The sequence below is a fragment of the Pseudorca crassidens genome, chromosome 18 (genome assembly GCF_039906515.1).
Source record: "Pseudorca crassidens isolate mPseCra1 chromosome 18, mPseCra1.hap1, whole genome shotgun sequence".
In the NCBI taxonomy this organism is placed as follows: domain Eukaryota; kingdom Metazoa; phylum Chordata; class Mammalia; order Artiodactyla; family Delphinidae; genus Pseudorca; species Pseudorca crassidens.
This window is the reverse complement of record NC_090313.1, coordinates 49065392-49137480: the sequence shown is the minus strand read 5'-3', so window position 1 is coordinate 49137480 and position 72089 is coordinate 49065392.

Here is a 72089-nt window from a genome sequence, read left to right as displayed (position 1 = left end):
AGGGTCAGGGAACTAAGATCTCACATGTTGTGAGGCAACTAAGCCCGCGTGCCACAACTATTGAGCTTGTGTGCCTCAACGAGAGAGACTGCATGCCACAACTACAGAGTCCACATGCCCTGGAGCCCCCCACGTCACAACTAGAGAAGATAAAACCCACACGCCACAACTAGAGAGAAGCCCACGTGCCGCAACTAGAGAGAAACCTGAGCAGACCACGTGCCTTAACGAAAATATCCCGTGTGCCTCAACAAAGATCCCGTGTGTTCAACTAAGACCCAACGCAGCCAAAAAAAATAATAATAATAACGGGGAAAATAAGTACATATTTTTTAAATGTATCATTATTAAAAAAAATAAGTATCTCCTATCACCCAGTCATCCTTAATAAGCTGACAAATGGATCAAAGGAGTAAAACATCAGCCTACCTACAGCTCCTGGTATAGAGATATAAACACTTTTTTACACACAAAAAAAATGAACTTAGTAAACACTTATTGAATGTATGAATGAATTTTGGGGTAAGTCTGAAAAATAGTTCTCTTTAAAATTTTTAACTTCCTTCAGAATCAGAAATAAACTGCAGTACATTATGGAGACTAGTATTAACACTCTAGCATCACCATTATACTTCACTCTCCAAATAACTCTCTCAATTCTATAAAGTTCTGACACCTCATGGGGAAATATATACAAGAAGAAATTTAGCTGCGACGGAGTGGGAAATCTAGCTCAACCATGACATTTTTTTTTTTTTGGCCGTACGCAGGTCTCTCACTGTTGTGGCCTCTCCCGTTGCAGAACACAGGCTCCGGACGTGCAGGCTCAGCGGCCATGGCTCACGGGCCCAGCCGCTCAACGGCATGTGGGAACTTCCCGGACCGCGGCACGAACCCGTATCCTCTGCATCGGCAGGTGGACTCTCAACCACTGCGCCACCAGGGAAGCCCAGCCATGACATTTTGAAAGTGAGTGCTCCACCTGATTTCTTGCTTCAAAAATTAGGCTGGGCAATCTCCGCATGTTCACATGTAGGTATGAGTCAGTAAATCACTTTGAAGACTGCTTCTAATAAATTTGGTGCATTGCAAACGTAGAGGTTTGCTCAAGTTAAACCTAGGTTTTTTTAAAATTCTCTGACTCTAATTTTTCAAGTATCCTCATGCCTATCTTTCAAATTAGAAAAAAAAAAAGAACTTATCTGCACTACCTCTGAGTAGAGCTGGAGCATCCTCTTCAGAAATCTATCCATATTTCCCTCATCAATTATCTCAAGATGGTCTCTCCCTAACTCAACTATCCCCCTTTTAATTGGCAACATGGGCTAGTTTTGCTCCAGATATTTATCAGGGAATATAATAAATATGACTATCTACTGAGGTAAAGCATGTTTTGGATAACTGTCTTATAGACATTCATCTAGGTGTTTTGAAATATAATCCTAGATGAAACCTGGATTAGAAAGTTCTGTGTGCACTGGCTTGCTTTACAGAAATCAGCAGAAAACACTGGTTTTACTGATTTACTTTTTGACAGAATAAACCAGAACATTTGTGGGCACAAGAGTGATACTAGACATATATATATATATATATATATATATATATATATATATATATATATATATATATATATATATATACACATATATATATGTATATATATACAGTTAATTTACCAATTTTTAAGAATATTGGTGGATCTGTAAAATTGTTTTATTTTACTTTCAAAGCAAAAGTTATTTCTAAATTTTTAAATTAAATACATTTATGCTTATTAAGCAAAAACTATCAGTGGTTTGATTTTCTAAAATAAAAAATAATATATAAGCAGAATGGTTTTCATACATATTTAGGTTTTGTACAAATCTAGGTTACACTGGCTTGGCTGTCTGCATCTATTACAATATTAAGTGCATTTCGTGGAGAATTTGTTTTTAATATGAGTTTTTAAAAACTTTTTTCATAAGTTATTTTCAAAGCCGCATTTTATGATTACTAAATTTGAAGTTAATTACTCCCACTTGCAAATGATTCTTCTCGCTAGGCCATAATATTTTTAATGGAAAAGCATTCTGCAAGTGTTGAGACACCTGGTAAGATCAAATCAAATTCTGCAAAAAGGAGGATGTTCTCAATTCTTTTTATTTTTAATATTTAAATGTGTAAATATTTCAGTCCAATGGTTTTTCAAGAGACTAACACTTTGCCTCCATTTAAAATATCTTTGATAGGTATTTTTACAAGAAAATATGTATAGAATAAGTTGCCTCTACTTATAATAACATTTTGTTTCCCTAAATTTAAATTATACAAAAACCATAGACTTCATCAATTTTGTTCCATTTTAGCAAAGAATTTAAATTTATCCAATTAAAAATAAACTCTATCAAAAATTTATTCTACAAGTCAAGATATTGCAAATAGCATTATAGATTTTCAGAATTAACTTTTATACTCCAATTGCAGTAGCAGAATTTAGTACCTTTTTTCCTCCTTTCATTTTTAAGGAGAATTTCAGTGTCTTCTAGTTTGCAAAACTATTTCGACAAGTGAAATTCACTAAAGTTACAAAAGTAAAGATTTTAGTGTTCCATTTGTTGACTATTTTGATTAAATTTTATTTTTAACAAAATACAACTAAAATAGAAAATATTATAGATTTTGACAACTACAATTTTTATTTGATTGGTAGACTAGCACAGTTTTTTATATACTTGTACCAAAGGCAATTCTAAGTACATTTATGCTTCATAACTTTCTTAAGTTACTAGGACAGTTTTATAGCCCTCTGCTATATTCTACCAAATTTGGTATTTGTAGTTTCATCTCACAAAAAAATACATTTATTTTTACTGATAAACTTTTAAAATGAATTTTAAAAAGCAGTAATAGTAACGTCAGATGTTTCACCTTTAAAACAGAAGGAACATCAAAGTGTTTTACAATGATCCATTGAATTAAAAGGGAGAAAAAAATTACTCATTACTAGAATTAATTTAGTTTGCTCTTTGAAGCTTCTGATGACACATATAAAACTGTCCATCACCTAGTTGTCCTTGAAGGTTTTCATGTGCTAATGTATCTAACACATAAACAGCCATCACTTACTTTACTTCTTCTATGTACAGAAGAAAATTTGGGATTAAAAAAAATGAGTGAAGTTGTAAGTTCAGCCTCTGGGTAGATTTTGAAGTTTGTAAAAAATACCCTCCTTTAAAAATAAGTTGAAATAATATAGAAGAATCATCATTTGATCCAAATGAAAAGTTACCTTTCAGAATATGCCAATGCATCATTTACAGCTTCATGTATTAAACCATCAACAGTGAGCACAGTCTTTAAAATAATTAAAAACTATTGAAGCAGATGTTGACCCTGCTACAATAGATTTGTGATTCCTGCTTTTCATGTGGTAGGGTCTCCATAGTGGACAACAATTGTTGACAAATATTTTCTGAAAGTTACACATTCATCTTCAAATTTCTTTTGAGAAAGAGATAGACCAGTAGGGTAGGAATTATTTTTTTTAATATACATACTTTATTTCTGTGATCTCATTTCTGCCAAAAGGGTATATTGCAAAATTTAAACAAACAAATAAATGAATAAATGAGTTAGATGCACGTTTTTCATTTTAAAATTCACTCTAGCAAAAGCATTCACACTATTCTCCATATTCTCTATGGCAGGACTACTCAACCTCTATTCTCCACACATGTTTCCCACATATTTTTAATATTAATACCTATCCTGTTAAATGAGGACCTGGAGGTTTCATGTACCTGGCAGGCCAGTGCATGGGCCAAGGAACAGCAAGCTGTTGCACCAAGTGGCCATTACAGGGAGCACATTGGAAGACTTGAAGGAGTAAGCTGTTCCTACCCTCCTGTGTGGAGGGACACTTTATTTTATTAAACAGCACCCTGCAAGCTTCTTTTGATTTGGAAGTGTTAATCATATTCTATCTGAAAAGAGCTGGAAAATAAAATGTCGATTATAACCGATTGTGTTTCAGATTTTCACACAGAATGCTGTGAGAAGCATGTCCCTCAGTATTAATAGAAAGCGTGTCCCACAGTATTAATAGAAAGCATGGCAGAAAGAGTAAATAACAATCGGGGATCAAACAAACCATCATATGCTTAGTTTAATGCAATTATTAATAAAATTGTGTGACCAAAAAACAAAATAAAACTCTGGGAAAATTCAAAACAAGACAGGACACGATGCCAGAACAATAGGTCTAAGCTGGACCCATCTTGGGCAAACTGGAACATGGTCACCCTGGTTAAACCCAAAGCCTGAAATCTTTGCTAACTCTACTTAGAGCTTATGATATTTCTTGGTAAGATCTTTTCCTTAAAGAAGACTCAGTAGAACCAAATTTCTCCCAGTTTATTCTACGTATTATATCCAAATCTGCATGGCTTTTCTTATGTGTTTTGTCTTGAAAAATTGACAGCACTTATGTTAAATAAAAGTCGATAAATCTCCATACATTTCATGTTTCAATTGATCCTGGCTATTTACATAACAAAAAAAATTCCTGAGGATGTTCCTCAGATTTTACATCAATTTTTGACAAATTTGTATGCATTTATGTTGAAGTCTTGGCTGATTACTCAGACATTTTTCCATAAATTTCCACTCTTATTAGTAATACACTGTACATGCTGCATCTCTAGGGATTATAGAACAGATTTAATGTTTTAATAGAATTTATCAAAGAGGTTAAATTTTAATTTGAGTCAAATACAGCACTATTCTAGATGCTTGAGGATCCTTCTAGAATGCAATTCCCTTCTGGGATTAGGGACAATAAGAATAAATATATGGTAACCCATGAACACAGATCTGTGTTGTTCCTAGCAGCTAGTTGCTATTATGTTATGCTTCACGCCATGCTGCTGCAGACTAGTGGGAATACTTTATTCAGTTTCTCAAATTTCATCAATACGGTGAATACTTATTTATATCCCCAGCATCTATATCCCTGTTCTTCTGAAAACAGCTCTGATTCCACTCTGAGTAAATGTGGTCTAGGGCAAGGATAAAGCAACAGAAGCTATACTGTCCAGTTTTCTCATGATAGGTTAGATAGATGATAGACACATTATAGATAGATAAGATAGATTTTCTTCAACCAGTTTGCAATGGATTTTTTGGTTACTTGGAAAATTCTAATAGTAAAAATTCTAATACTAAGACAACTATTTATTATGGAATCATGAATATTTTACCAGAGGCTCTTTATTTTAATAGAATGTGACTCTGCCTTTGGGAGAAGCGATTAATTACAATGTAAAAAATAATATACTTTGCTTTAATTTAAACTCATGATGCTTTAACTCAAACTTAAGCACACTTTATTTGCATTTTGTCTTCATGTACTTTAATTCATTCCCTCATTAAGTAAATAGAAAGAGAAGAAGTATTTTCATAATATACATCCAAACCAGACAAAGAATGTTTATGACCAATTCAATGTTTCTTTATAAATTAAGAGCTGACTACCAAAAAGGTGATTTAATCTACATTATGAATGAATATTAGGATGTTAATGTGCAAGAATAACCTGCTGTTTATTTGTTGCTTTGTTTTTAATTGTACACGTCAGTGACACTTAGTATTCCCCCACACGCACACCTTCTGTCTTGGTAAATGCTTGAGAATTTAGTAGTCATATTTTTCCGAACGAGCAGACAACATTATAAAATTGCAGATGGATCAGTGTGCATGCAAAAAACATCCAAGCAGCTGCAGGTGAAGTAGATTTTGGACTGTAATCTATTTCACAAAGTGAGCTACAGCAGACCCAGTATTACTGTTATAAAATTCCCTTGATTTCTCAGACCCCCCAAGGACTATTAAATAAGATTTTCCTACCTTGACATAAGTAGAATAAACCATCTGGTTCAGATGATGGGCTGTGCCTGAAGGGGCAGCTATAGCCTTTGCTTCTACCATAGAACTAGCAGAACTAAGGGGTTATAAATGTATGAATATTCCATAAACATAATTCAGTTTGTAAGATGCATTCATTGAACTGATTAAAAAATCTAGAAGACATCTAGTGCAAAGCCCAGGTTATGGAGAGATTCGGCAATATTGACTAGGAAAGGGAAACATCAGAAACGTAAAAGGAAGGAAAGTTGTGGTTTTCAGAGAGAATAAGTCCAAAGAAAGAAAGGATTGACTGAACTTTAAAGGCATTGTGGTGTTTAACATCTTCCTCCTGTAGTCGGTGTGCCTTATATGTGTCTATTGACATGGCCATTGTCTGTCTCACAATGCAAGATCTAAAAGCTTGGCAAGGAGCCACATAGACATGGACACTTAATACAGGCCCTTTGATAAAAAGAAGAGAACGGGAAGAAAATGAGAATAAAGAGGACTATATAAATAAGAAAAAGAAGAAAGGGTAAAAATCATTTATTAGTGTGAAATATAGTATTTTTTTCTATTTTATGAACTAATGTTCAAATGATCCTGAAGTGTTACATTCTTTATTTTATATAAACAACTGACATAGGTAATGACTATATTGTTAAAAAGTAATTTATAGTCTTCTTAAGAACTATGTGTATCCAAAATTAATAACTAAGGAGAATCTTGACACTGCCAGAGAGTGTGCCCTCCATTGACCCTGAGAGTATTGGGATGGCTTTATATATTGGAATATGTCTTTGATTGCTTCCTCAGTTTTGATAATACAATATCAATTTGGGCTCCATTTAATAAGCTTACTATTTAATATTTAGCTGCGAAAATAGTTTACCTGCACTCTGGAATTTTGTCAGGGCAAATAATATTAAACTCACTACTGCCCCAAATCCAAAGTTCATTTTAGAGAAAATAATATTTAGGCAGGATTGCCTGAAGATTATATGATCTATCTATTTCTCAGATACCATGATACCTATGCCTTTATACAGGACATCAGACAGCTGGGTAACCTAAATTCTATTGTATTGCTGTCCCTTAAGACTAGTTTGATTAAATTGTGATTTGGTACAATTTCATTAGCCATATATTGAGTGACATCATAAGAAATAGTCCCATGCAATTCAAAGCTGTGTTTAACAGAAGGTGTGACTGAGAATTTTGTTCCATTAGATTACAGCATCCTCTTTGGAAGGAATTGGGAAAAATTAGTTTACTTTTATCTTACGGATATTATGAATTGTCCACTTATCCTATTTTCTCTTCTAATTTTCTACTATAGAGGTTAGAGTCAAACTGTGACCAAATTTTTTGTGTTCTAGCCTCATTTCTAGGCCTATTTATAACTCTCTCCAGGTGACCTCTTTGCAACTCGTTTCTACTTTATTATTTTGCTAGATTTTTTTGTATTTTATGAAACTTCTTAATTTTCTCTGGAATAATAAAGGAGAAATATAAATAATATTAATATAAATTGATTTAACAACAAATTTAGTTATATTTTAAATTTTAAAAAGAACATTAAAAACTACACTTCAAAAAATATATTTAAGGTATGATTGTGTGTGTGTGTGTGTTTTGGAAGAGACTGTAGCATAGTTGAAAAAACTAAATTGAGATTATAATACCCAGATTACTGAAGGTTATGAGATGAATCATTAACAAAATTATACTTACCATATATTGCTTGAGTGCTTACTTTGTGCCTGATGCTAGGCTGGCTATACTTCAATCATTTTGTAGTTGAGATAAGTTAAGCTAAAAAAATAAAATGACTAAGGTTATACAAAGAGTATGTGTTAGAACTGAAGTACTGAAGTTTTCACCCAGGTCTTTCTGACTCCAAATATAGTATCTATTTAAAAATCTCATGGGAAGCCTTTCAACATAGTTTTAAGTTATGTGTTCTTTAGTTAAAGCAGAACGTGAAGAACAGCAGCTCATACCTTAGAGACACAGGTCACAGCTTATCCTTCTCCCTATGGAAATCCCACCAGCATGAAATTGCTGCCAAATGGCTAATTAAATCTTGAATGCATCAATAGGAATATATTTACAGAAAGAGATGATTCTATTATACTCTGAAGTGGTGGTACCACATCTTATACACATTTGGAGAAACACATTTTAAGAAGGAATCTGATACACAAAAGTGCCCATAGGAAATGGTAAATAAGTATTTCATATGAAATGCATTGCAAAAATAGTCTATATGTAACCTACCAAAGAAAATACTGCATCATTTATTATCACAATTAATTGTGTAATAAGCACTAACAGTACTTAGTGGTATACTGCAATGGACATTACTTTGGTTCTCAATCTATGCATAGGCTGCTTGGTTCTCTTGTCCTGAACTGGCCTTGTTAAGATGAACCCATGTATCTGTGTTCAGCTGTGGTTTGACTAGGCAACTGTGCTCATCTTGGCTGGCATTTATCACTTATCTTGTGCCTCAACTAGATCAACTGGGGTGACTAGCCCATTCCATACTTTTAATCTTCCAAGAGACCAAAGAAAGATATTGTGGTAAAGGCACACAGACAAGAGACAAAAAGAAAGGAGGCAAGGCTACTTGAGACCTAAGCTTAGACCTGGCACAATGTCATTTTTGCTACATTCTACTGGCTAATGCACATCACAAGACTAGCTCAAATACAAAGAACAGAGTCAGGGTTAGGGTTAGAGTTCTCAACTTCTTGATGAGAGGTACTGTACAGTAAAGTCACATAGTAATGGACATACATAAAGGGAGTGGTGGAGAATGGGGCCTTTTTGCAAACATTCTACCACAAATACTAAGTGAAAAGACAAAATAGTTCTTCCAATATTTGTTATTTCTATGTATTTCTCACAACAGTTAAAACTCCAATTTGACTAAAATAAACCCTCTAATTTGGTCTTTTTCAGTTTTCCAATTATTTATACTTCCTTTCCTTAAATTTCTAGGCATTTAGCATTCATGTGCTGCTCTAGCATGTTCAGTCATTCAGCACAGCCAACTATGATGCCTCAAGAAAATCATTTTGTTTGAAACTCAACTGTTCACCTCATAACAATATTAAATCCTAGGCAACTTTCAACATTTGGTCTCCTACTCCCACTCAAAAAATAGAGTTTCTAGAGCAAAATCTTGTACATGACTAAATAGATCCAATGTCATTGATAATACATCAAGTGGACCTCACTGCTGTATTCCTTTATTCATCTCATAACACTGTTGTATATTCTCAAAGCAGCTCTTCCAAGAATTTCTATATTCTTTAAATTCACCAAATGTTTTAATTTGCCAAGAAGAATAGTATCATGAAAAATGAACCCCATGATTTCAGCTTATAGCTGTTACCAAATTCTCTGATCTCTTTAAAATGTTTCCCCTCTCCCAATATTTCTTTATTAAAGGAAAAGTTGTCTTCCTCATTCCTAATGAAGTTTAACCTCTGTATTTCTTTTTCTGCTGTTGCACATTCTAGGACTTACATCATCATTCTTTTTCTTTCTCTTCTCAGAAAATTCTTCTGAGACCTCTCCCATCTGCATTAGAATATGTTCAGGTCTCTCTTATATTAAAAAATGGAAGCAAAAACTTTCCCTATCAAGCTTCTATGATATATTTTCCCCTTGCTTTTGTTGCTAATTTTCAAACAATCATTTACATTCTAAGGATGTAAATTTATGACTGCCACATTTCTTAATCCCCTACTGTGTGGCTTCTTCTTCCTCTCCAAACTGAGAACTACACCTCCCATGGAAATGTACTGTAACTTTCTGAAGCACAATTACTTGTTCTCTGTGTTCTTTATCCTTGACATTTTCTGCAACCATCAATTTTCTCCTACTTTGTGAAATCAACACCTACTTTCATTTTGTAATTTTATTATCTTGATTTTCTTTTAACTCTGCCTCTTTTTTTTTCTGCTCATTCTTCTCTGCAGTTTCTTCTTCTTTATTCCTCACTAAATAAATAACAATAAATTTAGTAATATTTGTAGAGCACCTACTTTAAGCCAGACAATGAACTACATGTTTAATATGCATCTCTTCTAACTTTATACAAACCCTATAAGAAAGTTGTGATTAATATTACCAAATTGCAGATAAAAAATAGAGGTTGGATTTACACTATCTACATTCAAAGACATTGATCTTAATTACTACTATATTTGACCAATAAATAGTGCTCTATATTTATCTCTCAATATTTCCCCCTTTATTTTGTTGTAAATGTCACTCGTTCTTTGGTTTTTCTACTATCCTTTGTGTTCAAATGCCCATATCAGTCACTCTCATTCTGACCCCTCACCTTTATTTACTGGTAGCTTACCTGTTCTGTAGTCCTATAACCACCTGTCCTCTTGTCATATATTCCTTATCAAACTAAGAATAAAAAAAGTGAGCTAAAACTTATTGAATGCCACACACCTTGCCATCATTCTCATAAATAATAAGTTACCACTTATTTATTGTTCTTTGTCAATAGGACACTGTGAGAAGCATTCTCCACACAATATCTTATTTAATGTTCTAAAACTTTTGAAAATAGAAAGCTCTTATAGCACTGGACTTATATTAACACATGTCAACAGTAAATAAAAAGTAAAAATAAAAAATATTTTATTACTATCTACAATATTCATCTTATGCCTGATTTGCTTCACTAGTATAGATTTCTTTTTCTTTTCTTTTCTTTTTTTTTTTTTTGCAGTACATGGGCCTCTCACTGTTGTGGCCTCTCCCATTGGGGAGCACAGGCTCCTGACGCACAGGCTCAGCGGCCATGGCTCATGGGCCCAGCCGCTCCGCAGCATGTGGGATCTTCCCAGACCGGGGCATGAACCCATGTCCTCTGCATCTGCAGGCGGACTCTCAACCACTGCGCCACCAGGGAAGTCCACTAGTATAGATTTCTTGATTTGGCCCTGAAGCATTTGAATTTGCAACTGTGAATTAGCAAATAAGAACTCTCATTTGATCCCGTTTTCCACTGCATTTCTTCAGCCTGAATTCATCTCTCTCAAGCATCCTTGTCTTTTTACATTTTAGTGCAACTTGAATAAAAACTAACAGAAACAAAATTTATTGACTTGTTTCTGAAAATTCAATAATAAGGTAGGGTCACACATTACTTTCATCCTTTGGCTCTGGTTGTTTATGATTTTCAAGGCTCTGCCTTTCTTGTGTTTCAGTTTCAGTACTATACTGACTTCACAAATAGCCACAAGCATCAATCAACCACAAGTGCATTCTTCATCATTCATATCCAGGGAGAAGGAGGATGCTCCCTCCCCTTACAATCAAACTGTATCCTGAATTATACTTGCGTTGAACCACCCTGATGCCCTTGGGGATATCATTTACTGATTGACTTGGGTCTGGGTTCCTGAAGCAATTACCACGGCAAGAGAGTTAAATTTACTCTGACTCCTAGACAAATCAGGCCCACCCATGAATATCAGAGCAGAGACAATGTAAAACCTCTTAATCTTTGCACAATGTATGAGGGTGAAATATATGATGCAATATATGATGCTATTTTCTTTACCTTCCTGAATAAGAGACACTCCAGCTTTTATAAACATGCAACCTGAGATTACCTAGCACACAGTCTCAAATATAAGACTCAGATCTAAGTGTTCAACATATATTTGTGAGCAAATATATGGAAGAGCTTGACAGCCTGTGAAGAAAAAAAATAATAAAGTTTCTGGGTTTAATGAACACTACCAAAACAAGCACAATTTAAGATATAGATTCTTGGGGTTGAGGAAGATGGCGGAAGATTAAGACGCGGAGATCACCTTCTTCCCCACAGACACATCAGACATACATCTACACGTGGAAATGCTCCTATAGAACACCCACTGAATACTGGCAGAAGACCTCAGACCTCCCAAAAGGCAAGAAACTCCCCACGAACCTGGGTAGGGCAAAAGAAAAAAGAAAAAACAGAGACAAAAGAATAGGGACGGGAACTGCACCAGTGGGAGAGAGCTATGAATGAGGAAAGGTTTCCACACACTAGAAGCCCCTTCGCAGGCGGAGACTCCTGGTGGCAGAGGGGGAAAGCTTCAGAGCTGCGGAGAAGAGTGCGGCAACAGGGGTGCAGCGGGCAATGTGGAGAGATTCCCACACAGAGGATCGGTGCTGACTGGCACTCACCAGCCTGAGAGGCTTGTCTGCTCACCCGCTGTGCGGGCGGGGGCTGGGAGCTGAGGCTCGGGCTTCCATCGGATCACAGGGAGAAGACTGGTGTTGTCTGCATGAAAACAGCTGGGAGGGGCTAGTGCACCACAGCTAGGCAGGAGAGAGTCCGGGAAAATGTCTGGAGCTGCCGAAGAGGCAAGAGACCTTTTCTTCCCTCTTTGCTTCCTAGTGCGTGAGGAGAGGGGATTAAGAGCGCCATTTAAAAGAGCTCCAGAGACGGGCTCGAGCTACGGCTACCAGCGTGAACCCCAGAGACAGGCATGAGACGCTAAGGCTGCTGCTGTTGCCACCAAGAAGCCTGTGTGCGAGCACAGGTCACTCTCCACACCTCCCCTCCTAGGAGCCTATGCAGCCCGCCACTGCCAGGGTCGCATGATCCAGCGACAACTTCCCTGGGAGAACGCACAGCCTACCTCAAGCTGGTGCAACGTCACAGCGGCCTCTGTCGCCACAGGCTCACCCCGCACTCCGTGCCCCTAGCTCCCGCTGGCCTGAGGGAGCCAGAGCCCCCAAATCAGCTGCTCCCCATCCTGAGTGAAGAACAGATGCCCTCAGGCGACCTACATGCAGAAGTGGGTCCAAATCAAAGCTGAACCCCGGGACTGTGCGAACAAAGAAGAGAAAGGGAAATCTCTCCCAACAGCCTCAGGAGCAGTGAATTAAAGCTCCACAATCAACTTGATGTACCCTGCATCTGTGGAAAACCTGAATAGACAACGAATCATCCCAAATTGAGGTGGTGGACTTTGGGAGCAACGATATATATATATTTTCTTTATTTTTTCTTGTTTTGTGAGTGTGTATGTGTATGCTTCTGTGTGAGATTTTGTCTGTAAAGCTTTGCTTTCACCATTTGTCCTAGGGTTCTGTCCGTCCATTTTTTTTTTGTTTTTACTTTAATTTTTTTATCTAATAATTACTTTTTATTTTAATAACTTTTTATTTTATCTTACTTTATTTTATTTTATCCTCTTTCTTTCTTTCTTCCTTCCTTTCTTTCTACTTTTTCTCCCTTTTATTCTGAGCCGTGTGGATGACAGGCTCTTGGTGCTCCAGCCAGGAGTCAGTGCTGTGCCTCTGAGGTGGGAGAGCCAAGTTCAGGACACTGATCCACAAGAGACCTCCCAGCTCCATGTAATATCAAATGGCAAAAATCTCTCAGAGATCTCCATCTCAACACTGACACCCAGCTTAACTCAATGACCAGCAAGCTACAGTGCTGGATACCTTATGCCAAACAACTAGCAAGACAGGAACACCACCCCACCCATTACCAGGGAGGCTGCCTAAAATCATAATAATGCCACAGACACCCCAAAAAAGACCACCAGGCATGGACCTGCCCACCAGAAAGGCAAGATCCAGCCTGATCCACCAAAACACAGGCACTAGTCCCCTCCACCAGGAAGCCTACAAAACCCACTGAACCAATTGTAGCCATGGGAGACAGACACCAAAAACAACGGGAACTATGAACCTGCAGCCTGCAAAAAGGAGACTCCAAACCCAGAAAGATAAGCAAAATGAGAAGACAGAAAAACACACAGCAGATGAAGGAGCAAGGTAAGAACCCAACAGACCTAACAAATGAAGAGGAAATAGGCAGCCTACCTGAAAAAGAATTCAGAATAATTCTAGTACAGATGATCCAAAATCTTGGAAATACAATAGAGAAAATGCAAGAAACATTTAACAAGGAGAACTAAAGAGCAAACAAACAATGATGAACAACACAATAAATGAAATTAAAAATACTCTAGAAGGGACCAATAGCAGAATAACTGAGACAAAAGAACGGATAAGTGACCTGGAAGATAAAATATTGGAAATAACTACTGCAGAGCAGAATACAGAAAAAAGAATGAAAAGAACTGAGGACAGTTTCAGATACCTCTGGGACAACGTTAAACACACCAACATTCGAATTATAGGGGTCCCAGAAGAAGAAGAGAAAAAGAAAGGGACTGAGAAAATATTTGAAGAGATTATAGTTGAAAACTTCCCTAATATGGGAAAGGAAATAGTGAATCAAGTCCAGGAAGCACAGAAAGTCCCATACAGGATAAATCCAAGGAGAAACGTGCCAAGACACATATTAATCAAACTATCAAAAATTCAATACAAAGAAAACATATTAAAAGCAGCAAGGGAAAAACAACAAATAACACACAAGGGAATCCTCATAAGGTTAACAGCTGATCTTTCAGCAGAAACTCTGCAAGCAAGAAGGGAGTGGCAGGACATATTTAAAGTGATGAAGGACAAAAACCTACAACCAAGATTACTCAACACAGCAAGGATCTCATTCAGATTTGATGAAGAAATTAAAACCTTTAAAGACAAGCAAAAGCTGAGATAGTTCAGCACTACCAAACCAGCTTTACAACAAATGCTAAATGAATTTCTCTAGGCAAGAAACACAAGAGAAGGAAAAGTTCTACAATAACAAACCTAAAACAATTAAGAAAATCGAATAGGAACATACATATCGATAATTACCTTAAATGTAAATGGATTAAATGATCCCACCAAAAGACACAGATTGGCTGAATGGATACAAAACCAAGACCCATATATATGCTGTCTAAATGACCCATTTCACTCCTGGGGACACATACAGACTGAAAGTGAGGTGATGAAAAAAGATATTTCATGCAAATGGAAATCAAAGAAAAGCTGGAGTAGCAATTCTCATATCTGAAAAAATAGACTTTAAAATAAAGACTATTACAAGAGACAAAGAAGGACACTATATAATGATCAAGGGATTGATCCAAGAAGAAGATATAACAATTGTAAGTATTTATGCACACAATACAGGAGCACCTCAATACATACGGCAAATACTAACAGCCATAAAAGAGGAAATCTACAGTAACACAATCATATCAGGGGACTATAACACCCCACTTTCACCAATGGACAAATCATCCAAAATGAAAAAAATAAGGAAACATAAGCTTTAAATGATACATTAAACAAGATGGACTTAATGAATATTTATAGGACACTCCATCCAAAAACAACAGAATACACATTTTTCTCAAGTGCTCTTGGAGCATTCTCCAGGATACATCACATCTTCAGTCACAAATCAAGCCTTGGTAAATTTAAGAAAACTGAAATCATATCAAGCATCTTTTCCAACCACAATGCTATGAGACTAGATATCAATTACAGGGAAAGATCAGTAAAAAAAAAAAAAACAAAGTTAGCAGAAGGAAACAAATCATAAAGAAGAGAACAGAAATAAATGAAAAAGAAATGAAGGAAATGATAGCAAAGATCAACAGACGTAAAAGCTTGTTCTTCGAGAAGATAAACAAAATTGATAAACCATTAGCCAGACTCATCAAGAAAAAAAGGGAGAAGACTCAAATCAATACAATTAGAAATGAAAAAGAAGATGTTACAACTGACACTGCAGAAATACAAAGGATCATGAGAGATTACTACAAGCAACTCTACACCAATAAAATGGACAACCTGGAAGAAAAGGACAAATTCTTGGAAATTCCCAACCTTCTGAGACTGAACCAGGAAGAAATAGAAAACATGAGCAGACCAATCACAGGCACTGAAATTGATACTGTGATTAAAAATCTTCCAAGAAACAAAAGCCCAGGACCAGATAGCTTCACAGGGGAATTCTATTAAACATATAGAGAAGAGCTAACACCTATCCTTCTCAAACTCTTCCAAAATATAGCACAGGGAGGAACACTCCCAAACTCATTCTACGAAACCACCATCACCCTGATACCAAAACCAGAAAAATATTTCACAAAGAAAGAAAACTACAGGCCAATATCACTGATGAACATAGATGCAAAAATCCTCAACAAAATACTAGCAAACAGAATCCAACAGCACATTTAAAGGATCATACACCATGATCAAGTGGGGTTTATTCCAGGAATGCAATGATTCTTCAATATATGCAAATAAATCAATGTGATACACCATATTAACAAATTGAAGGAGAAAAACCATATGGTTATCTCAATAGATACAGAGAAAGCTTTCGACAAAATTCAACACTAATTTATGAGATTAAAACCGTGCAGAAAGGGAACTTTCCTCAACATAATAAAGGGATATATGACAAACCCACAGCCAAATCGTCCTCAATGGTGAAAAACTGAAAACTTTTCCACTAAGATCAAGAACAAGACAAGGTTGCCCACTCTCACCATTCTTATTCAACATAGTTTTGGAATTTTTAGCCACAGCAATCAGAGAAGAAAAAGAAATAAAAGGAATCCAAATCAGAAAAGAAGAAATAAAGCTATCACTGTTGGCAGATGACATGATACTATACATAGAGAATCCTAAAGATGCTACCAGAAAATTACTACAGCTAATCAATGAATTTGATAAAGTCACAGGATACAAAATTAATGCACAGAAATCTCTGGCATTCTTATACACTAATGATGAAAAATCTGAAAGTGAAATTAAGAAAACACTCCCATTTACCACTGCAGTGAAAAGAATAAAATATCTAGGAATAAACGTACCTAAGGAAACAAAAGACCTGTATGCAGAAAATTATAAGACACTGTTGAAAGAAATTAAAGATGATACAAATAGATGGAGAGATATACCATGTTCTTAGATTGGAAGAATCTACATTGTGAAAATGACTCTATTACCCAAAGCAATCTACAGATTCAATGCAAGCCCTATCAAACTTCCACTGGCATTTTTCACAGAACTAGAACAAAATTTTCACAATTTGTATGGAAACAGAAATGATCTCGAATAGAAAAAACAATCTTGGGAACGAAAAATGGAGCTGGAGGAATCAGGCTCCCTGACTTCAGACTATACTACAAAGCTACAGTAATCAAGACATGATGGTACTGGCACAAAAAGAGAAAGATAGATCAATGGAACAGGATAGAAAACCCAGAGAGAAACCCATGCACATATGGTCAGCTTATCTTTGGTAAAGGAAGCAAGAATATACAGTGGAGAAAAGACAGTCTCTTCCATAAGTGGTGCTGGGAAAACTAGACAGGTTCATGTAAAAGTATGAAATTAGAACACTCCCTAACACTATATACAAAAATAAACTCAAAATGAATTAAAGACCTAAATATACGGCCAGACACTATCAAACTCTTAGAGGAAAACATAGGGAGAATGCATGATGACATAAATCACAGCAAGATCCTTTTTGACCCACCTCCTAGAGAAATGGAAATAAAACCAAAAATAAACAAATGGGACCTAATGAAATTTCAAAGCTTTTGCACAGCAAAGGAAACCATAAACAAGATCAAAATACAACCCTCAGAATGGGAGAAAATATTTGCAAGTGAAGCAACTGACCAAGGATTAATCTCCAAAATTTACAAGCAGCTCATGCAGCTCAATAACAAGAAAACAAACAACCCAATCCAAAAATGGGTAGAAGACCTAAATAGACATTTCTCCAAAGAAGTTATACAGATTGCCAACAAACATATGAAAGAATGCTCAACATCATTAACAATTAGAGAAATGCAAATCAAAACTACAATGAGATATCATCTCACACCTGTCAGAATGGCCATCATCAAAAATTCTAGAAACAATAAATGCTGGAGAGGGTGTGGAGAAAAGGAAACACTTTTACACTGCTGGTGGGAATGTGAATTGGTACAGCCACTATGGAGAACAGTATGGAGGTTCCTTAAAAAACTATAAATAGAACTACCATATGACCCAGCAATCCCACTACTGGGCATATACCCTGAGAAAACCATAATTCAAAAAGAGTCATATCCCAAAATATTCATTGCAGCTCTATTTACAATAACCAGGACATGGAAACAACCTAAGTGTCCATCTACAGATGAATGCATAAAGAAGATGTGGCACATATATACAATGGAGTATTACTCAACCATAAAAAGAAACAAAATTGAGTTATTTGTAGTGAGGTGGATGAACCTAGAGTCTGTCCTACAGTGTAAGTAACTCAGAAAGAGAAAAACAAATACCGTATGCTAACATACATATATATGGAATCTAAGAAAAGAAAAAAGTCATGAAGAACCTAGAGTTTATCAGGGAATAAAGATATAAACCTACTAGAGCACAGACTTGAGGATATGGGGAGGAGGAAGGATAAGCTGTGACAAAGTGAGAGTGGCATGTACATATATACACTACTGAATGTAAAATAGATAGCCAGTGAGAAGCAGCCGCATAGCAGGGAGATCAGCTAGGTGGTTTGTGACCACATAGAGGGGTGGGATAGGGAGGGTAGGAGGGAGGGAGACGCAGGAGGGAAGAGATATGGGAACTTATGTATATGTATAACTGATTCACTGTTATAATGCAGAAACTAACACACCATTGTAAAGCAATTATACTCCAATAAAGATATTAAAAAGAGATATAGATTATCTCTCTCCATATATATATAGCTTATAAGTTAATTTTAAGTTTATTATTTTTTAGAAACACACATACCCCTATAACATATAGAGGCATATATTTGAATTGCTAAAGGAGATTACATTTTCTCTATACATTCAAAATTTTGTAAATAAAAGCCTTATTTTTTTCTAAATTTTTTTTTCCTGATGGTCCATTAGTAATTCCATTAATAAAATATTAAGTATTCTTATAGTGTTGAAAATAATTTATATTATTTTAAATCACAGAATTAAAATTTTTCAAATGTGTTTTTTTTTTCAGATGTATGAGGCATAGTGGAAAATATACATTTCAACTATAATATTTATTCTTCTGACAGTAGACTCTAAGCAATAGTTACTGAATTGAGTTGTATAATTCCTCTAAGCAGTGGATTCTTTCTATAATTTGACATTCAAACTAAACCTTTAAAAGTTATCTCCATTACCCATATCAGAAATGTATGAAGAAATTCATAGGAGTATAAAAATAGTGTTGGCTGGAGACAATGCATTCGTGTATATACATCACAGTACAATAAAGTCCTTTTAGAAATATTTTCTAAATGATTAGTGTTCAAGCACTAAATATGAGAAAATAATTTCTTGGGATATACATGGATGTTTCATTCTAAAGGATTATGCTGCTTTATAATTCCTTAACTAAAACGGATGTTTAAGCCTCACCATCCAATTGCACCATTGACAAAGCATGCAGTGATATGAAACTCCCTTCTTTAAAGTAGAAGTTTGTGTAATTTAATGTAAGGCTCAAATATCATGTAACTCTTCCTTGAATTTCTGAAGTGGTGTGTGTCACAAGCACCTCACAACCTACTTGTAAGCATGCTAAACAGGCTGTAATAATGGTATTTCTTTGGTAATCGCAGATCTCAAAAGAGCTACAGTTGAGTTCTCTTTGGGTTCTGAGTTTTAAAAACAGTACCTGATCATTTGTTTAAGAAAATTCTAGGGAGGACCTTCAAGATGGCAGAGGAGTAAGATCTGGAGATCTTACTCCAGAAGGAGTAAGGAGATCACCTTCCTCCCCACAAATACATCAAAAATACATCTAATGTGGAACAATTCCTACAGAACACCTACTGAGCGCAGTCAGAAGACCTCAGACTTCCCCAAAGGAAAGAAACTGCCCCCGAACATGGGGAGGGCAAAAGAAGAAAGGAAAAACAGAGACAAAAGAATAGGGATGGGACCTGCTGTGAAGGAGGAAAAGTTTCCACACACTAGGAAGCCCCTTCACTTGTGGAAAGGGGGTATGTTGGAGAGGGGGAAGCTTCAGAACCACAGAGGAGAACACAGCAACAGGGGTGCAGCGGGCAAAGTGGAGAGATTCCCGTATAGAGGATTGGTGCAGACCAGCACTCACTAACCTGAGAGGTTTCTCTGCTCACATGCTGGAGAGTTTGGGGGCTGAGAGCTGAGGCTCAGGCTTTGGAGGCCAGATCTCAAGGAGAGGACTGAGGTTGGCTGTGTGAAAACAGCCTGAAGGGGGTTAGTGTGCCACAGCTAACCGGGAGAGAGTCCAGGAAAATTCTGGAACTGCCTAAGAGTCAAGAGACCATTGATTTGGGGTGCACGAGGAGAGAGGATTCAGAGCACCGCCTAAATGAGCTTCAGAGATGGGTGTGAGCCATGACTATCAATGCAGATACCAGAAACGGGCATGAAGCAGTAAGGCTCTGCTGCAGCCACCAAGAAGCCTGTGTGCAAGCACAGGTCACTATCCACACCTCCCCTCCCAGGAGTCTGTGCAGCCTGCCACTGCTAGAGTCCCGGGATCCAGGGACAACTTCCCTGGGAGAACACAGTGTGCCTCAGGCTGTTGCAACGTCACGCTGGCCTCTGTACCCACAGGATAGCACCGCATTCCGTACCCCACCCTTCCCTCCAGCCTGAGTGAACCAGAGCTCCCTAATCAGCCGCTCCTTTAACCCCCTCATATCTGGGCAAAGAACATATGCCCGAGGGTGACCTACATGCAGATGTGGGGCCAAATCCAAAACTGAACCCCAGGAGCTGTGGGAACAAATAAGAGAAAAGGAAATTTCTCCCAGCAGCCTCAGGAGCAGAGAATTAAATCTCCAAAATCAACTTGATGTACCCTGCATATGTGGAATACCTGAATAGACAACAAATCTTCCCAAAATTAAGGCTGTGGACTTTTGGAATAACTGTAGACTTGGGGTTTGCTGTATGCAGCAGACTAGTTTCTAATTTTTATGTTTATCTTATTATAGTTTTTAGTGCTTGTTATCACTGGAGGATTTGTTTATTGGTTTGGTTGCTCTTTTATTTATTTTTTGGGCTTCTTATTACTTTTTTATACTTTAAAAATATATTTTTTTATTTTAATAACTTTATTTTATTTTTAGATCTTCTTTCTTTTTTTCTCCGTTTTCTTCTGAGCTGTATGCCTAACAGGGTCTTGGTGCTCTGACCGGATGTCAGCCCTGAGTCTCTGAGGTGGGAGAGCCAAGTTAAGGACATTGGACCACCACACACCTCCTAGCCACACATAATATCAATTGGCAAGAGCTCTCACAGTGATCTCTGTCTCAACACTAAGACCCAGATCCACTCAACGAACAGCAAGCAACAGTGCTGGAACCCAATGCCAAACAACTAACAAGACAGGAACACAACCACAACCATTGACAGAGAGGGTGCCTAAAAGCATAATAAGTTCACAGACACCCCAAAACACACCACAAGGCATGGTCCTGCTCTCTAGAAAGAGAAGATCCAGCCTCATCCACCAAAACACAGGCAGCAGTCTCCTCCATCAGGAAGCCTAAACAACCCACTGAACAAACCTCAACCACTGGGGGAAGAGAGGTTGTTCCTGAAAACAGTGGGAACTATGAAACTTCAGCCTGCAAAAGTGAGACCTCAAACACAGTAAGTTAAGCAAACGAGAAGACAGAGAAATAGGCAGCAGATGAAGAAGCAAAGTAAAAACCCATCAGACCAGAGAAATGAAGGGGAAATAGGCAGTCTACCTGAAAAAGAATTCAGAGTAATGATAGCAAAGATGATCCAAAATCTTGGAAATAGAATGGAGAAAATACAAGAAACCTTTAACAAGGATGTAGAAGAACTAAAGAGTAAGCAAACAATGATGAACAAAACAATAAATGAAATTAAAACTTCTCTAGAAGGAATCAATACCAGAAAAACTGAAGCAGAAGAATGGATAAGTGACCTGGAAGATAAAATAGTGGAAATAACTACCACAAAGCAGAATAAAGAAAAGAAAGAAAAGAATAAGGACACTCTCAGACCTCTGGGACAATATTAAACACACCAACATTCAAATTATAGGGGTCCCAGAAGAAGAAGAGAAAAAGAAAGGGACTGAGAAAGTATTTGAAGAGATTATAGTTGACAAACTTCCCTAATACAGGAAAGGAAATAGTTAATCAAGTCCAGGAAGTGCAGAGAGTCCCATAGAGGATAAATCCAAGAAGAAACATGCCAAGACACATATTAATCAAACTATCAAAAATAAATACAAAGAAAAAAATATTAAAAGCAACAAGGGAAAAACAACAAAAATATGCAAGGGAATCCCCATAAGGTTAACAGCTGATCTTTCAGCAGAAACTCTGCAAGCCAGAGGGAGTGGCAGGACATATTTAAAGTGATGAAAGGGAAAAAAACAACAATCAAGATTACGCTACGAGCAAGGATCTCATTCAGATTCGACAGAGAAGTTAAAACCTTTATAGACAAGCAAAAGCCAAGAGCATTCAACACCACCAAACCAGCTTTACAACAAATGCTAAAGGAACTTCTCTAAGCAAGAAACACAAGAGAGAGAAAAGATGTACAATAACAAACCCAAAACAATTAAGAAAATGGTAATAGAAACATACATATCGATAATTACCTTAAATGTAAATGGATTAAATTATTCAACCAAAAGACATAGACTGGCTGAATGGATACAGAAACAAGACCCATATATATACTGTCTACAAGAGACCCACTTCAGACCCAGGGACACATACAGAGTGAAAGTGAGGGGATGGAAAATGTTTTCCATGCAAATGCAAATCAAAAGAAAGCTGGAGGGCTTCCCGGGTGGTGCAGTGGTTGAGAGTCTGCCTGCTGATGCAGGGGACATGGGTTTGTGCCCCAGGCTGGGAAGATCCCACATGCCGTGAAGCAGCTGTGCCCGTGAGCTATGGTTGCTGAGCCTGCATGTCCAGAGCCTGTTGCTCCACAATGGGAGAGGTCACAACAGTGAGAGGCCCACGTACAGCAAAAAAAAAAAAAAAAAAAAAAAAGCTGGAGTAGCAATTCTCATATCAGAAAAAATAGACTTTGAAATAAAGACTGTTACAAGAGACAAACAAGGGCACTACATAATGATCAGGGGATCGATCCAAGAAGAAGACATAACAATTGTAAATATTTCGGCACCCAACATAGGAGCATCTCAATACATAAAGCAAATGCTAACAGCCATAAAAGGGAAATTGACAGAAACACAATAATAGTGGGGGACTTTAACACCCCACATTCACCAATGGAAGGATCATCCGAAATGAAAATAAATAAGGAAACACAAGCTTTAAATGATACATTAAACAGGATGGACTTAATTGATATTTATAGGATGTTCCATCCAGAAACAAAAGAAGACACATTCTACTCAAGTGCTCATGGAACATTCTCCAAGATATATCATATCTTGCATCACAAATCAAGCCTTGGTAAATTTAAGAAAATTGAAATTATATCAAGTATATTTTCTGACAAAATGCTATGAGACTAGATATCAGTTACAGGAAAAAAACTGTAAAAACTACAAACACATGGAGGCTAAACAATACACTACTAAAAATCCAGGAGATCACTGAAGAAATCAAAGAAAAAAAAAAAAAAACACCTAGAAACAAATGACAATGGAGACACGAAAAACCAAAACCTACAGGATGCAGCAAAAGCAGTTCTAAGAGGGAAATGTGTAGCAATATCATCCTACCTCAAGTAACAATAAAAAACTCAAATAAACAACCTACCCTTACAGCTAAAGCAATTATAGAAAGAAGAACAAAAAGTCCCCCAAAGTTAGCAGAAGAAAATAAATCATAGAAATCAGATCAGAAATAAATGAAAAAGCAAAGAAGGACACAATAGCAAAGGTCAATAAAACTAAAACCTGGTTCTTTGAGAGGATAAACAAAATTGATAAAACATTAGCCAGACTCATTAAGAAAAAAAGAGAAGAGACTCAAACCAACAGAATTAGAAATGAAAACGAAGTAACAACTGATACTGCAGAAATACAAAGGATCATGAGAGAATGCTACAAGCAACTAAATGCCAATAAAATGGACAACCTGGAAGAAATGGACAAATTCTTAAAAAAGCAAAATATTCCGAGACTGAAAAAGGAAGAAATAGAAACTATAAAAAGACCAATCACAAGCACTGAAATTGAGACTGGGATTAAAAATCTTCCAACAAACAAAAGACTAGGACCAGATGGTTTCACAGGCTAATTCGATCAAATATTTAGAGAAGAGCTAACACTTATCCTTCTCAAACTCTTCCAAAATATAGCAGAGGGAGGAATACTTGCAAACTCATTCTATGAGGCCACTATCACGCTGATACCAAAACCAGATAAAGAAGTCACAAAAAAAGAAATCAATAAGCCAATAACACTGATGAAAATTGATGCAAAAATCCTCAACAAAATACTAGCAAACAGAATCCAACAGCACATTAAAAGGATCATGCACCTTGATCAAGTGGGGTTTATGCCAGAAATGCCAGAGTTCTTCGATATACACAAATCAATCAATGTGACACACCATGTTGAAAAATTGAAGGAGAAAAACCATATGATCATCTCAATAGATGCAGAAAAAGCATTTGACAAAACTCAACACCTATTCATGATAAAAAACCTCCAGAAAGTAGGCATAAGGGGAATTCACCTCATCATAATAAAGGCTATATATGACAAACCCACAGCCAACATCTTTCTCAAGGGTGAAAAATAGAAATAATTTCCACTAAGTTCAGGAAAACGACAAGAGTGCCAACTCTCACCACTATTATTCAACATAGTTTTGGAAGTTTTAGCCACAGCAATCAGAGTAGAAAAAGAAATAACAGGAATCCAAATCGGAAAAGAAGAAATAAAGCTCTCACAGCTTACAGATAACATGATACGAGACACAGAGAACCCTAAAGATGCTACCAGAAAACTACTAGAGTTAAACAATAAATTTGGTAAAGTAGCATGTTAAAAAATGTTAAAAAAATTAATGCACAGAAATCTCTTGCATTCCTATACACTAATGAGGAAAAATCTGAAAGAGAAATTAAGGAAACACTCCCAAACACTCCCGTTGCAACAAACAGAATAAAATACCTAGGAATAAACCTACCTAAGGAGAAAAACGATGTGTATACAGAAAAGTGTAAGACACTGGTGAAAGAAATTAAAGATGATACAAAAACATGGAGAGATATACCATGTTCTTGGATTGGAAGAATCAACATTCTGAAAATGACTATACTACCTAAGGCAATCTACACATCAGTGCAATCCCTATGAAACTACCAATGACATTATTCACAGAATTAGACCAAAAAGTTTCAAAATTTGTATGCAATCACAAAAGACCCCGAATAGCCAAAGCAATCTGAGAAAGAAAAACAGAGCTGGAGGAATCAGGCTCCCTGACTTGAGACTATAATACAAAGCTACAGTAATCAAGACAGCATTGCACTGGCACAAAAACAGAAATGAAGGTCAAAGGAACAGGAAAAACACATGCACATATGATCACCTTATCTTTGATAAAGGGGGCAAGAATATACAATGGAGAAAAGACAGCTTCTTCCATAAGTGGTGATGGGAAAACTGCGCAGCTACATGTAAAAGAATCAAATTAGAACACTCCCTAACACCATACACAAAAATAAACTCAAAATGGATTAAAGACCTAAGTGTAAGGCCAGACACTATAAAACACTTACAGGAAAACATAGGCAGAACACACTATGACATAAATCACAGCAAGATCCTTTTTGTCTCACCTCCTAGAGAAATGGAAATAAAAACAAAAATAAACAGATGGGACCTAATTATACTTACAAGCTTTTGAACAGCAAAGGAAACCATAAACAAGACAAAAATACAACCCTCAGAATGGGAGAAAATATTTGCAAATGAATCAATGGACAAAGGGATAATCTCCAAAATATACAAGCAGTTCAATATCAAAAAAACAAACAACAAATCCAGAAATGGGCAGAAGACCTAAATAGCCATTTCTCCAAAGAAGGCATACAGACTGCCAGCAAACACATGAAAGGATGCTCACCAACATTAATCATTAGAGCAATGTAAATCAAAGCTACAATGAGATATCACTTCACACCAGTCAGAATGGCCATCAATCAAAAATATCTACAAACAATAAATGCTGGTTAGGGTTTGGAGAAAAAGTAACCCCCTTGCACTTTTGGTGGTAATGTAAATTGACACAGCCACGATGGAGAACACTGTGGAGTATCTTTACAAAACTAAAAATGGAACTACCATATGACCCAGCAATCCCACTACTGGGCATATACTCTGAGAAATCCATAATTCAAAAGGTTGTGTAGCACAATGTTCACTTCAGCTCTATTTACAATAACGAGGACAAAGAAACAACCTAAGTGTCCATTGACTGATGATTGTATAAAGAAATGTGGCACATATATACAATGGAATATTATTCAGCCATAAAAAGAAACGAAATTGAGTTATTTGTGGTGTGGTGGATGGATTTAGATTCTGTGATACAGAGTGAAGTAAGTCAGAAAGAGAAAAACAAATACCGTATGCTATCACATATATATGGAATCTAAAAAAAAAGGTTCTGAAGGACCTAGAGGCAGGACAGGAATAAAGATGCAGACATAGATAATGGGCTTGAGGACACAGGGAGGAGGAAGGGTAAGCTGAGATGAAGTGAGAGAGTAGCACTGACATATATACACTACCAAATGTAAAATAGATAGCTAGTGGGAAGCAGCCGCATAGCACAGGGAGATCACCTTGGTGCTTTGTGACCACCTAGAGGGGTGGGATAGGGAGTGTGGGTGGGAGATGAAAGAGGGAGGGAATATGGGGATATATGTATACATATAGCTGATTCACTTTGTTATACAGCAGAAACTAACACAAAATTGTAAAGCAATTATACCCCAATAAAGATGATAAAAAATAAAATAAAATATCAGAGATTTAAAAAACAGAAAATTCTATTCCAACATGCATAGTGTGAACTCCTAAAATTAACTCTATTTATAGAAAAAGTTGACAGCATACAAATCCCACTTGAGCTAGGCCTTCTGATGAGTTGAATAAAAAGAAATTTTGCAGAAAGCTTTGGAGAAAGACGTTCCAGCTAGAGAATTATCATTCAAGTAAGATATTTACCTGACTTGATTTTTTTTTAAACATCTTTATTGGAGTATAACTGCTTTACAATGGTGTGTTAGTTTCTGCTTTATAACAAAGTGAATCAGTTATACCTATACGCATTTTCCCATATCTCTTCCCTCTTGCATCTCCCTCCCTACCACACTCCCTATCCCACCCCTCTAGGCGGTCAAGAGCACCGAGCTGATCTCTCTGTGCTATGCGGCTGCTTCCCACTAGCTATCTATTTTACATTTGGTAGTGTATATATGTCCATGCCACTCTCTCACTTTGTCCCAGCTTACACTTCCCACTCCCCATAACCTCAAGTCCATCCTCTACTAGATCTGTGTCTTTACTCCCTTCTTACCCCTAGGTTCTTCATGACTTTTTTTTTTTTTTCTTAGATTCCATATATGTGTTAGCATATGGTATTTATTTTTCTCTTTCTGACTTACTTCACTCTGTATGACATACTCTAAGTCCATCCACCTCACTACAAATAACTCAGTTTTGTTTCTTTTTAAGGCAGAGTAGTATTCATATATATATATATATATATATATATATATATATATATATATATATAACACATCTTCTTTATCCATTCATCTGTTGATGGACACTTAGGTTGTTTCCATGACCTGGCTATTGTAAACAGAGCTGCAATGAACATTTTGGTACATGACTCTTTTTGAATTATGGTTTTCTCAGGGAATATGCTCAGTAGTGGGATTGCTGGGTTGAATGGTAGTTTTATTTTTAGTTTTTAACGAACTTCCATACTGTTCTCCATAGTGGCTGTATCAATTTACATTCTCACCAACAGTGCAAGAGGGTTCCCTTTTCTCCACACCCTCTCCAGCATTTACTGTTTGTATATTTTTTGATGATGGCCTCTCTTGACCGATGTGAGATGATATCTCATTGTAGTTTTGATTTGCAGTCCTCTGTTGATTAATAATGTTGAGCATTCTTTCATGTGTTTGTTGGCAACCTGTATATCTTCTTTGGAGAAACGCCTATTTAGTTCTTCTGTCCATTTTTGATTGGATTGTTTGTTTTTTGATATTGAGCTGCATGAGCTGCTTGTAAATTTTGGAGACTAATCCTTTGTCAGTTGCTTCATTTGCAAATATTTTCTCCCATTCTGAGGGCTGTCCTTCCCTCTTGTTTCTGATTTCCGTTGCTGTGCAAAAGGTTTTAAATTTCATTAGGTCCCATTTGTTTATTTTTGGTTTTATTTCCATTTCTCTAGGAGCTGGGCCAAAAATGACCTTGCTGTGATTTATGTCATAGAGTGTTCTGCCTATGTTTCCTTCTAAGAGTTTGATAGTGTCTGGCCTTATATTTAGGTCTTTAATCCATTTTGAGTTTACTTTTGTGTATGGTGTTAGGGAGTGTTCTAATTTGATTCTTTTACATGTACCTGTCCAATTTCCCCAGCACCACTTATTGAAGAGGCTGTCGTTTCTCCAGTCTATATTCTTGCCTCCTTTATCAAAGATAAAGTGACCTTATGTGTGTGGGTTTACCTCTGGGCTTTCTAACGTGTTCCACTGCTCTATGTTTCTGTTTTTGTGCCAGTACCATACTGTCTGATTACTGAAGCTTTGTAGTTTAGTCTGAAGTCAGGTAGTCTGATTCCTCCAGCTCCGTTTTTCTTTCCCAGGTTTGCTTTGGCTATTTGGGGTCTTTTGTGTCTCCATTCAAATTGTGAAATTTTTTGTTCTGGTTCTCTGAAAAATGCAAGTGGTAGTTCGATAGGGATTGCATTGAATCTGTAGATTGCTTTGGGTAGTATAGTCATTTTCACAATGTTGATTCTTCCAGTCCAAGAACACTGTACATCTCTCCATGTGTTTGTATCATATTTAATTTCTTTCATCAGTGTCATAGTTTTCTGCATACAGGTCTTTTGTATCCTTAGGTAGGTTTATTCCTAGATATTTTATTCTTCTTTCTGCAATGATAAATGGGAGTGACTTCTGAATTTCACTTTCAGATTTTTCATCATTAGTGTATAAGAATGCTAGAGATTTCTGTGCACTAATTTTGTATCCTGCGACTTTACCAAATTCATTACTTAGCTCTAGTAGTTTTCTGGTAGCATCTTTAAGATTCTCTATGTATACTATTGTGTCATCTGCAAACAGTTACAGCTTTACTTCTTCTTCTCTGATTTGGATTCATTTTATTTATTTTTTTCTCGAATTGCTGTGGCTGAAACTTCCAAAACTATGTTGAATAATAGTGTTGAGTCTGGGCAGCCTTGTCTTGGTCCTGATCTTAGTGGAAATGGTTACAGTTTTTCACAATTGAGGATGATGTTGGTTGTGGGTTTGTCAAATATGACTTTTATTATGTTGAGGAAAGTTCCCTTCATGCCTACTTTCTGTAGGGTTTTTATCATAATTGGGTGTTGAATTTTGTTAAAAGCTTTCTCTGCATCGATTGAGATGATCATATGTTTTTTCTCCTTCAATGTGTTAATATGGTGTATCACATTGTTTGATTTACGTGTATTGAAGAATCCTTGCATTCTTGGCATAAACACCACTTGATCATGGTGTATGATCCTTTGAATGTGCTGTTGGATTCTGTTTGCTAGTATTTTGTTGAGGATTTTTGAATCTATGTTCATCACTGATATTGGCTTGTAGTTTTCTTTCTTTGCGACATCTTTGTCTGGTTTTGGTATCAGGGTGATGGTGGCCTCGTAAAATGAGTTTGGGAGTGTTCTTCCCTCTGCTATATTTTCGAAGAGTTTGAGAAAGATAGGTGTTAGCTCTTCTCTAAATGTTTGATAGAATTCGCCTGTGAAGCCATCTGGTGCTGGGCTTTCGTTTGTTGGAAGATTGTAAATCACAGTTTCAATTTCAATGCTTGTGATTTGTATGTTTATAGTTTCTATTTCATCCTGGTTCTGTCTCAGAAGGTTGTGCATTTCTAAGAATTTGTCCATTTCTTCCAGGTTGTCCATTTTATTGGCATAGAGTTGCTTGTAGTAATCTCTCATGATTCTTTGTATTTCTGCAGTGTCAGTTGTTACATCTCCTTTTTCATTTCTAATTGTATTGATTTGAGTCTTCTCCCTTTTTTTTCTTGATGAATTTGGCTAATGGTTTATCAATTTTGTTTATCTTCTCAAAGAACCAGCTTTTAGTTTTATTGATCTATGCTATCATTTCCTTCACTTTTTTTCATTTATTTCTAATCTTTTCTTTATGATTTCTTTCCTTCTGTTAACTTTTCTTCTCCTTCTTCTTCTTCTTCTTCTTCTTCTTCTTCTTCTTCTTCTTCTTCTTCTTCTTCTTCTTCTTCTTCTTCTTCTTCTTCTTCTTCTTCTTCTTCTTCTTCTTCTTCTTCTTCTTCTTCTTCTTCTTCTTCTTCTTCTTCTTCTTCTTCTTCTTCTTCTTCTTCTTCTTCTTCTTCTTCTTCTTCTTCTTCTTCTTCTTCTTCTTCTTCTTCTTCTTCTTTCTCTAATTGCTCTAGATGTAAGGTTAGATTGTTTATTTGAGATGTTTCTTGTTTCTTAAAGTAGGATTGTCCTGCTACCACCTTCCCTCCTAGAACTGCTTTTGTTGCATCCTGTAGTTAATGGGTCATCGTGTTTTCATTGTCATTTGTTTCTAGGTATTTTTTGATTTCCTCTTTGATTTCTTCAGTGATATCTTGGTTATTCAGTAGTGTATTGTTTAGCCTCCATGTGTTTGTATTTTTTACAGATTTTTTCTTGTAATTGATATGTAACCTCATAGCATTATGGTGGGACCAATTACTTGATATGATTTCAATTTTCTTAAATTTATCAAGGCTTGATTTGTGACCCAAGATATTACCTACCATGGAGAATGCTCCATGAGCACTTGAGACGAATGTGTATTCTGTTGTTTTTGCATGCAATGTCCTATAAATGTCAATTAGGTCCATCCTTTCTAATGTATCATTTAAAGCTTATGTTTTCTTATTTATTTTCATTTTGGATGATCTCTCCATTGGTGAAAGTGGGGTGTTAAAGTCCCCTACTATGATTGTGTTACTGTCGATTTCCCCTTTTATGACTGTTAATATTTGCCTTATGTATTGTGGTGCTCCTATGTTGGGTGCATAAATATTTACAATTGTTTTATCTTCTTCTTGGATCAATCCCTTGATCATTATGTAGTGTCCTTCTTTGTCTCTTGTAATAGTCTTTATTTTAAAGTGTATTTTGTAGATATGAGAATTGCTACTCCAGCTTTTCTTTGATTTCCATTTGCATGGAATATCTCTTTCCATCCCCTCACTTTCACTCTGTATGTGTTCCTAGGTCTGAAGTGTGTCTCTTGTAGACAGTATATATATGGGTCTTGTTTTTGTATCCATTCAGCCAGTCTATGTCTTTTGGTGGGAGAATTTAATCCATTTACAATTAAGGTAATTATCGATATGTATGTTCTTATTATCATTTTCTTAATTGTTTTGGGTTTGTTATTGTACATCTTTTCTCTCTCTTGTGTTCTTGCTTAGAGAAGTTCCTTTAGCATTTGTTGTAAAGCTGGTTTGGTGGTGCTGAACTCTCTCAGCTTTTGCTTGTCTGTAAAGGTTTAATTTCTCCATCAAATCTGAATGAGATTCTTGCTGGGTAGAGTAATCCTGATTGTAGGTTTTTCCCTTTCATCACTTTAAATATGTCCTGCCACTCCCTTCTGGCTTGTAGAGTCTCTGCTCAAAGATCAGCTATTAACCTTATGGGGATTCCCTTGTGTGTTATTTGTTGTTTTTCCCTTGCTGCTTTTAATATGTTTTCTTTGTATTTAATTTTTGATAGTTTGATTAATATGTGTCTTGGCATTTTTCTTCTTGGATTTATCCTGTATGGGACTCTCTGCACCTCCTGTACTTGATTAACTATTTCCTTTCCTGTATTAGGGAAGTTTATCAACTATAATGTCTTCAAATATTTTCTCAGTCCCTTTCTTTCTCTCTTCTTCTTCTGGGACCCCTATAATTTGAATGTTGGTGCATTTAGTGTCTCCCAGAGGTCTGAGAGTGTCCTCAATTCTTTTCTTTCTTTTCTTTATTCTGCTTTGTGGTAGTTATTTACATTATTTTATCTTCCTGGTCACTTGTCCATTCTTCTGCCTCAGTTTTTCTGGTATTGTTTCCTTCTAGAGAATTTTTAATTTCATTTATTGTTTTGTTCATCATTGTTTGTTTCTCTTTAGTTCTTCTAGGTCCTTTTTAAACTTTTCTTATATTTCTCTGTTCTATTTCCAAGATTTTGGATCATCTTTACTATCATTATTCTGAATTATTTTTCAGGTAGACTGCCTATTTCCTCTTCATTTGTTAGGTCTGGTGGGGTTTTGCCTCACTACTTCATCTGCTGTGTGTTTTTCTGTCTTCTCATTTTGCTTAACTCACTGTGTGTGGGGTCTCCTTTTCACAGGCTGCAAGTTTGTAGTTCCCATTGTTTTTGGTGTCTGTCCACAGTGGCTAAGGTTTGTTCAATGGGTTGTGTAGGCTTCCTGGTGGAGGTGACTAGTGCCTGTATTCTGGTGAATGAGGCTGTATCTTGTCTTTCTTGTTGGCCAGTCCATGTCTGGTGATGTGTTTTCAGGTGTCTGTGACCTTATTATGATTTTAGGCAGCCCCTCTGCTAATGGATTGTGTTGTGTCCTGTCTTGTTAGTTGTTTGACATAGAGTTTCCAGCACTGTAGCTTGCTGGTCATTGAGTGAAGCTGTGTGTTGGTGTTGAGATGGAGATCTCTGGGAGATTTTCACCATTTGATATTATGTGGAGCTGGGGGGTCTCTTGTGAGCCAGTGTCCTCAACTGAGTCTCTCTCACCTCAGAGGCACAGCCCTGATGCCTGGCTGGAGTACCAAGAGCCTTTCATCCACACAGCTTTCTTCTTCTTTCTTCCTCCCTTTAGATACTCTTTGTTTAAAAAGGATGTACTGAAGTAAGTCAGGGAAAGCCAAATATATGAAATTGCTTATATGTCGACTCTAAAAAAGATACTGCAAATGAACCTATTTACAAAACAGAAATGGAGTCACTGATGTAAAAATAATGTGCCTTTTAGGCATGTCCATAGTCTTTTGGGAAAGTTCAAAACCCTCTTTGGGGTGAGAGGTGTTTGGTATGTGTTAAAAACTATTTTTGTAACAACACCAAGACATTTGTTACTTTCACTGTGTAAGCTGATGGTGTAAAACTAACGATGGGTAAAATTGCTGGTACCTTAGCATGAATCAAGGAAGTGACACCAAACTGTACTAGCAGTCATAATATTCTTCAATGCCACACACTCACAGTGAAAAAATAAAGTAATAAAAATCATTAATGTTATTAAAGCTCAACTTAAATGTGTGACCCTTTAATATCCTGATGATAAAATGAAGGGCATTGCTACAGCATTTTTGCTGCATACTCAGGTCCTGTAATTATCTGAATATAAAGCCCTCATAAGATTGTTTGAAATGAAAGCAGAACTAGCTAGTATTTATTTATTTATTATTTTTAAATAAAACACCAATTGTACTTACATGAACAACAGATTGACAAGCTATGTCATTACTCCTGGTTAGGATGTTGGCAAACATTTTCTCAAAAATTAATGATGTGTGCCTGTCATTTTACGGCCAATTTTTATTTCAATAATAAAATTTGAGATTTCAAGCAAAAGTTAAAATTTTGGAAAACTTATAGGTATCATGCTATAAGATTTTGTTCTTATTTTAAAATGAATTTATAAATTAACCTTCAATAAATATGATTCTATTTATTTGAAATGTCCAGAATATGCAAATTCATAGAGACAGAAAGATTTGTGGCTGCCAATGGCTAAGAGGAGAGGGAATCAGATGAGAGATGCTAATGAACTCAGGGTTTCTTTGTGAAGTGATGAAAATGTTTTGGAATTAGGTACTGTTGCTGGTTTCACAACCTGTGAAGATACTAAAAATCATTGAATTATAATTTTTAAGAAAGTGAATTTTATAGTATGTCAATTATATCTCATTTTAAAAATTAACACAAATATTTCCCAGTTTCATTTTCTAATGCAGTAAATATTGACATAATCCCTATGAATAAAGCCTTTTGAGATCCTCAATAATCTGAAGAGCATGAAGATAACCTGAGGACAAAAAGTGTGAGAACCACTGATGTAGGCTAATCAGTGATCAGAAATTCAAACAATGAAAATAACAATAATTATGAGGAACTAATGGAATTATCTGGAGATTGACAGTTATCTCTATCTCTCACTCATGGTTGAACAGTTTGTTTTACATTTAGATTTACATTGGCAATCTGCTGTAATATGTTTGCAAATGAGTGGCTAACTGTCAATGCATTCTCAAAATCTGATTGCAGAAGGAATCAGGCTGATTGCTTTGTTCATTACAATTGCTCCTAAGGTTAAATCCTTTCACACCAGGATACCTCACATGTCATTCTTTCAACAGGTACCCATATCTGGAACTTTATACAGTGGTCATATGGTATAAATAGCAGCTGGGTGTTCTTTCCCTATATAGTGGCTCTACATGCACCAGGTTAAACTAGAAGGAGAAATCAGTTGGGGCATGTACATAACTGACACAGCCTTTCCCTCCAGCCACAAAGGTGAGGCATATTTAAGGAGTTGTATCTAGTTCCATAAGCCTGGAGTATAAGGTGCAGGGGCAAGCACAAAGTGATGTTAAAGAGGTAGTTAGATCGAGAGATTTTCTCTGCTCTCCAAACTAAAAGGTTTGGAATTTATTCTTTAGAGGTTAAGGCATTATTTATCAAACTTTAACCAATATGTTTTATAAGAATGTTTCCTAGTAAAAATCTACTGATTACAATGAACACTTCTTATTTTCTTATTTGCCTTTATAACCTATGATAAGTAACTGTCCATATTAAGCTTTCTGTTAATGAATAAATTCATTAATTGGAGGTGGATTTATAAGTACTCAGCCAAAACCAAACAAACAAACAAAAGAAGACTTGGTGGAGTTCTATGGTAGTGCAGTGGTTAAGAATCCACTTGCCAATGCAGGGGACATGGGTTTGAGCCCTGGTCTGGGAAGATCCCACATGTCGTGGAACAACTAAGCCTGCATGTCACAACTACTGAAGCCCGCACGCTAGAGCTCAGGCTCTGCAACAAGAAAAACTACTTTAATGAGAAGCCCACGCACCGCAACAAAGAGTAGGCCCGCTTGCTACAACTAGAGAAAGCCCACACACAGCCAAAAATAAATGAATAAATTTATAAAAATAAAAATAGCTGGGCTAATTTAAAAATAAAAAAAGACTTGGCAGTTGTGATTTAGTTAAGGAATTTTAGATGGAACAATTTTCCTGGATTATCCAAGTGGGTCCAATCAAGTCACCCTTCCGGGCTGTGGTCAGAGTAAGATGTAACGATGAAGAATCAGAGAGATACAATGATGCTGACTTTGAGGGCAGAGGAAGGGGGTGGGAGCTCAGGGATATGGGTGACCTGAGAACCTGGAAAAGGCAAGGAAACAGATTCCCCTCTAAAGCCTCCAGAAAGGGATGCAGCCCTGACAACATCTTGATTTTATCCCACTGAAACCAATGTTAGATTTCTAGCCTACAGAAATGTAAAGTAATAAATTTATGTTGCTTTAATAAGACACTAAGTTTGTGTTCATTTGTTATGGTGACAGTAGAAAACTAATACTAGCAATCACATTCATATAAATGGAGAGGTGGTTGGAGGATATGTGAAATAGGAACTGGGGTATAGACTCTGAACAAAAAATAAGTGTGAAAATTGTTTCGTTATTATTACAGAATTACAGTAGTATGGAAGAATGATATTTTTGCATTGTTTTCTAAAGTTTATTTTTAATTGCAAAATAGATTCTGCAAAGAATAATTATTTCAGATATATTTCTTTCTGCAATAATCTGTGCTCCATCTTCACAACTAAATCTGTATCTACAGTCAGCAGGTTAATGACAAGCATAGTTTACACGTTGAAATGAAGAGCTGGTTTACTCAACAAGCATTCAAACTTACAATTTCTTTGACAAACATTCATATTCTCAAGATTACAAGTCAGTAGTCCTTGGAGTTATTAGAACTGAACTTTCTGAATTACTGGAAAATTTTTTGTATCAAAGACAAAATATAGAATTACATTTAACGTTCACTTTATGGTAACAGTTATGTAAATATTTGTTAATCTTCCTCCTTCACGTCTTACAATGTGAAGCAGCATTAACCTTTAAGTGTATAAAGGGTTAACACTGCTTCACATTTCCAAAAGCAAAATTTCTATATGAAATTTCTTTCATAGCATTCTGTTTTTTTTAGCTTGTGTTCTTTGGTTTTAGCAATAATTTAATTTAATAAGTATACACATATATACATACATTTGCACCTCTGTATATATGCATATATATACATGTTAAAAGTTGTCATTAAAACTGGAGAAAATTAGTTTCAAGCATATTTTTAACATTATATGTGACACTATTAACACTAATAGAAAAATTAATATACTATCTGTTATGCATACATATATCTCTATGGAGAAAAATATATAACAATCCATATTTAAAAGAAGAAAAAAAGAAAAACATAATACAATAGGACACTCAGAGATTATATAACAAAATGAAGGAAATATCAAGGAATTACTAAAATCAGAATTCATAAAAACTAATGAAAATTTTAAATATATTTGTTTCAGCAGTAAGCACACATGTGAAAATTTTTTTCATTAAAAGAAAGATACACTTTCAGATTAGCCCCAAATTAACACCCAAACATGTGTCTAAAAGAAACACATATGTAGAAGTTTACACTATTTTACAGATGTCTTTGAACTGACCTATATATGAAAATGAAAATTCTTTAATCATCTTTAAGTTTTATTGAAAGGTGAGAAATTGTTATTGCTTATCAATATATAGCAGCATTTAGAAAGTTATAAGCACATGCTACATAAAAATCTATTTTATGTTTGACACATAATAATAGAAAATCTGAACTCTTCCTTCTGATTCTGAACTTTCTGATAACAGAATAGAACAGAATGGGTGATGATTAGTTCATGTTCATGATGGGGAGCCACTTGGAGGCATAAAGGGCTCCAAAGGTCATATGTCTGCATTGTCTCAAGGTTCTTAATATAGTTGGTGGCTACAGGAAGCATTAAATTTGGGCCTTGTTGCAAACTCAAAGGAATTTATAAAAAAATAGATTATGAGATTTTAAATTATCATAAAAATTGTGGTTGTGACTTAAGGAGGTAATAAAGCAGTTTATTATCCGTTGCCACCTTCTCAAGATATAAGTCCTCTAAGCTGCTCAAATGAAAGCCAGAATTGCATAATGAGCTAATAGCAGAGTTATTTAAAAAAAAATTTAGGGGATATAGTTTCTCATGTCTCCTATCCACGAAGAAGAGAAATTAAGTACCTGCCTATTTTGAGACATTTTCCAGGACCCCTGTTTATAAGCTACTGTGGTAGGCTGACCGATGACCCCCAAAAAGCTGTCCACTTCCTAATCTCCGCAACCTGTAGGTGTTACCTTATGTGGCAAAAAGGACTTTGTAGATGTGACTAAATGATTTTGAGGTGAGGAGATGATTCTGGATGATTCCAGTGGGCCCAGTGTAATCACAGGAGTTCTTATAAGAGAGATTCAGAGAAAGTCATAAATGTGAAGACAGACAAAATAGGTTGGAGTGATGAGAGAACGGGTCCAGAGAGTACAGGTGACTTGTAGAAGCTGAGAAAGGCAAGCAAAGGATTTTCCCTCCAGAAACTTCAAAAGGAACCAGCCCTGTCAAAGTGTTGACTTTAGCCCAATGAGACTGATTTTAGACTTCTGACCTCCAGAACTGTAAGAAAATAAATGTGTTTTGGTTAAGTCAGTAAGTTTGTGGTAATTTATGACAACAGCAGTCGGAAATAGATATAATTATTTAAACAGGGCTAATGAGAGCTAACATAACACAGACACAGATATTAGAAGTTTCTGTCAGGAGCAATCTCAAATTCAGTTAATGCTTTATCAGTGTCCAAGAATTTCTTCCCTAAAAACAGCATATGGGAAGCTGCTTATAACAGGTAAGGTTATGTTCATTGGAACACAGGGATTACTTGGCTTTGTTCTTCAATGAAGATAATTTAAAATTACGTTTTTTATTTACCTCTTAGAACATATCATGGTTCCTTCAAAATCAAATAGTAATAAATAATTAAGATAATGAAAAAATTATTAGAATAATAAAATTAAGTTTTCAAATTCTTTATTACATTCTTCTTTCTTCCGTAAACCTCTTCCTTCTGATGCATGTCCAAAATAGAAACTGGCATGCAAATTCCTATGTTAAGTCCTAAGAGAAACCTGCCCCAGATTGAATAGAAAAAAAATGACAAGGAACTTTGGCAAAATTAAAATGACTGTTACAAGCTATATTTTTAAATTATATCTTTATTACTATAATAATATTGCACATGGATGTGACTCTATTATAAAACTTGCTCAAATAAAAATACGGTAAATAATTTAGATTATAGGACTTTAAAAAATTTTATGATAAAAAAAATTATGATTTGTTCTCAGAAAACACTTAGAAAATTTAATAAACCTGAACAAAGACATACTAGAAAAGCTTTTATAAGGATCATAAACACACAATCTGCCTGCTATTTTTTAAATGTAATATATGTACATGGTTTAAAGAATTCAAACAGTACAAAGACTGTATAAAGAAAAATCAGTTTCTGTCTTAATATCCTGGCCCCATCTTCCTCCCACAGGAGAAATACTACAATGGGTCTCCTAGCATCATTGTAGAGATATTTGGGGCTCATACATAGAGAATGTATGCATAACTGCGGTCCTGCCATTTTAACACCTGTTGTACACTCTCACATTCAACTACATTGTTTCTTAGTTTATTTTAAATAATAAGGTTTGCAGGTCATTCTATTATCCATTTATATAGGTTTACTTGTTCTTTTTAATAGAAACATCACATTTTCAACATATAATATACCATCCTTTATTTAATCAGTCATTTCTGTATATACGTGTGTGTGTAAAATACCATTAGTCACAAGGAAAAATTTAAAAGAGATTTAGATAATATGTAAAAAATAATACCACCAAAACTAGTTATTGTAGAGAGTATAGGCTACTAAAGAAAGGATGAAAAGGACAGAATGTAATATTTGCTCAGTGTTTCTGTATTTATTGTAGATTACAATCACAGTTTAGAGTTATTTCTCCTCTTTAACCTTTGCTGTAAATTACTTAGTATGGGACTAAGCAGTAAATGTAGGGGTGATTAATATGTTATTTCTTATATTAATATTGAATGCTGATGTCTAGAACTGTTCCAATCGATTATATCTTTCTTCACCTAAAATTATTCATCTTTTGCAAAATGTGACTTCAATAAATAAGTCATAAAATGGATTCCACTCTCTCCTTAATTTCCATTATTTCTTCTGGGTGGTGTCTAAATAAAGGCTTTTATGTTTTTCTGTGATGATAATGCTAAGAAGAATAGAAAACCTGATCCAAATTCCAAAGCCACATCATATAATAAATTATTTTGTATTAAACTACACATATTCTCATCCCAGACTAGCTTCCACAGATTGAATAAGCTACTATAAAATTTAAAGTATGAAATTTACTTTGAATGTCATTTTATTTCACATTATGGAAAGCACAAATATGATATTTTCAAATTCTGATCAAATGTTAAATGTGTATAATGATTCTGGAGAATCAGAAATCTTCACATTCAGAATTAGAATTCTCTATTTAGCAGTTAAGTAAGCTTGGACAATTCATTTTCACAGAGTCTTAGCTTTCCAATATCTAAAATTCAATTAATAATACCTGTCCCACAAAATTATATATCGATAATATGATACATGGAAAGATTTTTATTATTCACTTCAACAGAAACTAATTGATGACTTTATATCAGCCAATATGCAATCAAATGTTGGTTGCTATTACTGCTAATGATGTATGCCAAACAAAAATATAAATATATCAGTAAATTTATTTGTAATGAAAGAGCATAGAGTTAAAAGAATGATGATCTGGGTTCTATTTATGGTCTTCAAACTCTCCAGTTGTTTTATTTGTGTAATCTCTGAGCCTCCAATTCTTTACTTATTGACAGAGAAGATTATATCAGCTAATCTCTGAAATTCCTTTATTAATTATATCATTAATAATAACTTTTGCAGGTCATAATATATGGGTACCTATATTGATTGTAGTAATAAGTTGAATTTTAAAGTGACTCTTAGGCCTTTCCTATGCCATGAGTAGAGTAAGAATAGTGTATAGAATTTATGATTTATAAACACCAAGATATAGCAATTGTGCTAATTGTCACCAAGAAAAATAGTAAAACTTTATTCAAAATTGTTGCCAACTAATTTTGGGAGTCAACATTCTAATGTTAATACCTGGAACAATTATATCAAACTAGTAGCAGTAGGAGGAGACAGAATGGAAGGGAGGAAGGGAGAAAGGAAAGAAAGAAGGAAGCAGGAAGAAAAATATAGGCTGTATTGTTGAAATGTCAAAATGCATAGTAGACACAAAAGGTTTCTATGCAGGTAGTGCAGATAGCAACCATAAGTAATAAAATCACTCTCCAAAAATAAGCCAAAGAGACCTCAGAATGTACATGGAGAAATTACCTCACAAAATGGGCAATGATCCAGTCAAACATAATTCAGTCTGATAGAAGAAAGGAGGTTAAGAAATTGTAGATTAGCCGCAAGATGGAGAAAAGAAAGAAATCACATCCTTGTTTTTCATTCTGAGAAGCAGACTATGAAAAATTATTCATTTTACAAACCATGTATATTCTAAATTCAGTCTATCTGTCTATACAATGATACCTGTGCATTGATTGGCCTGGATCTTATATTAATTGGCAGAAATTGCAAATGCTCATCAGCCAGACATAAAAACATTATTTTCTTAATGTTTTCCCAACCACCACTTTCCTAACAGTTTCTCAGATTTTTGTCAGGACATTCCTACTTGTCTCACATATTTGCTTTCCACGGCATGACCCACAATCTCCTTTGTCTCCTTTGGACTAAACTGATGCATGCTAATATAGTTTTAGTTAGCCAATCTATCATTTACTCCTATGTACACATGGATTTTACTCTAATATATGTACATAAATATGAGCATTGATAGGGTCTTTGATTATTTTTAAATTATTTGCAAAAAATGAATACAGCAGTCCCAAAGCTAATTTTTTTTTTTTTTTTTTTTTTTTTTTTGCGGTACACGGGCCTCTCACTGTTGTGGCCTCTCCCGTTGCGGAGCACAGGCTTCGGGCGCGCAGGCTCAGAGGCCATGGCTCATGGGCCCAGCCACTCCGCGGCATGTGGGATCTTCCCGGACCAGGGCACGAACCCGTGTCCCCTGCATCGGCAGGCGGACTCTCAACCACTGTGCCACCAGGGAAGCCCCCAAAGCTAATTTTAACAGCATATAAAAGTTAGTATATACAAAAGCTTATTTTAAATTACATTCCATTGAATCCAGTAAAAAAAAAAAAAAAAGCAGAAACACTTTTTTGTCTCTTTTAGTAATGTAACTGTACCCTGAACTAAATGATTTATTTATTCTATAAGATTTTAAAAACAAAGACTGAAGGAATCTAGAGGAAACATAAATTACTAGGCAGGAGGCTATATTATATCTATGGTAAATGATGATTATAGGGCTCTGAGAATCACTCAAGTATCGTCTAAAATAACTTTATAAGTTTATGATTTTTCTTTATCCACAGGAATAGAGATAATAATAATTATTTCCAATTCCACTTATTTGAAAATGTATTTTCTTGTCATTCTTTCCTGATTGGCTATGAATATACCTGGCATATTCATTTCAATAAATATATCAGATGAATTTTGTCAGTATGTAAAAAAATATTTTTTTATCATGTCAGTATTTTCTTTGTCACTATTTTTCTTTATGTATATTTGGATGCCAAAGAATCACATCTACTAAACTTGTATTGTGTAGCAACCATCACAGGTTTTCAATCAGATCTAAATATAGAGCAGCACTAAATTTAGGAGGAGGAGAAGCTGAGAGCAATATTATCAATAAATATTATGATTTATTATATTGTACATAGTATAGTAATAAATGTAATAATAAATGTCAACTATTGTCGAAGTTTTAACAATATCCAACAAAAATTCATGTAGAAAGTGCTCAATCAATACTGTTGAATGAGTGAACAAAGGATAATGCATTTAATAGCAGCTACTTAGACTGGTTTGTGTGGCAAAATATAGATTGCCATATAAATATGACTGTATTCAAATACTCATTTACCATGTGCTGTGGTATGCATTCTAGGGTAAAATTGAGGTATGTTAATTTTAAAATATCATGGAATCCAATGTATGATAGACAAAATGGCCAGATTTATTAATTGAAGCATTTAAGAAGGAAGAGAAACTCAAGTGTGCTAGTGAAAGAACCACATAAGCCTCCTTTATCAGGTTACAGATTTCACCATTATATGATTTTAGCAGATATCTAAATCTATATTTTGTTTATCCAGTTCATGCTAGGCATTGTGAAATATACACACATACACATATATCACATACATACACATACACACATAGTAAATATAATAAATAAGAATTGAAGCAAACAGGGAAACTTTAGTAAACATTATAAGCTTATTAAGAATATAGAAAGCTTATTTAAGTAGGAATTAGTGAGACTGGATCAGGAAGTAATGTTCAAGAAAGACTTAGAATTCTGTCTCAGCAAATATATCAGAAAGGTTGATGTTTTTTAAAAAGTTGCTATTGGAAAGTCAATGGAAAAATAAAAAGTTGTAAATCAACTTTCACAGATTATCAAGAAAAAACTAGAGAAAAAAAATATGTAGGGTCTTCTTCCAAACAGTCAACTACTTCTAGGGTAAGAAACTGAAAAGTGCAGTACCATTAGTTCCTGAAAAGGACCCAACAAAACTGTATGAATTTGCTTGTGCAAGGAAACACAGACATTATTTAAATAGCCAAACTTTAAGAAGTATATCTTAAAAATAAACTCTGACCTATTTTTCCTGAAGAATAATATCAAAGTAAAAAAGACTTTCAACTTATAAAAAAATAACAATGCGGGTATGTTCTTTTCTTTTTATGTTTTTAGCTCTTTTTTTTGCACACACTTTTTCCTCCCATCCCCCTTACTTGTTTACTGTCTGTTCCTTTTTTATACTGTATTAGTGTCAATTTTCATAGTAGGTATCTGATGTAAAAATCTGTAAGAAATGTCACATTTCCAGTAAATCGTTACATAAGTTGTCATGACGAGAACACTCTTTCTCCTATAACTGGAGGAGAACAAGGATGTCTGCTCTCTAGGTGGAGGCCTTGTGAACCATGATGGTTATCACAAATTTGCTGATGCTGAACCAGTTGTCATTCTAGTAAGAGCTGGATAAAGTTGTCCTAGAAGATATCAGCTCCCTAATTCAAGACAGAGAAACTGATGTCACTGTCAAAGTCATAGGAGACCATCTAGATCAGCAGTCCTTAACCTTTTTGACACCAGGGACCAGTTTCATGGAAGACAATTTTTCCATGGACTGAGGGGGCAGGGGATGGTTCTGTATGATTAAAGCACATTACATTTATTGTGCACTTTATTTCTATTATTATTACATTGTCATGTGTAATGAAATAGTTATACAACTCACCATAATGCAGAGTCAGTGGGAGCCCTGAGCTTGCTCTCCTGCAACTAAATGGTCCAATCTGGGGGTGATGGGACCACCTCAGCTCCACCTCAGATCACCAGGAATTGGATTCTTATAAGGAGCACACAACCTAGATCCCTCGCATGCACAGTTCCCAGTAGGGTTCACACTCCTGTGAAAATCTAATGCCACTGCTGATCTGACAGGAGGTGGAACTCAAGAGGTAATGCGACCGATGAGGAGCGGCTGTAAATACAGATGAAGCTTCGCTCGCTCTTCCACTGCTCGCCTCCTGCTATGCGGCCCGGTTCCTAACAGGCCACAGGCTGGTACCAGTCAGAGTGCCGGAGATTGGAGACCCCTGATCTAGACCACACGATTCCCTAAGATGACTATCAATGTGTAGTTTATCCTTTAAGATGACACAAACCTCTAAGGGAAATATTAACATTAATTAATTAATTATTAATTAACATTAACACATTTTGATGTTGATGAAGGCATGATTCAGAGAAAATTCTGAATTTTCAAAAGTCACTGACAAAAACAATATTGTTTGTAGTCGTGACAGCAACATTGGTGTGAATATATGAAATATCATAATCATTGGTCTAAATAATGAATATATCCTTATAAAGCAAAATTAAATCATTATAGACAAATTCATCTTAATTTTCAACAGTTCAGTTGCATTTATTCAGTGTTTGCTAGGCACAAGGACCCATGAAGATAACATAGACAAAAGAGATGAAAACTGTGTACCCTAGCTTAAAGGAGATTAAATTACTTTGGTGTAAATACACACACACACTAAAATACTAATACTAATAATACAGTTCTGACTATGAGATTTTGTTTCCTCATCTTTGATGGAAGACTAAGAAGACTAGAAAGTTTCTAGGGTCTTATATGACTAAACACTGAGGTAAATATTAAATAAACTTGGAAAGTTTATGGACGCTGTTTATTTCATGTATTACCATCCACTTAAATAACGAAATTTTGGCACTTCCCTGGTGGCACACTGGTTAAGAATCCACCTGCCAATGAAGGGGACACGGGTTCCATCCCTGGTCTGGGAAGAGCCCACCGGCCACGGAACAACTAAAGCCCATGTGTCACAACTACTTGATCCTGCGCTCTAGCGTCTGCAAGCCACAACTACTGAGCCCGCATGCCACAACTACTGAAGCCCACATGCCTAGAGCCCATGCTCCACAACAGGAGAAGCCACCTACAGTGAGAAGCCCATGCACCGCATTGAAGAGTAGCTCCCGCTCACCACAACTAGAAAAAGCCGGCGTGCAGCAAGAAAGACCCAATGAAGCCAATACATACATACATACATACATACATACATAAATGTTCCTTTAATAAATAATGAAATTTTGACTACAATTGGCATATGATCTCATAATTTTGAAAAATGGTCATTCACACAATAGATTTTAAAGCATTTGAAATGTTTTGCTATGTACCATAACAAACCACACCTTAATGCTAATGTATACATTTTAGAACAATGAAATATATCATTAATTTACCTATTGAGTCAATGAGACATATTTTTACTACTGCATAATTTATGGTATCAGGTATAACAAAATATTCCTAGGTCATGTTTCGGCTATCTTATGTTTGTTTGTTTTTTTAATATCTTTATTGGAGTAAAATTGCTTTACAATGTTATGTTAGTTCCTGCTCTATAACAAAGTAAATCAGCTATATGTATACATATATCCCCTTATCCCCTTCCTCTTGTGTCTCCCTCCCACTCTCCCTATCCCATGATGATCTCCCTGTGCTATGCAGCTGCTTCCCACTAGCTATTTTATATTTGGTAGTATATATATGTCAATGCAACTCTCTCACTTAGTCCCACCTTACCCTTCCCCCTCCCCGTGCCCTTAAGTCCATTTTCTATTTTTTTTTTTTGCAGTACACGGGCCTCTCACTGTTGTGGCCTCTCCTGTTGCAGAGCACAGGCTCCAGATGCGCAGGCTCAGCGGCCATGGCTCATGGGCCCAGCCGCTCCGCGGCATGTGGGATCTTCCCGGACTGGGGCACGAACCCGTGTCCCCTACATCAGCAGGCGGACTCTCAACCACTGCGCCACCAGGGAAGCCCTCAAGTCCATTTTCTACTTCTCTGTCTTTATTCCTGTATTATCCCTAGGTTCATCAGAACCAATTTTTAGATTCCATATATATGTGTTAGCATATTGTATTTGTTTTTCTCTTTCTGACTTACTTAATTTGCAATTTTTTCATCTATCTTCCAAATAAATGTTTTTGTAAATTTTCCCTTTGATTTATACTGGTGTCAAAAAGGCTGCTTTAACTTAGTTTTTAATAGCTTTATTGAAAGAGAATTGAATAAGGATTATTTCTTTTGTCACTTTTTCCTACTGATTTTTTTCCACTTATTCTTCCCTCCAATCATTATTTGCTTCCTTTTCTGATTATTCAGACACCATTTTTCAGTACTACTATCTTTGTTAAATTTAATTTTCACCTCTTATAAAACTATTTTTCACTTAATACAACCAGAGCCTCTTGACATTTATCCCTTTCACAAGAATTATTTTATTATTTGCTACAGGTTGATTCCGCCATCTCCTTTTCCTCTCCCTCACTATTGCTAATGGGAGAAAATACTATCTGTATTCATATGCCACCTTCTCCCTCCTTATCACATTCTGAAGAGCATCTAACACTAACTTGCAGTAATAGAAAGAGTTTGAAAAGAAAGGGGAAAATCCTATAGCTGATGGCCTTCCAGCAGGATTGTAAAATCATTGCTATAGGGAGAAACCAGCTGTTGCCATGGCATTTTGCCTAGCATAGTTGAATCAGGTCTCTTCTTTCTTTAATGAAGAATATCGGCATCTTATTATCATAGGTATAAGAGGCCACATGTGTCCCATTCACTTATAATATCTGTGAGTTACTTCAATGAAATCATGATAACTCACCAAGAATCAGACATTTGATCTCAGCCCTGCCTCTTGTCAGTGAAAAGCTACATAAATCTGTGCAGACAAGTCATTTGACCCTGTTTTGGTTTAACCAGTGGTAATCAGGGTTAATGATACCTGTTTAAATTGGTTATTGAGGCACTGTATTTATTGTTTAAACCTGAACCCTATGTCAACATCAGAGTGCACTGAAAATTATGATATTTGGGGTATGTTAGATAAGCTTAAATTACTCATAATTTACTTTTGTGACAAAAATAAACAAGTAAATTTTCAAGATTATTAACATATTGTCTATTGCCAAAGAAATATTTAGTAGTTTAAGAAGGTGTTGATAATAATAAAGAGTTTTAAGTTTGAAAGATTATATTACCATCTGGGCAAAAGATTCATGAGGAAAATGAGACATGCTTATTCTCCATTACTTTCTGAGAACTCAGAGGTACTTGAAATTTGATTGGGAAAAAAAGAGCAAACAAATTCTACTGAAGATACTGGTTATGTGTACATTCTCTGGAGATCTAGAATCACTGCTTTTTACAAGGCTTAACTCTGAACTTATTTATGTTAAGTAAAAGAGAAACGACAGTTAATTGTGTTAGTTGTCAGTATGGTATAAGCTTAAGAAAATATAATTTTTTTTGTTTTCTTTTCAGTAAAATGATATCTGTTAAACTCTAAAAGAAATTTCAGTAGAAAGACATTTACTAGAAAAATAGTGATTTAGCATTAGTATTCAGCAACGACATAGTTAATTTTATTTGTCCACTTAAGGCATATTTCAGATAGCTGGGCACACTCATCTCATGGCTTCACATTGAAGCCATAAGTTTGTCCAACATGTTGTGTTAATTAAATTGACTAATATTATAAATTTCTGAAAGAAATTTTTTTATATTAATTAGTTTTAAAGATTTATTCTGCTTCATCAAAGGATTTCTTTATTCAGGGAACAGTTCATTCTCTTTGTCATTAGATAACTCATTTTGAAAATTCCCTACGTTTTTTCAAAATGGCTGCAGTTTTGCAAGTTCAAGATGAATTATTTTTTACATATCTAAAAGTAGTGAAATAAGGAGGATTCTCCAAAAATGACTTTGGGAGATCACTTAATTGTTTAGCTGGGCCTGAAGGAACTTGCTTTCCTCAGCAAAAAGAGTAACACCTAAAGCAGGCAAAAGTTCATGCCTAAGAGGCATTTAAGAGAGCAGATAAGCTTTATTTCAGACAATTCTTAATGTAAAAAGACTGTACATAGTTATAAAGTATAAGAAGTGAGTTTTGTTATAAGGTAAAGTAGAGAACCAGAAACATAATCAGAGTTGGCTAACCAGAGCAGGTTTAACTTGGAAATGGTGGGTTCCACACTCTTTCCAACAGTTGGTTGTCCAACATTTCTTTTCACAGTAACCTTGTATATTTCCAGTTGCAGCACAGGCAACCAGTAGCCTGTTCATTCTCTATTAAGAGGGCACTTTCTCACAGATCTCCTATAAAAAGTGAGACCCCCAAGAAGGAGAATATCCGTAATGGAGCTCAGACCCACATTAAGATTCCAACAGAGCCCCAGGCTAACACCTCTCATGAGTTGACACGGCATTTAAGTGGACCACATCTTTTCTTTTCTTGCTACTTTTGCTCTAAGTAACTTTGTATTTTTGTCCAATAAGGTCTTTTCCATAACCCATTCTGTAAGAAATTGTGGAATTTGTCTGAAGCCATTTTTCATGGCCAGGGGTAGACCCAGAAAGGATTCCTATGAATGACATGTAATAATTATGAAAAGATCCACCATAGTTGACAGCAAGAAAATTAGTCAAAGTCAAATCTATTCTTATGATTATCCCCTGACTTCATTCACCCAATCCCTTCCCTACTGAGGAAAAGATAGTTTCTACCATCCCTCCCTATGAGTTGTCACCATGAATTTATCTAAGCAGTAGTAAATTTTATAGTTTCCCTTTGGATTTGTTTCTTCAACATAAAAATCCATTTCACCAAGGCTAAGTGATCCTAAAAATTAAGGAACAGCATTGAAATATTTATATTCTGGAGAAATTGCTCCTGGGGGAAATAAACTACACTGCTAAAAATGTAATGAGTAGGTAAAACATCAAATTTAAAAATGATGGCAGTTTTTTATAACTGAGCAATTACTGAATGAAAAAAAGATTTCATCTGATAAGCACAAGACAACATAAGATCTAACATCAGATTTCAAAGTTTCCTGTTGCCTAGTATCAAGCTTTTTGTCTTTCCTCTTGTTTTGTTAACCAACAATGGAATCCTGAGGAAAGTGCAAGTAGCATCCACTGGCTTTTGTTTTTAACATATATCATGAATATAATTTATTAATTTTATGTAATACTTATTTAATGCATGTCTTTTCTCCTTGTCTATATTCACTGCTAAATTCTCAGCATCCAGCGTAGCACCTGACACATGGTGAACTCTCAATAAATAATTATCGAAGGAATTTGCTACTTCGAAAATTCAGTCCATATCAATAAAATGGAAAAAATGAACTAGATAATCAAGTTATTTGGCTTACAATAATTTTTATTTTAAATTTCTCATTTCAATGAAATCAACTCTCACTTGGAAAAAGTGAATGATATGTTTTAAAAGCAATGTTAAAAGTAAGTTTCTCTATTCTTAGAATATGAAAATGCTTTGTTTTCTCCTGTCTTGTTATATTTCTGAGATTGACCTGGAAATTGCTGAAGCTTCATGAAATTTAACGTTGTCTTTAGGTAGAATGGGGGAGTATAGAAATGAATTTAAGCTGTCTGCTGTAAACATTTCTTGGTAATTTTAAAAAAGCTCCAATTTTAGTAGTTTGTAGCCTGCAAAATAACGTTCCAATGCTCAAATCAAAATGTTGGAATCTAATATCTTAGCTTCAGTACAATCTGTAACACTGTCATTTATCTGTACTAATTATTGAGTTTGGTGCTAAAACATTAGAGACAAAAACCAAGATTCCTCTCCTCTAGGAGTTCTTTTACTTTAGTCCTGCAGATACACTTCAGAAACAAAGCTGGAGTAGGCAACACGTTCAAACAGAGGGGTCATTGTAGAATCTCATGAAAGAGGAACCTCACCTATGTTGAAGCTATAATGGAAAGCCTCCCGAAACAGGTAATATTGGAGCTGAATACTTAAGGATTTGTAAGAAATATCCATGTGTAGGAGTAGGAATGTACATGCTAGAAAATGAATGTAAAATACTGAGATATTTGATTAAATATGTTGTACTTGCTTTTGGGTAACTGTAAGTCATTCAGTGTAGCCGTAGTCAAGGTGCCTGTGAGGAAAATAATGAAAGACAGGGCTAGAAAGGTAGGGAAAAGTAAGCAGTGAAAGTCTTGTATTAATTCAAGAACTGTAGAAATATCACTAGGGTAGTGATGGTTCAAAATTTCTATACATGTATATCTTTGGAGTGGCAAACTTGTTGGCTGTCAAATATGTAGAAAGGTACTGCTAAGGTGTTATTTGGAAGACGTTTGCATAGCAAACACTATTTTTATTTAGAATATCTGTTTTATTTTTCTCTAGGTTTGGGAGAATGCTTACTTTACCTGCTATGGATATAACCCCTCCTTGTTTCTTTACATGGTATAGATTTTTCTATTACTCTACTTATATATCTTTCTTATTGTTGGTTTCTAATAGACAGAATATGTATTATCATGTTTTTTAACCCAATCTGACAATCTTTCTTTTTTAATTGGAGTATTGAAACCACTTATAATTAACGATATGATTTGGTTTAAATATATCATCACACTAATTGTTTTATTTTAGTCCTAAATATTCTTTGTTTCTTATTTCTTTCCCCTGTCATATTTTATTTATTATACAAGAATATTTTTAGTATTCCATTTTATCTCTTCTATTGACTCATTAATTCACTTCTTTCTTTTTCATTTTAGTAATTTGACTAGAATTTACAAAACATATAACTTTGCCATCATATTTTAACTTCAAATAATATTATTCTAATTAATCTATAATGTGTATCCCATAGAACTGTACATGTCAATTTCCCCTTTTTGTGTTATTTATGCTATGATTGTCATATATTTTTCAATATGTATTATAAACCCATTCATGCATTTTTATCATGTTTTTCTTTAAGTTGCCAAATATTTTAGAATTAATTTTAGAAGTGAGAAAAAATTAGTTTATGTTTACCTCTGACCATACATTTCTGGACTATTCTCTCTTTGTCCATGTCTTAGTTTCCATTTCCAATTGTTTTCTTTCTGCCTGGAGAAATCTCTTTAACAAATTTTTGTAGTGTAAGTATTCTGTCAACAGATTCTCTCAGAAATAGTATACCATAAAAAAGTGTTTATTTTGCCCTCATTTTTAAGGATATTTAGTAAGATATAGCATCCTAGTTTAATAGATTTTTATTTTAATACTTGTAAGACTGCTGTTTCATTTTCATGCACCTTGCATTTTCATGTGCCTTGCATTGCACATCATTCTTACAGTTGTTCCTTTTTACATGAGTGTGGATTTTACTCCTCTTTCCCCTTCTGATTGTTTTTAATAGTGTTTCTCTTTGTCATTATTTTTCAGAAGTTTTACTGTAATACATCTTGGTATTATTTTCTTTGTGTTGATCTTGATTATTTTGAATATGTCTGTTTCAGATTTCCATGAAATCTGAAATATTTTTGTCCATTATTACTTCAAATAATTCTCTGCTCTTTCCTCCACATCCTCTCCTTCTGGTATTCTCAGTAAACCAATGGTCAATTACTTGATATTGTCACACAGACCACTGAGATTCTGTTTTATTTGTCTTTTGGCATTTTTGCTATCTATATTTCAGTTTGGGTTAGTTTCTGCTGCTCTTTATTCAAATTCACTACTTTGATAATTTTTTGTAGTGTCTAATCTTTTTTATGCAATAGAGTGAAGTTTTATTTCATATTTTGTATTTTCAGCTATAGAATTTCTTTGAAGATATATTAGTGATATCATATATTAGTGACAGGATCACCTATGATGATTTGATTCATCATCACATATGATTCATATATAATTAATATATATGGACTAGTCATCTGTATATATATATATACATTTGTGTATGTAATGTAACTTTTTTGAGTCAGTGTCTTTCTATTGTATAACCGCTGTCACTTATGGGTTTTGATTCTACTGAATGACTTTTCCTTCTGGTTATGAGGTATAAGCTCTTGTCCATTCTCATGTCTAGAAATTTGTATTGTATACTGGACATTATAAATAGTGCTGAGTATCTAGACTTTGTTACCTTCTTTTTAAAAGAGTGTTGAATTTTGTTTTGGCAAGAATTTGATATATTTAATCACCTTGATCCATTTGAGACTTATTTTTCACCTTTTTGAGGATGAATATAAAGTATCTTTTGCTCTAGGACAAGTTGAGCCATATTTATGGCTTTGCTGAAATTTCTATTGAATGTTATTTATATTCAACAGGGTCTTTACACACTTATTATTCATGTCATGAATTCTTCCAATCCCATGAGATCTAAGAATTCTTCAGGTTACAGTTTCTGGGTAGTTAATCCTTTCCTGGTAGTTGTTCTTTGCCTGAACTCATTGCATATCATTCTATGTATATGTAGCTTAGAGTTAAAACCAGGATTCAAGGGACTCTCATACAGATTTAATTACACTGTCCCTCAAATTTCAGCTATCTCAACTTTCCTAAACTCTTTTTCTGTCTCCTCAGCTTAGCAAGACTATAAAGCTTTGATTGGGTTCACTCTTTCTGTGATGGGGATGCAGTAAATGCTTCCATGTTAACAACAACAACAAAAACAAAAACAGAGACAAACACCTCACTTCATTTTCCTTTTATTTCTTATGGGACACAGACTTATGCTGCTTTTTTTTTTCAATATATGAAAATGGCTATTTCACATATTTTCTCCAGTTTTCTTATGGTTCTAGCAGAAGAACTAGTTTAATACCAGCTACTCATCATGGTCAGAAGCAGATATCCTAGCCAACATATTTTAATTATCTCTCTTCTCCACTGTTTGAGGGCCCAAGCTTGGCCATTAATTCTTTATTTATTTTCAGTACCTAGCTGAGTACTTGTTACACCCTGAGGCTCTGCAAATGAAAATATTAGTATCTAGCTCTAAAACTAGACTGAGTTAAAGGTATAGATTCATACATTACCTGTATATTGGTGTGTTTGAAGATATACTCAATTTCATTACTAAGAAAGTATTATTTTCAACCATGTGGTCAAAACATGTGCCATACTACTTGGTAATGTATTCTCTTTACTTAATAGTTGCTGATACTTTTTTTGTCCTTTTCTATTGTGTATTCTTTGTTCCCTGGCTACTTGCCTCTGAATCCTGCCTCATCTGTGGTAATAAGAGGGCTAATGCATCTAGTTTGCTTTGAGACAGTACTAATATATTCGAGATTGAGTCCTAACTGAAGTTGGATTCCCATGTTGGGCAGAAAATAAATGTCATGACACATCCTATATGATTTTTAACAAATATTTTCCATAATACAAATAATATTATTAAAAATGTTAACACTGGCTCTTGTGTGGGCTACATCTTCTTTGTAGTTTTGTGTTTTGCTTTCATTCCAAGTCCTCTGTTCTTTCATAAAGAGACTTCATAGTTATGAATCTGTAATAAGTTAAATTCCTTTTTTCCTTCTCTACTTTGTGAATTCTGTAGTTGATAACTTCTGGGCATTCACCAGTAACTCTGTTTTCCCATATTTATCATTTAGAGATATCTCTTTCTAAAATCATTTTCATCTTTTCCAGTTACTTGGAAGAAAACTTAAACTTTAAATCACATTTCCTCAGAGCCATTTACTATACTTTATTTTTTCTTACCCTGGCAGTATTAGGTTTTCCTCCTCCACTTGTATGTATTCAACAGATTATTAATTGCAGTAATAGACAAAGAATGAAATATACTGTTTACAATATATGGAATCATATAGACCTATTCTCACTTAAGCGCTGTGCAATTTTAAGTAAATTACAAAATCTTTCTATCCCTCAGAATTCTTACCTGTGAAAGAACTCATAAGGCTGCTATGAGAACTGAAAAGAGCAAGCATGCTTTTGATTGTTTGGGTACTTAAAGTAGTGCCCAGCTATAAATGCTTTCAGTAAATGCCATATAATATATAATGATCCTCTTGTTATGCTTTCTCAATAATCAAAATTTTAGAGGTAACTGGGACTTCAAGAGGAACAAAATTATCTTTGCATGATCAAAACCTTTTTGGCCATATTTGTAGACATTTAACATTAGGTAGCTTACCTAATGTTAAGCCTACCCTTTGAAATTATAACACAGTCATTTACAATCCATAGGTCAACGTTTGCCAACTTTTAGGAACAAATTATTAGATGAATTATTCATTTGTTCTATGTCCATACAATTATGTGTTTGTTTATTGTCCACCTCCTGGATTAAAATACAATCTCTATAAAGGATATCTGCTTTGTTTACCTTTGTATCTTCTATACCTTGCACAGACAGTCACATACTGAGTATCCAATATATACTAGCAAAAAAATGTAATATATATCTAAGTGTTTTACTGCTAATACCTTTAAATATTCAACTGTAGAATTGATAATACTAGTGATTTATGAGATTTTTTTTCACACAATATGGTATCACCTGCTTTGTACTGATTAATCAAAAGAGGCTATATAAACACTATACTATCTATAAACTTGATCTAAATTATTTATAATAAAAAGGTTAATAAAACTATAACAATAGTATCATTTTATCATTATTATTATTACTATTCTAATTTGAAGATTGTGTCCCTGATTCATTAATTAAGAAAAAAAAGAAAAGAAAACTTGAGCAGAGAGAAAAAAAATCATGTTTCAAGTTTTCGAGTCTAATTTTTGAGAGTCATAGTGGAAATGAAGATCAGTTATAAATCCAAGCTCTTTTTCTATGAAGGTGTGTATTGATTAGTCAGTTCAATTCAGACCATCAGAGAATGATGTGTGTAATGAGAACCTCAGCTACTGATATTTTAGGATAAAATCAGTAAATAAGAATATAAAAGTTAAACTGGTCTGAGACTATTACATAGCCTCAGGTTGATATACCCTTTGAGAATTTCTAAAGAGGCAGTTTTAAGAATGTCTCAAAATAGAATAGTTCTTTGAATGTTTCATGGTCTTTTACTCCATGGAACACAGTCAAGGAATAGGAGCAAAGTAGGAGGAAAATACAATCTAATTTTGCAAAATAACTGGACCTTTTTGTTTTGTTGCTACCATCTTCTGACTTTCTTCATGGGAGGAAGACTTGAGTTAATGGCTTGAAAATTGTTAGGCTCCTCAGGTGTGTTTCAAGCCACCCAATCCCCTTCATAACCAGTAAGAATACATGCCAATTTCAGTTGTTGGCAGTCTTTTGTATGACCTGCCTGGCTTAATATAGCAGCAAGTTGGGAAAATATCCAACAAAGCACAACTTTGAGACGGAATTGAGTACCCGCAACACAATCAAATTTAAAACGAGAAGAAATTGGCCATGGTTTTGAGTGATCTGAATGACCAAAACATTGGTAAACATCGTGAAGCACTGATGTATATTATATCAATTGCCAATAACTTAAAAATACCTTCAATAGGGCTTCCCTGGTGGTGCAGTGTTTGAGAGTCCGCCTGTCAACGCAGGGGACACGGGTTCGTGCCCCGGTCCGGGAAGATCCCACATGCCGCTGAGCGGTTGGGCCCCTGAGCCATGGCCGTTGGGCCTGCGCGTCTGGAGCCTGTGCTCCGCAGCGGGAGGAGCCACAGCAGTGAGAGGCCCACGTAACGTTAAAAAGAAAAAAAAAACCTTCAATAAAATATATGCTTTAAATTTCCTTCTAAGAAAAAATAAAATTAATTTGATGTTAAACTCGGAAAGTCTCACTAAAATGAAAATATGATGTTAGTATAGGAATAACCATAATTACACATGCATTCAAATATTTGGTCCATCTCCATTTTTCTTAATGTGTTATTAACTACTTCTATAACAGCTGATGTTAATTATGACCCCCCCAAAATGCAGCTTTCATTCACTTTACAAATGCAATTTTTGTTCTATTATTCTCTCCCTGGCACAAAATTCTTAAGCAGATAATACAATGAACAATCATTTGGTTCAGTCCCATCAGTCTCTAACAGAGTTTGTAATTCCCTTTTGACCTCCTATTTATTTACAAATTACACTACTATTTTTCTAGTCTAAAAGAACTCCCATCTCTTCTGATGGCCCTTATTTGATTTAATTTAGATGACTTTGATTGTATCCATGTCTTTTTTTTTCCAATTTCAGTTAAGATTGCTTCTTTTCTTTCCTTTTTTTTTTTTTAACATCTTTATTGGAGTATAATTGCCTTACAATGATGTGTTTCTGCTTTATAACAAAGTGAATCAGCTATACATATACATATATCCCCATATCTCTTCCCTCTTGCATCTCCCCTCCACCCTCCCTATCTCACCACTCTACTTTTCTAATGTGGAATAGTGTATCTTGTCTGTAATTAGTATCTAACTATAAAATGTAGATGACTTTTTAATCTTTTATTGAATAAATATTTTCTTAAACTTCACCATAAGTTTAAATTAGCTTCTTTTCCTCCTTTTTCTCAAAATTTCTGAAATTTGAACTTTGTTGAATAGAAAATTCATGCAATCATTTGGAATATATGATTACTTTTAAGGTTGAGTATTTTTTCCTCAGAGTCAGTTTTCTTTTTCATAATAAAAGAATGTCATTCACATTGGCAAGTATTTTTCTTTTCTTCTTTATCAAAATTCTATTTATTATTCAGAGGTGTTCAATCAAAATATCTTGATTAGTTGCCTCTCTGCTACTTTGGTTCAGAAAATATATGCAGAGTTAGGAAGTCAATTTCTGAGGTTTTTCAAGTAGATGTATGGATTGCATATATGGTACAATTATTGTAATTGTTATAACAATTACAATTGTTACATCAGTAGCCTCAAATTTCATTTTAAAATACAGGAATTAATCAATAGTTTTAAATTCCCTTTCATTAACTTTCAAAGACAGTTTCCAGAATTCAAAATGCCAACTCTCCTCAGTAGTTTAAAATAATTTCTATTTATTGCATCTTCTCTTTAATCTTGAAACTGGCAATGAATTTAGTTAGTGTACCTAATATTACAAAATAAAAAATACACCGTAAAAGAAACATCTTAAATTGTCCCCTTAGTGATTTTTAAAAATTTCATCTCTTTCCAATTTTTTAAACTGCACTCTGGCTATTTCATTCAAAACAGTTTATTAAGCAGGAAAATGTGATTACATAAATATATGAGTTTATTGTGCATGTCACTAAATAAAAACTATCAAACCAGTATTTCCAAAATATGTTTAATAAAATATTGGGTTTTTTAATGGATATAAATAGCAATCACATTAATATAATTTTCATTACTGTAAGAATTCAATTAAGTCTAATACACATAGTTGAGATAATACATAGTTTCAAATTAAATCTAATATTCATAGATATATTCTATGCCATATTTCCTCAGCATTTTATCACAGATTATCTTTTCTAGGAGCATCTTTCTAATAAAGTACCCCATGGAATGCTCTTCAGGAAAATAAACAGATTTCCTCTTGTATTCCATGCTACTGAAAAAGTAAAACCTATTGTGGTAATTAGCTAATATTCACTGATCCCTACCCCTTTGGTTAATATGCTTTAGTTTCTATTTCTAAATTTTCCATTTTCTAATATGCTCAATTAGTAAACCATCTCAAATAATTTTGGTGCAAATATCCCATTAATTCCCTTTCCTTTCCTGCCACAGACAAACTTTATTCATCTTTATGTTGGACAACAATATACCTGGTATGCACATCAATTTTACTTATCACAGTAAATAGAATTTATTAGTCTTGTCTGTTCCCTATGCCTTAATTGTGAGCATTTTAATATCAGAGTATGGATCTTGTTAAAATTTTGTATGTCACAAAAAAACAGTGTTTATCACATTCAATAAACTTTGAAAGAAGAAAGATATTAAAAGTAAAGTTTTTAATATGTTTGTATATTGGCCAATTGATATGTCTAATTGTATCTCTTGCCTTTTAAAGAATTGCTAGCATCAATTACCAAAAATATGTGGGAATGCATTCCAGTGTCAAGGTCTATATTTGGAGGTGTAATCTTTTTCCAGGCAAACTTTGACTCTGCACATCAAACTTTGTGTCACCAGATGTTTCTAACTGACTATTGGTTACTTTCTTCAGTACAGTTTTCCTCTTTCAACTTTACATTTACATTGAATGAGAATGAAAACATGGTGATTACAGTACAGCAAATTAAGATCTACAATGGTTTAATTAGAATGGCAAATTATTCCATTCTTTTCTTAGAATATTCTCATAAAATCTAGTAAAAAGTGTACAAACAGATGAGGCATTTAAAAGTCTTACTTAATTTTGTACCTCATTTTAGAAGGATAGACTGTAGTTGGAAAACAAAGAGAAAAATGTAAAATGAACAACATAAAGTGAAAAGAATATCAACTTAAGTGTTTAAAAATTCAGCAATTTTTTCAAGCTATCCAAACAAAAAGTCTATTCTACACCATGCCTAAAGTTTGGGCACTCATTAAAATTTCACCCACTGCTCATTCTTCTCAAAGAGAATCTCTTTCATCTATGTGGGGATTCTCAATTTACTTTGTGTTTAAGTACCTAAAATAAAAATACATAGGATTATGAAGGAATTAAATAATATGGAAGTGCGTTTAGGAAGATGTTTTTAAAATAAATTTGTAACACAGAATACACATGTGCTCTGTTAAATAATAAAATTTAGTGTATGAACTAATAAATACTGTACAGTTTTCCAGTTTTATTGGTAAATATTTGACATATAACATTATATTAAAGATACACGGCTATCGATTTGCTACATGTATATATTGTGAAATAGCTACCATAATAAATTTAGTTAACATCCATCACCTCATATAGTTACAGATTTTTATCTTATGATGGGAACTTTTAAGATTTACTTTCTTAGCAACTTTCAAATATACAATCCAGTATTGTTAACCATAATCATCAAGCTGTACATTCTATAATTGTAAAGTACTAAGCATTTCAGGAGGTCTACAATTGAAATTTGTATAAATACATATGGTATGATTCTTTTTGGTGACAATATTGTAGATATCACTAATACTACAATGTAGTGAAATTATTATATCATTTTCCCCATTCAGCTTTATAAGACTCCTTTTATTCTATCCATGGATTCCTTCTTCATGAAATCATGCAATAAAACAGAAGTCTAATTAGCTATAGTCATACCAAAGTCTGTGGATCATCTGTGATTTACTCAGAGTTACCAAATATCTCTGTTCCTCAGACACCCTCATTCTTTCATTTGTTTATTGAGCATTTGTTCTAGTTTTAAATTATGCCATTTCTGTGCCTTTGAAATTGTCAATATGAAGAAAAATTTACAGTAGCTGGCATTAGATATTGCAGAAATAAGTAATAACTGCTCTTAAATACCCCTAATAAGGATGTAAATTAATACACTGTTTCTGGAAAGCACATTGGCACAAGTATTCATAGTTTAGACTTTTGACTTCTTGGTAGAGATAGAGGACAAGAACATTAATTTTGTTTAGGGAAAAAAAGGATTTTTTAAAGTAAAAATGCCTCAAGGACAAGGAGAGTGCTAAAGTAAAATAAAGAGCAACATTTCGGAAGGTCAGATGAAAGATTTAGGAGATTGGAGAAAATTAAAGTTGATTGTGGGGAAGGCTGAGATCTAACACAATTTTTGCTACCAAATTCCCCAATTTCTCAATAATGGGTGGATCCACATGCGTAGAAAGGAGAGGTTTTAAAATAAGGATTACTGCTTGAAAAGTTCTTTATGAAGCTGCTAGATCCATTCCCTCTCCATAACCCCAGCTCAACTTTAAATAGTCCATCAACTGTCTCTCATCAGCTAACTGCCCATTCTCCAGAAAAGATCGGAACATATTCTCTAAAAAAAAAACACTAAATAGAAGTTTCTGGACTACATATGTCAGGTAGAATTAAGAAGGAAGAAAAGATACACTTAATGAATGAGGAAACCACCAGCATGTTTCCCCCAACTGCCTCACTTCTTACAACACTGGGGTAAACATGTCATACTTTTACTTCTTGTAGAAAAGATACAGTGGCATCAAATCACCCTCAGGGAAGCCCTCAAGAAGCAACTCCCAGCCACAAGCTGCAGAATCCTCTTCATGAAAGGCAGAAGCCAAAATAAATAACAACAGAAACAATGAAAGGAAACAGACATATTCATGGTAAAGAAAACTGTATCCCAGAGAGAGATAATAGCAGGTATACCATCTTCAAACAAGAATGGGGAAAATTTGGGAAGATGGCGGAAGAGTAAGACGCGGAGATCACCTTCCTCCCCACAGATACACCAGAAATACATCTACACGTGGAACAACTCCTACAGAACACCTACTGAAGGCTGGCAGAAGACCTCAGACCTCCCAAAAGGCAAGAAACTCCCCACGTACCTGGGTAGGGCAAAAGAAAAAACAGAGACAAAAGAATAGGGACGGCACCTGCACCAGTGGGAGGGAGCTGTGAAGGAGGAAAAGTTTCCACACACTAGGAAGCCTCTTCATGGGTGGAGACTGCGGGAGGTGGAGAGGGGAGCTTCAGAGCCACGGAGGAGTGCACAGCAACGGGTGCGGAGGGCAAAGCGGGGAGATTCCCGCACAGAGGATCGGTGCCGACCGGCACTCACCAGCCCGAGAGGCTTGTCTGCTCACCCGCCGGGGCGGGCGGGGCTGCGAGCTGAGGCCGGAGCGCAGGGAGAGGACTGGGGTTCGCGGCTTGAACATAGCCTGAAGGGGTTAGTGCACCACAGCTAGCCGGGAGGGAGTCCGGGGAAAAGCCTGCACCTGCAGAAGAGGCAGGAGACTTTTCCTTCCCTCTCTGTTTCCTGGGGCGTGAGGAGAGGGGTTTAAGAACGCTGCTTAAAGGAACTCCAGAGACGGGCGCGAGCCGCGGCTAAAAGCGCGAACCCCAGAGACGGGCGCGAGCCGCGGCTGAAAGCACGGACCCCAGAGACGGGCGCGAGCCGCGGCTGAAAGCGCGGAATCCAGAGACGGGCACGAGCCGCGGCTGAAAGCGCGGAATCCAGAGACGGGCGCGAGCCGCGGCTGAAAGCGCGGAATCCAGAGACGGGCGCAAGCCGCGGCTAAAAGCGCGGACCCCAGAGGCGGGCGGGAGACGTTAAGGCTGCTGCTGCCGCCACCGAGGGGCCTGTGTGCGAGCACAGGTCACTCTCCACACCCCTCTTCCGCGGAGCCTGTGCAGCCCGCCACTGCCGGGTTCCCGGGATCCAGGGACAACTTCCCCGGGAGAGCGCACAGCGCGCCTCAGGCTGGTGCAAAGTCACGCCGGCCTTTGCCACCGCAGGCCCGCCCCGCACTCTGTGCCCCTCCGTCCCCGCCGGCCTGAGTGCGCCAGAGCCCCCAATCAGCGGCTCTTTTAACCCCATCCTGTCTGAGCAAAAAACAGACGCCCTCCAGCGATCTACACGCAGTGGCAGGGCCAAATCCAAAGCTTAGCCCTGGGAGCTGTGAGAACAAAGAAGAGAAAGGGAAATCTCTCCCAGCAGCCTCAGAAGCAGCGGATTAAAGCTCCACAATCAACTTGATGTACCCTGCATCTGTGGAATACCTGAATAGACAACCAATCATCCCAAATTAAGGAAGTGGACTTTAGGAGCAAGATCTATGATTTTTTCCCCTTTCCTCTTTTTGTGAATGTGTATGTGTATGCTTCTGTGTGAGATCTTGTCTGTATAGTCTTGCTTCCACCATTTGTCCTAGGGTTCTATCCGTCCATGTTTTTTTTTAAATTTTTTTTCTTAATAATTAATTTTCATAACCTTATTATACTTTACCTTCGTTCTTTCTTTCTTTCCGTCTTCCTTCCCTCCTTTAGACAACGAATCATCCCAAATTGAGGAGGTGGTCTCTGACAGCAAGATTTAGGATTTTTCCCCATTTACCTCTTTTAGTGAAGGTGTATGTGTATGCTTCTGTGTAAGATTTTGTCGGTATAGCTTTGCTTCCAACATTTGTCCTAAGGTTCTTTCCGTCCCTTTTTTTTTTCTAAATAAGAAGTTTTTAATTCAATAACTTTATTATACTTTATTTTATTTTTACTGTATCTTCTTTCTTTCTGTCTTTTTTCCTTCTTTCCCTCCTTCCTTCCTCCCTCCCTCCCTCCCTCCTTTCTTTCCTTCTTGCCTTCTTTCCTTCTTTGTTTCTTTCTTTCTTTCTTCCTTCCTTCCTACCCTCCTTTCCTTCTTTCTTTCCTCATACTTCTACTAATTCCCTCTACTTTTTCTCCCTTTTATCCTGAGCCTGTGGATGAAAAGCTTTTGGTGCTCCAGCCAGGAGGCAGGGCTCTGCCTCTGAGGTAGGACAGCCAACTTCAGGACACTGATCAACAAGAGACCTCCCAGCTCCACATAATATCAAACGGCGAAAATCTCCCAGAGACCTCCATCTTAACACCAGCACCCAGCTTCACTCAACGACCAGCAAGCCACAGTGCTGGAAAACCTATGCCAAACAACTAGCAAAACAGGAACACAACCCCACCCATTAGCAGAGAGGCTGCCTAAAATCATAATAAGGCCACAGACACCCCCAAACACACCACCAGACGTGAACCTGCCCACTAGAGAGACAAGATCCAGCCTCATCCACCACAACACAGGCACTAGCCCCCTCCACCAGGAAGCCTACACAACCCACTGAACCAACCTTAGCCACTGGAGACAGACATCAAAAACAGGAGGAACTACAAACCTGCAGCCTGCAAAAAGGAGACCCCAAACACAGTAAGATAAGCAAAATGAGAAGACAGAAAAACACACAGCAGATAAAGGAGCAAGATAAAAATGCACCAGACCTAACAAATGAAGAGGAAATAGGCAGTCTACCTGAAAGAGAATTCAGAATAATGATAGTAAGGTTGATCCGAAATCTTGGAGATAGAATGGACAATAGATTGGACAAAATGCAAGAATCAGTTAACAAGGACCTAGAAGAACTAAAGATGAAACAAGCAACGATGAACAACACAATAAATGAAATTAAAAGTACTCTAGATGGGATCAATAGCAGAATAACTGAGGCAGAAGAACGGAAGAACTGGAAGATAAAATAGTGGAAATAACTACTGCAGAGCAGAATAAAGAAAAAAGAATGAAAAGAACTGAGGACAGTCTCAGAGACCTCTGGGACAACATTAAACGCACCAACATTCGAATTATAGGGATTCCAGAAGAAGAAGAGAAAAAGAAAGGGACTGAGAAAATATTTGAAGAGATTATAGTTGAAAACTTCCCTAATATGGGAAAGGAAATAGTTAATCAAGTCCAGGAAGCACAGAGAGTCCCATACAAGATAAATCCAAGGAGAAATATGCCAAGACACATATTAATCAAACTGTCAAAAATTAAATACAAAGAAAGCATATTAAAAGCAGCAAGGGAAAAACAACAAATAACACATAAGGGAATCCCCATAAGGTTAACAGCTGATCTCTCAGCAGAAACCCTACAAGCCAGAAGGGAGTGGCAGGACATACTGAAAGTGATGAAGGAGAAAAACATGCAGCCAAGACTACTCTACCCAGCAAGGATCTCATTCAGATTTGATGGAGAAATTAAAACCTTTACAGACAAGCAAAAGCTGAGAGAGTTCAGCACCACCAAACCAGCTTTACAACAAATGCTAAAGGATCTTCTCTAGGCAAGAAACACAAGAGAAGGAAAAGACCTACAATAACGAACCCAAAACAATTTAGAAAATGGGAATAGGAACATACATATCGATAATTACCTTAAATGTAAATGGACTAAATGCTCCCACCAAAAGACACAGATTAGCTGAATGGATACAAAAACAAGACCCTTATATATGCTGTCTACAAGAGACCCACTTCAGACCTAGAGACACATACAGACTGAAAGTAAGGGGATGGAAAAAGATATTCCATGCAAATGGAAGCCAAAAGAAAGCTGGAGTAGCAATTCTCATATCAGACAAAATAGACTTTAAAATAAGGACTATTAAAAGAGACAAAGAAGGACACTACATAATGATCAAGGGATCGATCCAAGAAGAAGATATAACAATTGTAAATATTTATGCCCCCAACATAGGAGCACCTCAATACATAAGGCAAATACTAACAGCCATAAAAGGGGAAATCGACAGTAACACATTCATAGTAGGGGACTTAAACACCCCACTTTCACCCATGGACAGATCATCCAAAATGAAAATAAATAAGGAAACACAAGCTTTAAATGATACATTAAACAAGATGGACTTAATTGATATTTATAGGACACTCCATCCAAAAACAACAGAATACACATTTTTCTCAAGTGCTCATGGAACATTCTCCAGGATAGATCATATCTTAGGTCACAAATCAAGCCTTGGTAAATTTAAGAAAATTGAAATTGTATCAAGTATCTTTTCTGACCACAACGCCATGAGACTAGATATCAATTACAGGAAAAGATCTGTAAAAAATACAAACACATGGAGGCTAAACAATACACTACTTAATAATGAAGAGATCACTGAAGAAATCAAAGAGGAAATCAAAAAATACCTAGAAACAAATGACAATGGAGACACAACGACCCAAAACCTGTGGGATGCAGCAAAAGCAGTTCTAAGGGGGAAGTTTATAGCAATACAAGCCCACCTTAAGAAGCAGGAAACATCTCGAATAAACAACCTAACCTTGCACCTCAAGCAATTAGAGAAAGAAGAACAAAAAAACCCCAAAGCTAGCAGAAGGAAAGAAATCATAAAAATCAGATCAGAAATAAATGAAAAAGAAATGAAGGAAACAATAGCAAAGATCAATAAAACTAAAAGCTGGTTCTTTGAGAAGATAAACAAAATAGATAAACCACTAGCCAGACTCATCAAGAAAAAAAGGGAGAAGACTCAAATCAATAGAATTAGAAATGCAAAAGGAGAAGTAACAACTGACACTGCAGAGATAAAAGAGATCATGAGAGATTACTACAAGCAACTCTATGCCAATAAAATGGACAATCTGGAAGAAATGGACAAATTCTTAGAAATGCACAACCTGCCAAGACTGAATCAGGAAGAAATAGAAAATATGAACAGACCAATCACAAGCACTGAAATTGAAACTGTGATTAAAAATCTTCCAACAAAGAAAAGCCCAGGACCAGATGGCTTCACAGGCGAATTCTATCAAACATTTAGAGAAGAGCTAACACCTATCCTTCTCAAACTCTTCCAAAATATAGCAGAGGGAGGACCACTCCCTAACTCCTTCTACGAGGCCACCATCACCTTGATACCAAAACCAGACAAGGATGTCACAAAGAAAGAAAACTACAGGCCAATATCACTGATGAACATAGATGCAAAAATCCTCAACAAAATACTAGCAAACAGAATCCAACAGCACATTCAAAGGATCATACACCATGATCAAGTGGGGTTTATTCCAGGAATGCAAGGATTCTTCAATATACGCAAATCTATCAACGTGTTAAACCATATTAACAAATTGAAGGAGAAAAACCATATGATCATCTCAATAGATGCAGAGAAAGCTTTTGACAAAATTCAACACCCATTTATGATAAAAACCCTGCAGAAAGTAGGCATAGAGGGAACTTTCCTCAACATAATAAAGGCCATATATGACAAGCCCACAGCAAACATCATCCTCAATGGTGAAAAACTGAAAGCATTTCCACTAAGATCAGGAGCAAGACAAGGTTGCCCACTCTCACCACTCTTATTCAACATTGTTTTGGAAGTTTTAGCCACAGCAATCAGAGAAGAAAAGGAAATAAAAGGAATCCAAATCGGAAAAGAAGAAGTAAAGCTGTCACTGTTTGCAGATGACATGATCCTATACATAGAGAACCCTAAAGATGCTACCAGAAAACTACTAGAGCTAATCAATGAATTTGGTAAAGTGACAGGATACAAAATTAATGCACAGAAATCTCTGGCATTCCTATATACTAATGATGAAAAATCTGAAAGTGAAATCAAGAAAACACTCCCATTTACCATTGCAACAAAAAGAATAAAATATCTAGGAATAAACCTACCTAAGGAGACAAAAGACCTGTATGCAGAAAATTATAAGACACTGATGAAAGAAATTAAAGATGATATAAATAGATGGAGAGATATACCATGTTCTTGGATTGGAAGAATCAACATTGTGAAAATGACTCTACTACCCAAAGCAATCTATAGATTCAATGCCATCCCTATCAAACTACCACTGGCATTTTTCACAGAACTAGAACAAAAAATTTCACAATTTGTATGGAAACACAAAAGACCCCGAATAGCCAAAGCAATCTTGAGAACGAAAGAAGGAACTGGAGGAATCAGGCTCCCTGACTTCAGACTATACTACAAAGCTACAGTCATCAAGACGGTATGGTACTGGCACAAAAACAGAAAGATAGATCAATGGAACAGGATAGAAAGCCCAGAGATAAACCCATGCACATATGGACACCTTATCTTTGAAAAAGGTGGCAGGAATGTACAATGGAGAAAGGACAGCCTCTTCAATAAGTGGTGCTGGGAAAACTGGACAGGTACATGTAAAAGTATGAGATTAGATCACTCCCTAACACCATACACAAAAATAAGCTCAAAATGGATTAAAGAACTAAATGTAAGGCCAGAAACTATCAAACTCTTAGAGGAAAACATAGGCAGAACACTCTATGACATAAATCAAAGCAAGATCCTTTCTGACCCACCTCCTAGAGTAATGGAAATAAAAACAAAAATAAACAAATGGGACCTAATGAAACTTCAAAGCTTTTGCACAGCAAAGGAAACCATAAACAAGACCAAAAGACAACCCTCAGAATGGGAGAAAATATTTGCAAATGAAGCAACTGACAAAGGATTAATCTCCAAAATTTACAAGCAGCTCATGCAGCTCAATAACAAGAAAACAAACAAGCCAATCCAAAAATGGGCAGAAGACCTAAATAGACATTTCTCCAAAGAAGATATACAGACTGCCAACAAACACATGAAAGAATGCTCAACATCATTAATCATTAGAGAAATGCAAATCAAAACTACAATGAGATATCATCTCACACCAGTCAGAATGGCCATCATCAAAAAATCTAGAAACAATAAATGCTGGAGAGGGTGTGGAGAAAAGGGAACACTCTTGCACTGCTGGTGGGAATGTGAATTGGTTCAGCCACTGTGGAGAACAGTATGGAGGTTCCTTAAAAAACTACAAATAGAACTACCATATGACCCAGCAATCTCACTACTGGGCATATACCCTGAGAAAACCAAAATTCAAAAAGAGTCATGTACCAAAATGTTCATTGCAGCTCTATTTACAATAGCCCGGAGATGGAAACAACCTAAGTGCCCGTCATCGGATGAATGGATAAAGAAGATGTGGCACATATATACAATGGAATATTACTCAGCCATAAAAAGAAACGAAATTGAGCTATTTGTAATGAGGTGGATAGACCTAGAGTCTGTCATACAGAGTGAAGTAAGTCAGAAAGAAAAAGACAAATACCGTATGCTAACACATATATATGGAATTTAAGAAAAAAATGTCATGAAGAACCTAGGGGTAAAGCAGGAATAAAGACGCAGACCTCTTAGAGAACGGACTTGAGGTTATGGGGAGGGGGAAGGGTGAGCTGTGACAGGGCGAGAGAGAGTCATGGGCATATACACACTAACAAACGCAGTAAGGTAGATAGCTAGTGGGAAGCAGCCGCATGGCACAGGGATATTGGCTCGGTGCTTTGTGACAGCCTGGAGGGGTGGGATGGGGAGGGTGGGAGGGAGGGAGACGCAACAGGGAAGACATATGGGAACATATGTTTATGTATGACTGATTCACTTTGTTATAAAGCAGAAACTAACACACCATTGTAAAGCAATTATACCCCAATAAAGATGTTAAAAAAAAAAAAAAAAAAAACAAGAATGAAGTACTGGGCTTCCCTGGTGGCGCAGTGGTTGAGAGTGCGCCTGCCGATGCAGGGGACACGGGTTCGTGCCCCGGTCCGGGAAGATCCCACATGCCGTGGAGCGGCTGGGCCTGTGAGCCATGGCCGCTGAGCCTGCACGTCCGGAGCCTCTGCTCCGCAACGAGAGAGGCCACACCAGTGAGAGACCTGCGTACCGCAAAAAAAAAAAAGAATGAAATGCTTTCATAAAAAAGAAGAACAGAAATAGATATGTTGAAAATTAAAAACTTAATAGCTGAAATGAAAATTCAATAAAAAGTTTGGAAAATAGTGTTGCAGAAAACTTCCAGAAAACTGAGAGAGAAAGAGAGAGTGAAAGGGAAAGAAAGGGAGAAAGGAAGAAAGGAAGGAAGGAAGGAAGGAAGCAAGCAAGCAAGGAAGGAAGGAAGGGAGGGAGGAAGGGAAGAGCAAAGGAAGAAAAAATTGAGATTAGTATCCAGTAAAGAGTTCCAGAAAGAGAGAGAACTGAGTAAAAGGAAAGAAAGGACTTAATTAAAACAAGAACATTTTCCAGAGCTTATGCATGTGTGTTTATAAAGAGCACATATTACTCCACACACTAAAGAAAAATATACCACCACCAAGGCACATTATTTTGAAATTTCAGAAAACTGAGGATGCACAAAAATTCAACATGCTTCCAGAGGTAAAAATAGGTTACATACAAATGTAGCTATATACACTTGTAAGTCCTTAATCATGAAATTACTAATATGCTATACACGTATTAGGAGGGTGAGTCAGCTACCATGGATGCATGTGTGTGGTAGAAACGAAGGGAGAAATACAAGCTAAATTGTCATCCTCTGGGGTGCAAAGTCACTAGTTAATGCCTCAAACTAAAAATTTAAGAAGTAGTAAAGCAATCATATTAAGCTGAGTTGTGGTGGTTAAACAACAACAGCAAGGACTTAGCTAAAAGAGTTTACAGTGTTAGTCTTAAGAGAGAAAGAAGAGAAAAAGAAAACTACAATTTCTAAAACTATGTGACTCTCTGTAAGAATGCACAATTTTGGTTTTAGAAAAGGAATAAACAAAATATATTCAGATTACTGATCCCAAATTAAAGCCACAATTATCTCTAAATATTTAATTAATTTTTATCATATCAGTGTTTATAATATCATAGCTAGTAAATAACCAAAATGTACAAAAACAAGAGAAAATTTTAATGAAATATACTGCATCTATATAGTGGGACATTATGTACTCATTTGATATTTGAAGAGTTTTGAGTGTTATGAAAATTTTTATAAGTTAAGTTGAAAAACAATAGAATATTTTATTTTCTTTCTAAATTTTCTGCATTTTCAAACTATTTTATAATGGCCATGTTTATTTTATTTATAAAGTTTTAAAAAGTTAAAAATCTATGAAACTGTAACTACAGATTTTCCTATTGAGATTGTAGGTTCACTAACTTTTTAAATTCAATCATAACCAGCAAAGGAAATTTGACTTTATAAACATAACATAAATGGTAATAGGTTTATTATTTTTCCTTTTTAGCTTAAGTAAAAAAGGTTTTCAAGTTAATAGCTTATAGCTTTCCTCAGGAATAGAATTTGGGATGAGAAATTGTACTTTGCCAATAGGAACCTCTCTTACAGACAGTAATATTGTTATTGTCACATATTGCTATATAGTCAGAAGGAGTTATCTTTTATTATTTTTTACTACTTCAAATGGCAATTTATAGTTCTTTCTTTCACATTTTTTCAATGCCAAAGAGGTGAAGGTATAATTTTCTGCAAATGTATTTCCTGGTTATAAATCTGATTTGAACACAAGAATGCATATATTCATGTACTTGCTAAGCCAAAGGTATAATAGAAATGCACAAAACACAAATAATTTATGTCTACATGGTGCCACGGTTTCAAGAAGAAAATTGAAAAGCAACCAATCAGCAGAATCTGGTGTGCTTGAGTTCTGTCCCTGAGTTACTTACCTGATATTTTAACTGAATTGACTAAATGAGGTCATAGAGATATTGCTTTGACATTGGAAGCTTGAATTGGCTATGACATTATTTAGTAAAGATATGTTTCCAGTCACTAAAAATTTTGAAGCTTTTGCAGTTTTCTACATAAGAAGAATAAATATATTGTCAGTAAGTCCTTCCCGAGGACAGACAAGATGCCCAGCTCTGTGTTAAGCACAGCAGAGACTCAGCAAAATGATTTTGTAGTCTTTCAGGTGCAAACCTAACATTTGTGAATATGTAACACAAGGAAATCTATAATATGTAAGTGTAGAGATTTGTGGGAGAGGCCACATAAACTGAGGGAGGGAGTGAGTAAGCAGTCAAGGGAGGGCGTATATATTCCAGAATTTAGAATTTCAACACAGATAAGTTCCTTCTGAATTTCCATCAAAATTCTAAAGGGGTAATTATGTTTTTACTGCATAATGGGCTCTTTCATAGCTATGTATATATGAGAATAATGCAGATCTGATGCATAGATTTGCCGTTTTTAAAATGAGCAAAGATGAAATATGGAGCTTAAACACATAAACCTACACTGTAAAATTGCTGACTAAAATAAAATCGTAAAATACCAAAATATGCAAGTGACACAAATCTTCCACTTATTCAATTTCTCACAAGAAACTCACAATAAAAAGTCTGTTTTCTTATGGTATAGCACAGTGATTGCTCAAACGTATACTTCTATTTGCCAGGTAACCTTACTGCTAATTTATTTCAGAGGAGTTTATCCATCGTGTCTATTCTCAAATGATTAATTGAAAGCAAAGTTATTAAAAATGATAATTAATTACCTTATTTGTTTCACTTAAGTGAATCTGTCACTGGTCATACTGAGTATTTTTGGTAGAGCATTTGATTATAATTTCTCTGCCTTTCTGTTTCTCCCATCCAGCTTGATTCAACAAATGTAGTAAAAAGACCTAAGCTTTCTTTGTGAGAGTGCCAACAAAACTGGCACTGAGTCGAAAGGGAAAAGATTATTTTGATCTTGTGATTGACTTATTCAATGGAAATAAATGACTTTCTTTGTCATCCAAGAATCCTCCTAATATACACTGTGATTTTTTTTTCTGCAGTATTGCCACTACTTAGAGATAAAAAGGACAGTTCAGAAACATAGAGAAAATAGTCTGCTATTTTGCCTTTCCTCAAAGGTCACTGATGGGAACGTTAGAGTTGGTGAACAGGTCATTTTGCATCTCTTAATATGTCTTTATGGTCGTAATCAGTTTTTCTGATGCTGTAATTCTCTCTCATACTATAAATTTTATCCAAAATGGAATAATGCAACTACAAAATTTATTTCTATGACTAGCAAACACTAGAAGCGATATTTTATTTCCAAAGCTACGTGTGGAAATCAGAGCCATAAGTAGAATTTATGAAAGTGAGTATTATTTTCCCTTTTAAATAATTTAAAATATTTAATGTTTAGTCACAGTATCAGAAATTCTTCCACTGGAGTTTTTCCTTGGCTACGTCAACAATTCTTTCAATAAATATTTATTGAGAATCTATTGTATGTGAGGCTGTGAAGTAGTTTTGAGAGATAGTTATTTTTAGGCAGTTATGCAAAATAGTTATTTTTAAACAGTTATGCAAATTTCCTGTTGTGGGGTTAATAACATGTCTTTAGGGTGCGGCACCTTGGAGAATATTAGCATGTCATTAGCTGAGCACAAGGACTATAGACATGATTCAATTCTCAGGTACCAGTTAGGGGAGTGGGTTAGAAATGGACAATAAAAGGGTGATGAGTACATACTTGTTACAAAGTTTAATCCCCTTTAACACTTTGCAAAAACAGTACATGAATGCTATTTGAATGAGCAAATTGTCATGACACATAGACTTAGAAAGGGAGAAAGGATGATCTGAGATTTAAATTTTAGAGTTTAAGACTTAAAATGTGGCACAGTTCAGCTGTCAATAACATCCATGAAGATATCTCTAAATTGGATTAATAGATGAAAAGAATTCATAGAACTGAGAAAGCAGTCTCAGAGTGGACCATCATCATGAACACTTCATTTGTCCAAAGATGAGGATAGCAATAAAGAAGAACTAAATATTGTGAACTCAATGGCAATGTTCTGTAGTTCTAAATTACAATTTGAAGATAATTAGATAATGACTAACACAATAGGAAA